Source organism: Schistocerca serialis, chromosome 3 (genome assembly GCF_023864345.2).
Source record: "Schistocerca serialis cubense isolate TAMUIC-IGC-003099 chromosome 3, iqSchSeri2.2, whole genome shotgun sequence".
Taxonomy (NCBI): domain Eukaryota; kingdom Metazoa; phylum Arthropoda; class Insecta; order Orthoptera; family Acrididae; genus Schistocerca; species Schistocerca serialis.
Window position 1 is genome coordinate 467,987,696 of NC_064640.1, and position 72,089 is coordinate 468,059,784.

Genomic DNA, 72,089 nt, shown 5'->3' on the forward strand with positions numbered 1-72,089 from the left:
GTTTTAAGTTGTGTTTACAAGCTGCACAGATTTCGAGAAGGTAGCTACCAGTATTGCTAACAATACATTCCGTACCAAATGAGCTCATTCAAGCAGTTATTTACTCTATACTTGAGTACATCATCGTGTATTCCGTTGTGGAAATGACATTGTTAAAATTATTTTGAGATGCATAACATATTTTGAGCTTCAGGCAAGAAATCATCTTCGTGATAATTAAGAGAAGTTGTACTTATCTGTCACTTTAAATAATTGACTATAAATCATTAAATAGTTATACGAACATGTGAAAATTAATTTATATGTTAAAGCTTACAATTTCATTTAATTTCGTCCTTCAACTATTCAGGTTGAGAGATCCTAATGAAAGAACATATATGCGTAATATCTTTTGGATAACTGATTTGTGCTGTCTCTGTGACTGTGCTTCATTGTAAAACAGGCTCCCATATTTGCAACATTTAATGTGTGCTGTAGGAAATTTACTTCATTTGCATCTCTAATGATTATTGAGAATTGTTTAATTTGTATTTATCATAGCGTTGAGACCATAGATTTGCAGCTGCTTTAACTAGCTATTTGTTGTTTTAATGTTATACAAGGCGCACGCTAACATTTCTGTGTTGAGTACTTGATTGTGGCAGCAGGTTCCGTATTCCACTACTGAACTCCAGTAAGTGAGTTCTTATACCGACAACGAGTACAACCATTTCAATATACTACTGATCTGACAGGACGACATTGGCCTCACTGGGATGCAGTTCCTTCTGCCGTGTTTCTGTGGCTGGTACAGTCAGTCTCCTGACCATCTAGGTGTCGTGTTGAGGCGGTGCAACTGTGTGTTACAAGCACTAGAAGGTCTTGTAGGAGATTTTTGGCTAGTCTGAGAAAAAGCTAATGACTTTGTTGCTGACTAGATGCCAGAATCAGTCGCCTGTAAATACGATGGCAACTCGTAACTGCAAAAACATCTCGACAACTGAGGCATGCATACTACTGCTGAGGTAATCTACCACGTTCTATTGGCATGCGCCATCATTAATGTCTCTATCGGTCTCCCTGCATTAGGTGTTTTATTTATTCAGTTTGTGTCCACAAATTACTTACATGTTTGATACTGTTTTATTGGCTGTTGTGTTGAGGTCCAGTTATAATTTTATAATATAGAGGCCTTTTTTCCACCAGTTACTATGCCTTCTTGCTCTACTAGATTTGTGAGTTTCTTATTTAAGTAGAGTAGTCCTATTCCCGTCCGTCCTTAATCCATCCGCTGAGATTGTGAAGACGAGGTTGAGTAACTCATGTGGTACGAGACGAAATCAATGCTTTAGTCACAGTCACGACAGGAAGAAGGCAAGTGGATACTCGATTCCAATCCACACACCAGGGAATGTGTTTACACCGTTTCACAAGATTAATTGAGAAATTAAGCGTATATCGTACAAAACATGTATGTAAAACAGAGACTTCCTAGATGTTTGTCTCACAAAATAAGATACCTTATTGAACGTTTCGTCCGCCCGTTACAAAGAAAGTGTACCGAATTATTCAGATGATGCAAAATCCAATCGCAGGTAGGACCTACATACAGGAGCGGAAATCACGATTCGAACGACCACAGTCATGAGCCTATTGCAAGTATCTGCAGTGAGTTGGAAAAACTTAATATGCAACTTCCATACATTTTATTTCTTGTTATTGTTCAAGAACCATGGACCTTGCCGTTGGTGGGGAGGCTTGCGTGCCTCAGCGATACAGATAACCGTACCGTAGGTGCAACCACAACGGAGGGGCATCTGTTGAGAGGCCAGACAAACGTGTGTTTCCTGAAGAGGAACAGCAGCCTTTTCAGTAGTTGCAGGGGCAAAAGTCTGGGTGATTGACTGATCTGGCCTTGTAACATAACCAAAACGGCCTTGCTGTGCTGATACTGCGAACGGCTGAAAGCAAGGGGAAACTACGACCGTAATTCTTCCTGAGGGCATGCAGCTTTACTGTATGGTTAAATGGTGATGGCGCCCTCTTTGGTAAAATATTCCGGAGGTAAAATAGTCCCCCATTCGGATCTCCGGGCGGGGACTACTCAAGAGGACGTCGTTATCAGGAGAAAGAAAACTGGCGTTCTACGGATCGGAGCGTGGAATGTCAGATCCCTGAATCGGGCATGTAGGTTTGAAAATTTAAAAAGGGAAATGGATAGGTTACAGTTAGATATAGTGGGAAATAGTGAAGTTCGGTGGCAGGAGGAACAAGACTTTTGGTCAGGCGAATACAGGGTTATAAATACAAAATCAAATAGGAGTAATGCAGGAGAAGGCTTAATAATGAATAAAAAAAATTGGAGTGCTGGTAAGCTACTACAAACAGCATAATGAACGCATTATTGTGGCCAAGATAGACACGAAGCCCACGCCTACCACAGTAGTACAAGTTTATATGCCAACTAGCTCTGCAGATGACGAAGAAATTGAAGAAATGTATGATGAAATAAAAGAAATTATTCAGATAGTGAAGGGAGACGTAAATTTAATAATCATGGGTGACTGGAATTCGGTAGTCGGAAAAAGGAGAGAAGGAAACGTAGTAGGTGAATATGGATTGGGGGGAAGAAATGAAAGAGGAAGCCGCCTGGTAGAGTTTTGCACAGAGCACAACTTAATCTTCGTTGAAGAATCATAAAAGAAGGTTGTATATATGGAAGAAGCCTAGAGATACTGACAGGTTTCAGATAGATTATATAATGGTAAGCCAGAGATTTAGGAACCAGATTTTAAACTGTAAGACATTTCCAGGGGCAGATGTGGACTCTGACAACAATCTACTGGTTATGAACTGTAGATTAAAACTGAAGAAACTGCAAAAAGGTGGGAATTTAAGAAGATGGGACCTGGATAAACTGAAACAACCAGAGGTTGTAAAGATTTTCAAGGAGAGCATAAAGGAACAATTGACAGGAATGGGGGAAAGAAGAAGGGATGAAGAAATGAAGGCAGCAGAGGATAAAGTAGCTAAAAAGACGAGGGCTGCTAGAAATCCTTGGGTACAGAAGAAATATTGAACTTAATTGATGAAAGGAGAAAATATAAAAATGCAGTAAATGAAGCAGGAAAAAAGGAATACAAACGTCTCAAAAATGAGATCGACAGGAAGTGCAAAATGGCTTAGCAGGATATGGCTAGAGGACAAATGTAAGAATTTAGAGGCTTGTCTCACCAGGGTAAGATAGATATTGTCTACATAAAAATTAGAGAGACCTTTGGAGAAAAGAGAACCATTTGTATGAATATCAAGAGCTCAGATGGAAACCCAGTTCTAAGCAAAGAAGGGAAAGCAGAAACGTGGAAGGAGTATATAGAGGGTCTATAGAAGGGCGATGTACTTGAGGACAATATTATGGAAATGGAAGGGGATGTAGATGAAGATGAAATGGGAGATATGACACTCCGTGAAGAGTTTGACAGAGCACTGAAAGACCTGAATCAAAACAAGGTCCCGGGAGTAGACAACATTCCATTAGAACTACTGACGGCTTTGGGAGAGCCAGTCCTGACAAAACTCTACCATCTGGTCAGCAAGATGTATGAGGCAGACGAAATACCCTGAGACTTCAAGAAGAATATAATAATTCCAATCCCAAAGAAAGCAGGTGTTGGCAGATGTGAAAAGTACCGAACTATCAGTTTAATAAGTCACGGCTGCAAAATACTAACGCGAATTCCTTACAGACGAACGGAAAAACTGGTAGAAGCCGACCTCGGGGAAGATCAGTTTGGATACCGTAGAAATACTGGAACACGTGAGACAATACTGACCCTACGAATTATCTTAGAAACTAGATTAAGGAAAGCCAAACCTACGTTTCTGGCATTTGTAGACTTAGAGAAAGCCTTTGACAAAGTTGACTGGAATACTCTCTTTCAAATTCTGAAGGTGGCAGGGGTAAAATACAGGAAACGAATGGCTATTTACAATTTGTACAGAAATCAGATGGCAGTTATAAGAGTCGAGGGAGACGAAACGGAAGCAGTGGTTGGGAAGGGACTGAGACAGGGTTGTAGCCTCTCCCCGATGTTATTCAATCTGTATACTGAGTAATCAGTGAAGGAAACAAAAGAAAAATTCGGAGTAGGTATTAAAATACATGGAGAAGAAATAAAAACTTTGAGGTTTGCCGATGACATTGTAATTGTGTCAGAGACAGCAAAGGACTTGGAAGAGCAGTTGAACGGAATGGATAGTGTCTTGAAAGGAGGATATAAGATGAATATCAACAAAATCAAAACGAGGATAATGGAATGTAGTCGAATTAAGTCGGGTGATGCTGAGGGAATTAGATTAGGAAATGAGATACTTAAAGTAGTAAAGGAGTTTTGCTATTTGGGGAGAAATATAACTGATGATGGTCGAAGTAGAGAGGATATAAAATGTAGACTGGCAATGGCAAGGAAAGCGTTTCTCAAGAAGAGAAATTTGTTAACATCGAGTATAGATTTAACTGTCAGGAAGTCGTTTCTGAAAGTATTTGTATGGAGTGTAGCCATGTACGGAAGTGAAATAAGGACGATAAATAGTTTGGACAAGAAGAGAATAGAAGCTTTTGAAATGTGGTGCTACAGAAGAATGCTGAAGATTAGATGGGTAGATCACATAACTAATGAGGAGGTATTGAATAGGATTGGGGAGAAGAGAAACTTGTGGCACAACTTGACTAGAAGAAGGGATCGGTTGGTAGGACATGTTCTGAGGCATCAAGGGATAACCAATTTAGTATTGGAGGGCAGCGTGGAGGGTAAAAATCGTAGAGGGAGACCAAGAGATGAATACACTAAGCAGTTTCAGAAGGATGTAGGTTGCAGTAGTTACTGGGAGACGAAGAAGCTTGCACAGGATAGAGTAGCATGGAGAGCTGCATCAAACCAGTCTCAGGACTGAAGACCACAACAACAACAACAATGGTTCAATACACGAAAATATTAATTGACTTCCTGTCTCTATGCTAGCTGTTTATGGCCATTCGCTGTCTCTTATTCTACAACATTTTCTGGTTGAGAAACCTGCTTTAGGTTTCGATTTCTGATGGAGCCACCGTGAAGGAATCATGATAATCTTTCAGGCAAGTTGCTAGTTTCTTCAATTTTATTTGTGTTTCAAGTTCAGTATATAAGAAATAATTGACTCTCTGCCTTTCTGTCAGTTATTTTCGGCCTTCCACTAGTCCGTTATTCCACAACATTTTCTGGCTGATAAACCTGTTGTGGGTTTCAATTTCCGATGCAGCAACCATCAAGATGAGAGGATGATATTTCAGGTAGGTTAATATTTCTGGGGAGATAGCGGGAAGAAGTTACAGTTGAGGCAGTAGGTCTAGTAGTCACCTTAAATAGTATTTCACCACTCCAATTCGTTATCTCTGTGCAATGATTCTCTGGAGACTAACTCACTTGCGCTTCATTAGCCGACAGCTACATGTTGAATAATTATATAAGGAAAACCTTTTGCAGGGTTCTTCTTTCGAATGTTTGTTATATTCTTCGAATTTGCTGGCTGTCTAGGGCGTCAATAAAATGTTCCCATTTTGCTCTCTGCTGACATGATCTCAGATTCCTGTGAACCATATGATTGTAATGTTGTCGTTGGAAAATGATTGAATATGAAGTTGAGAAGCCTCAATAGTGGGATAAAGATGTTTGTGGAGCACTTCTGATATCCAATTGATATCAAATTAACTACATAAATTAATTAAACTGATCAGTTAACTGCCCCCACCCCTGCTAACGTCATGAGCTTACCTCAGCCAGCAAGAGGGACTCTTCCATCTCCCCCTACACCGAAATGTCTCAGACGGGGTCCTATAACAATGCAGTTAGATTACCCACAAATTTCTAGCACTTCGATCGCAGTCTGGAATTCACAACTACGATTGGCCATTATTCCAGATGTGGATGGGAGTCACAGAGAAGTATCGCATTCATAGGATGAAGTTGGAGATTGAAAGACCTTCCTGTTTAACATTTAATGATGTCCGATCCAAATAAGGGTGTGACTTCTGCCGAGTATTAACTGAGTGAAAGCTGCTTCTTCTTAGGAATAAGCGAATACTGTTATCAAGAAATGACAGTAAGGAATATACACAAATCGAGAAAGTTTTGCTTCACCCCGGTTCCCAGAACTCCTGAAGACAGACTTCGACTGTGGATATTGTTTAACAGACACAGTTCCTTTGACTGTTCAGAGATGTCACTAAACCGGCCCAAAGCTGTAAACAACCATGCATGAGCAGCGCCTATTGGACCGAGGGGGTCCGACAGAGGGTCAGTTCCAGTCATTCCTCCAGGAAGCAGGTACACGCCTAGTGGTGTCTGTAGTTCAGCCATGTCTAGACGGTCAATACCGCATTGATTCCTTAAGCCAGGAAGGGCTCTCAGCAAGGAAACTGTCCAGGCGTCTCACAGTGAACCAAAGCGATGATACTCGACAGGGAGGAGATATAGAGAGACAGGAACTGTCGATGACATGCCTCGCTCAGGCCTCTCAAGTGCTACTACTGCAGTGGATGCCGCTACCTACGGATTATTGCTCGCAGGAGCCCTGACAGCAACACCAACATGTTGAATAATGCTTTTCGTGCAGCCACACTACCTCACTTTACGACTCAAACTGTGCGCAATGGGCTCCATGATGCGTAACTTCACGTCCGACGTCCAATGGCGAGGCCCATCTTTGCAACGACACCATGCAGCGTGGTACAGATGGACCCAACAACATGTCGAATGGACCGCTCAGGACTCTTAACCGATTAGTGTTGCATATGCCTTCAACCAGACAATCGTCGGAGACGTGTTTGGAGGCAAGCCGGTCAGGCTGAACGCCTTAGAGACACTGTCCAGCCTGCTGTCTGAGGCGTCTTGACACGGTTCGCGAGGCTCCCCCCCCCCCCCCCCCCCATTGGAGGTTAGAGTCGTCCCTCGGGCGTGGGTGTGTGTGTTGTCCTTAGCGTAAGATGGTTTAAGTTAGATTGAGTAGTGTGTGAGCCAAGGGACCTATGACCTCAGCAATTTGGTTCCATAGTCCTTACAAGAAATTTCCTATTTACACTGTCCAACGAGTGCAGCAAGGTGGAGGTTTCCTGCTGTTTTGGTGTGCCATTATGTGGGGCCAGCGTATGCCGCTGGTGGTCATAGAAGGCGCCGTAATGGCTGTACGATAAGTGAATGCGATCCTCCGACCGATAGTGCAAACATATCGGCAGAATATTGGCGAGGCATTCGTCTTCATGGACGACAATTCGCACCCCCATTGTGCACATTTTGTGAATGACTTCCTTCAGGATAACGACATCGCTCGACTAGTTTGATCAGCATGTTCTCCAGACATAAATCCTATCGACCATGCCTGGCATAGATTGAAAAGAGCGGTTTATGGACGACGTGACCCAACAGGCACTCTGCAGGTTCTACGCAGAATCGCCGTTGAGGAGTGGGACAATCTGGACCAACGGTACCTTGATGAACTTGTGGATAGTATGCCACAACGAATACAGGCATGCATCAAAGCAAGAGAACATGCTACTGGGTATTAGAAGTACCGGTGTGTACAGCAATCTGGACAACTATCTCTGACGGTCTCAATGTATGGTGGTACAAAACTCAATGTGTGGTTTTCATGAGCATAAGAAGGCGGAAAATTATGTTTATGTTGATATCTACTCCAATTTTCTGTATAGGTTCCGTAACTCTAGGAACAGGGGTGATACAAACCTTTTTTTTTATGTGAGTATATATTGAGAGGCCAAAGTCAAAATACCCAAACTCGTGAACAGGGTTCGACAAGAGGTTTGTGAACTTACACCCCTTATAGCCCAAACCACCCGTTTCTGAGGCCAAAATATCATTTTCAAATGAGAAGAGTTACCCCAAAACATAAGACCATACGACATAAGCGTGAAAATAATCAAAGTAGCCTAATTATCGTGTCGAACGATAAGTCACTTAAGATACCGTTCGAATAGTAAAAATGGAAGCATTCATTCGTTCAACAGGATCCTGAACCTGAGCTTTCCACGACAGTTTACTATCTATCTGAACACCTAGAAATTTAAACTGTTCAGTTTCACTAATCATATGCCCATTCCGTGAAATTGAAATATTTTGTTGAATTGCTTGTTAGAAACTGCAAAAACTGTGTCTTACTGTGCTTTAGCGTTAGTTTATTTTCTACAAGCCATGAACTTAAGTCATACACAGCCCGTTATGAAACCGAGCCAATGTTGCACACAACGTCCTTTACTAGCAAACTAGTAACACCAACACAAATACTTTAGGGTTACCCGTAATACTAGAGGGCATATCATTTACATAAACAAGGAACAGTAGTTTCCCCAACACTGATCCACGGGGCACCCTCCATTGAAAGGTGGCTATACTGAGTCACAGCGCCAGAAATTGCGCCAAAGAGTATTATTCAGCCGCCTCCACTGGCAGTGCTTGTTGAGATGTGGTAGTGGAGAGTTCTTGTCGAGGAGTCTTGGTGGAGAGTGCTTATTGAGAAGTGGGCAGTAGGAGTTCCGATGTAGCCGTGACTAGTTGTGAGCATGTTGTATGCAGTTGTTCTGATGGGCTAGACAGCCGATGCTGTTCGATTGCGGATGTTGTAATGATACGAGTGGATGTTTCGTCAATATATATTTTTCCCGAGGGCATGCAGCTTTACTGTATGATTACATGATGATGGCGTCCTCTTGGGTAAAATATTCCGGAGGTAAAATAGTCCCCCATTCGGATCTCCGGGCGGGGACTACTCAAGAGGATGTCGTTATCAGGAGAAAGAAAACTGGCGTTCTACGGATCGGAGCGTGGAATGTCAGATCCCTTAATCGGGCAGGTAGGTTAGAAAATTTAAAAAGGGAAATGGATAGGTTGAAGTTAGATATAGTGGGAATTAGTGAAGTTCGGTGGCAGGAGGAACAAGACTTCTGGTCAGGTGACTTCAGGGTTATAAACACAAAATCAAATAGGGGTAATGCAGGAGTAGGTTTAATAATGAATAGGAAAATAGGAATGCGGGTAAGCTACTACAAACAGCATAGTGAACGCATTATTGTGGCCAAGATAGATACGAAGCCCACACCTACTACAGTAGTTCAAGTTTATATGCCAACTAGCTCTGCAGATGACGAAGAAATTGAAGAAATGTATGATGAAATAAAAGAAATTATTCAGATTGTGAAGGGAGACGAAAATGTAATAGTCATGGGTGACTGGAATTCGAGTGTAGGAAAAGGGAGAGAAGGAAACATAGTAGGTGAATATGGATTGGGGGACAGAAATGAAAGAGGAAGCCGCCTGGTAGAATTTTGCACAGAGCACAACATAATCATAACTAACACTTGGTTTAAGAATCATGAAAGAAGATTGTATACATGGAAGAAGCCTGGAGATACTAAAAGGTATCAGATAGATTATATAATGGTAAGACAGAGATTTAGGAACCAGGTTTTAAATTGTAAGACATTTCCAGGGGCAGATGTGGACTCTGACCACAATCTATTGGTTATGACCTGTAGATTAAAACTGAAGAAACTGCAAAAAGGTGGAAATTTAAGGAGATGGGACCTGGATAAACTAAAAGAACCAGAGGTTGTACAGAGATTCAGGGAGAGCATAAGGGAGCAATTGACAGGAATGGGGGAAATAAATACAGTAGAAGAAGAATGGGTAGCTTTGAGGGATGAAGTAGTGAAGGCAGCAGAGGATCAAGTAGGTAAAAAGATGAGGGCTAGTAGAAATCCTTGGGTAACAGAAGAAATATTGAATTTAATTGATGAAAGGAGAAAATATAAAAATGCAGTAAGTGAAACAGGCAAAAAGGAATACAAACGTCTCAAAAATGAGATCGACAGGAAGTGCAAAATGGCTAAGCAGGGATGGCTAGAGGACAAATGTAAGGATGTAGAGGCCTATCTCACTAGGGGTAAGATAGATACCGCCTACAGGAAAATTAAAGAGACCTTTGGAGATAAGAGAACGACTTGTATGAATATTAAGAGCTCAGATGGAAACCCAGTTCTAAGCAAAGAAGGGAAAGCAGAAAGGTGGAAGGAGTATATAGAGGGTCTATACAAGGGCGATGTACTTGAGGACAATATTATGGAAATGGAAGAGGATGTAGATGAAGATGAAATGGGAGATACGATACTGCGTGAAGAGTTTGACAGAGCACTGAAAGACCTGAGTCGAAACAAGGCCCCCGGAGTAGACAATATTCCATTGGAACTACTGACGGCCTTGGGAGAGCCAGTCCTGACAAAACTCTACCATCTGGTGAGCAAGATGTACGAAACAGGCGAAATACCCTCAGACTTCAAGAAGAATATAATAATTCCAATCCCAAAGAAAGCAGGTGTTGACAGATGTGAAAATTACCGAACTATCAGCTTAATAAGTCACAGCTGCAAAATACTAACACGAATTCTTTACAGACGAATGGAAAAACTAGTAGAAGCCAACCTCGGGGAAGATCAGTTTGGATTCCGTAGAAACACTGGAACACGTGAGGCAATACTGACCTTACGACTTATCTTAGAAGAAAGATTAAGGAAAGGCAAACCTACGTTTCTAGCATTTGTAGACTTAGAGAAAGCTTTTGACAATGTTGACTGGAATACTCTCTTTCAAATTCTAAAGGTGGCAGGGGTAAAATACAGGGAGCGAAAGGCTATTTACAATTTGTACAGAAACCAGATGGCAGTTATAAGAGTCGAAGGACATGAAATGGAAGCAGTGGTTGGGAAGGGAGTAAGACAGGGTTGTAGCCTGTCCTCGATGTTGTTCAATCTGTATATTGAGCAAGCAGTAAAGGAAACAAAAGAAAAATTCGGAGTAGGTATTAAAATTCATGGAGAAGAAATAAAAACTTTGAGGTTTGCCGATGACATTGTAATTCTGTCAGAGACAGCAAAGGACTTGGAAGAGCAGTTGAATGGAATGGACAGTGTCTTCAAAGGAGGATATAAGATGAACATCAACAAAAGCAAAACAAGGATAATGGAATGTAGTCTAATTAAGTCGGGTGATGCTGAGGGAATTAGATTAGGAAATGAGGCACTTAAAGTAGTAAAGGAGTTTTGCTATTTGGGGAGCAAAATAACTGATGATGGTAGAAGTAGAGAGGATATAAAATGTAGGCTGGCAATGGCAAGGAAAGCGTTTCTGAAGAAGAGAAATTTGTTAACATCCAGTATTGATTTAAGTGTCAGGAAGTCATTTCTGAAAGTATTCGTATGGAGTGTAGCCATGTATGGAAGTGAAACATGGACGATAAATAGTTTGGACAAGAAGAGAATAGAAGCTTTCGAAATGTGGTGCTACAGAAGAATGCTGAAGATTAGATGGGTAGATCACATAACTAATGAGGAAGTATTGAATAGGATTGGGGAGAAGAGAAGTTTGTGGCACAACTTGACCAGAAGAAGGGATCGGTTGGTAGGACATGTTCTGAGGCATCAAGGGATCACCAATTTAGTATTGGAGGGCAGCGTGGAGGGTAAAAATCGTAGGGGGAGACCAAGAGATGAATACACTAAGCAGATTCAGAAGGATGTAGGTTGCAGTAGGTACTGGGAGATGAAAAAGCTTGCACAGGATAGAGTAGCATGGAGAGCTGCATCAAACCAGTCTCAGGACTGAAGACCACAACAACAACAACAATATGAAGGTAATAAATTTTTTTTATTTTTATTTCAAATGTCTTAAACAATAATGCCTCTTGGTCACAGATTCAGTCAACAAAGCATCTGGCTTGTGTTCATGAATTAGAGTGTAATTCTGGTTTCTATGTGCAAGTGTAGTATTTCAGTTTTATTTAATTAATTCAGTGTAAATGGTATTTAAAATATCTTGTCTTTTTGAGGAAGAACCGTTCCAGATGTGTACGTTGAATCACACTTCCACACACAGAACAGCTACACTTGTGCCTTGTTGTTTCGTAGCTTTTATAGTTGCTGGGGACTTAATTAATTAATTGTGTTAACGGAAGTCTTGTTTCTTTCTTTGTTGTTATACTATGCAGTCAGATTGCGGAGTAATACTAGTCAGGGCCAACCGGTTACGAGACTGCGTAACCGGACATACAGCGACTAAAATTAAAATTATTTGCATAATATTTAATTAAGCCCCCATGCACGTGGCGACCGCTGCTTCGGATCGTCCCTTGGAATTCTTTTGATAGTAAAAATAGCAGGCAGTAGTATTGTTGTAATAATTGGTAGTTTAGTAATTGTAGTCTATATTGCATGTGTAGATTTGGTAATGAACATTTGTAGCTTTCTTGTCTTTCTTCTAATGGTATTTTTGCAATTTAATTTTTGATGTCTTGTATACGGGTTTGACAATTTTGTGCAATTATGAAGATTTCAGTTGTTCGTTAATCGTGTTTGTCGGAAAGCATTTCGTGTGAATGGTATTGTTGGAGATAAAGTGTCATTGTGTGTAGTTTTCGTATAGTGACGAATTTTGTATGTTTTGTAAATGATTACGCGATCGATGAAAAAGGCAAAAATGATGGATAGTCAGAATGACGAAATTGTTGAGATGGCGAACTCGGAAACACAGGATAACAGTATGATGAATAATGAAGTTGAAAACAATTTAATAAGTCGGGAAAATAGTCCGGAACCATTTCAAAACTTTTCACAATCAAAAAATTTTCAGAATACGAGATTAACGACAGAAGATTCTGGAATTGTATCGAACACAGATAGCTTTACAGCTATGACGAAGGAAGCTGGTTTCGCGGGAAATGTTAGAGGCGAAAAGAATTTCGAACCAGTTAATATGGAACAGTTGATGGGTGCTATATTAAATTTGGGATCACGGATGGGAACAATGGAAACACGGTTAGACTCACTGGGATCACAGTTAGGATCTGAATTAAAAACAGTGGCAACACGGCTAGAAACTGATATGGGAACAATGGAAACACGGTTAGGATCTGATTTAAAAACAGTGGCAACACGGTTAGAAACTGATATGGGAACAATGGAAACACGGTTAGACTCACGAATAGGGACATGTTTCAAAAACATGAAAAATGAATTAAAGAAAGAAATCAGAGAAGAAGTACAACCAATTTTGAATGCTCACAATAACAGATTAATTGCAATAGAAATTAGACAAAAGGAACAGGATAGAGAACAGGAAGAAAGAGATCGTTTGATAGTACAAAATTTTTCAGAGTTAAATTTACAACGTGCACACGATAAGGAAGAAATATTTGAGAGAATCGAGGAATCCGTACCAAATGACAGAATCAATAACCTAACACTACAATATGAACAGTTTACTACTAAATGTGTCAATACTGAAATCCGAGTCGCGACACTTACGGAAGACGTAAATAAACAGAAAGAACAAATAGGTGACTTATCGGAAAGAGTTAAGGAGATTGCAGATAAATTGACAAGTCTTAGTTTAAATGGGGACAGAGATTCAGATGATACAGCTCCATTGCCATTTGCAGAAACCGAAGAGTACCAGAACATAAATAAACATGTTGAAAATCAGGGAAAATTTAATGAACGCGTTAAAAGGGAATTTGAGGCATTACGAAAGCAAGTCAAACAAATTGAAGGCGAAATCGTAGGAAAAGACAGCAGAAGAAATTTAGACTCACGGATAGCAGAGGGGTTTGAAGAAAATAATTTGTTTCATTTACGAGATGCAACAAGAGAGCGCCAGGCGCGAACTTGACAATAATCGACATTGGGACTGGGACAGACGCGGTAGGTCTTTGTCGCCACGAGGCGAAAACTTTGATTATAAACACTTTTTAACTGTTCGGAAATTTAAGATCTTTCGCAATTCTAAGAACGACATACATCCATGTTCATGGTTAGATCAATTTATGTACACACTTCCACCAAATTGGCCACTGAGTCACAAACTGGAATTTATGTGTGGATATTTAGAAAACGAATCGGCGACGCGGATGCGCGCACTTATTAGAGATTGTAATAATATAAATGGTTTTTATCATGCATTTCTATCGGCATATTGGTCCGAAAACACGCAAGACAGTCAAACATAGTCTTATTATGCAGCGTAATTTTAAACAGTCTGAGTTCCGCACGCCAGCAGAATACTTTGAAGACATGATTCGAAAGAATCAGTTCCTTTCCAGCCCTTATAGCCCGAATGAATTAATTCGCATTTGTTTAACTAAGCTGCCACAATCCATAAGACAAATTGCTTTAGCCGCAAGATGTAAAGACGATATTGAGACTTTTAAGACATTGCTACAAGAACTTGAGTATGACAACGACGACGGGACTTCTTGTAATTTTTTTAGTAACAGTAATTGCAATAGATTTTCAGAGAAAAGGGATAATGATCGGAACGGACGTTATATGGGTAATTTTGAGAATGACAGACGAAACAGACAGGACAATAGATACCAGCCTTATGACAATAACAGACGGTCTAACAGGAATTACACAGACAATTATAATAACGGAAATTCCTACCGGAATGATCAATCATACGGAAACAGTAATCGGTACCATAGAGACAGAAATTATTCATACAATAATAGGAATTCTTACTACAGAAATAACCAGGGTAGTAGATATATCAATAATTTCAGAAGTGACAGTCGAAATTACACAAGAAGTACTCGTGCAGATAGCCAGGAAAACAGAAATTTTAATAACAGACACAACCAAGAATTTACATGTAACAGACAGGAGGGACCTAATTGGCATCCTTCGCGTGACAGAAATTCAGAGAGACAAGTGCAAATAGTAGAAATTGATCCGCGAAATGACGCGAATAATCAAAGACGTGACGCAAAACAATCGACAATGACTTGTAGCTTCGGCTTCTGACAGCAATATAGACGGTTCAGAAAGTGATGACACTACGACATTACACTACGTACGCCTGGAAGACATGAGAGACATTTTGCTAGACGAAAAGGAAAATAATGTAGACGCATTTTTACATCCTGTTATTGAAGTATGTGTGGGTAAGAATAAGTTCACTGCAGTTTTAGATTCTGGGAGCCCATTGAATGTCATTAGTGAATCAGTTTTTCGTATATGTGGAAGAACTATTGCTTGGCCTGTGTTACCTGTTTCTAAAACTACAATTCGAGGCGCTATTTCTGGAAAAAGTGTGGAAGTCAAACAACAGACCAACTTATTGTTCCATTACTCAGTACACAAATTATATTAGGTATGGAGTTTCTTAACGCACATAGGGCAATTTTAAACTTTAAAGAAGGAAGTGTGAATTTGACTGTTGCCGGAATGCCGAGAAGTTTGAAATTTTTCGAGTGTTTAACAAAATCTGAATCAGACACAAAATGTTTAAGGTTTCTTACTTCTGATGTTTTCGCTGAGTATTATGACGACAATGTGTTCATTCATGACAATGACAATAGATACAGAGACGGGATGGATGATATAATTAATAGCGAAGAATTAATTAATGAAAAGGTTAAGAAAGCTGAAGTGCCAGATGACGTTGCAAGAGAAGAGCTGCACCAAATTTTGACTTCACATGCTACAGTATTTAGTCATCACACAGGAACTATACAAGGCTTACAATATTTATTTCAAATAAAAGAACACACACCATTTCGGGGGAAAACGTACGCTATTCCTTTGCCTTACAGAGACAAGGTTAAGAGTGAACTTCAATACATGTTAGATCAAGGCATTATTGAGCCAGCAGTCAGTCCTTATACCAGCCCATTGCACGTCGTTCTTAAAAAGGATGGGTCAATTCGTTTAGTTCTGGATTCCAGGCAGATAAATAATATCATCATTCCTGAAACTGACCGTCCACAAAATTTAGATGAACTTCTTCAACATTTCCATGGAATTAAAGTTTTATCCACGATTGATATGCACGCAAGTTTTTGGCAAATAGAACTCCACCCTGATTGTAGAAAATACACTGCCTTTTTAGCCTTTGGTAACTGTTACCAATTTCGGAAATTACCGTTTGGACTTAATGTATCTTCTGCAGAATTCATTCGTAGTTTAAACGAAATTTTACCTTTTTATCTTCGTGACAAAATTACTTCATATGTTGACGATATTCTTACTGCTAAACGTTCTTGGAGTGAGCATAACAAAATTTTGGATTCATTATTACGTATTTTTGCAAGAGTTGGCATTACAGTGAACTTGGAAAAATCTGAATTAGGTCGTTCTCAGGTGAAATTTCTTGGTCATATTATTTCTACAGAAGGTATTCTTCCTGATCCAGAGAAACTAGATGCTATTCGTAATTATGCTGTTCCTACTACAAAACGTGATGTTCGTAGTTTCCTTGGTGTCTGTAATTTTCTTAAACGCTTTGTTAGATAGGACAATTTGGCCACATCTCGTGTATGTGAACTATCTGGAAAGAATTCTAATTGGTGTTGGGATGAGGAGGCTCAATCAGAATTTGAACGACTTCGTGATGCTTTAGTTGCTGCTCCACTTCTGTCACATCCGTATTAATCTAAAGATTTTTGTTTGGCGACGGACTCATCATACAAAGGCCTAGGTGCACATTTATTTCAAGAGATAGAAGAAGACGGCGTTGTAGTACAGAAAACTATTGCATTTGGAAGTCGTGTTCTCTCTAAATCAGAAAAGAATTATTCGATTACGGAACTTGAGGCTTTGGCTGTTGTATGGGCTTTCACAAAATTTCGCATATTTTTGTATGGCAGGCATACTAAGGTTTACACCGATCATCGAGCTCTGGAATTTCTTATGTCAGCAAAATTAACACATGGAAGATTGTCACGATGGGCGCTATATCTACAGGAATTTGATTTTAGTATTGTTTACATACAGGGTTCTTCAAATATTATTGCTGATGCTTTATCACGTGCACCTATAGGTTTGAAACAAAGTGCTGAGGAGGACTGCAAAGAAAACAATTATTGTTTGACGTATATTCAAGGTGTTGCGTTTGAGAATTTTATTTCGTCTTCGCTCCAGGACATCGCTAAGTAGCAAAATAAGGATCCAGTCTGGAAGGACATTAAGGAGAAGTGGAGGAGAAAGGAAAGCGTAGCGATTAGACAGTATTATTTAGTTCGAAATGATATTCTTTTTAAACGAAAATCGGTCGACAACTCTTTTTGGTTAGTTTGCATTCCTGATGAGTGGGTTAATAAATTGATTTGGTACACACATTTTTGTTATGCACACTTTGGTCCCAGAAAATGCTTTTATAAATTACAAGAAAATTGCTACTTCAGTAATATGGAAAAACGTATTCGATCTGTTCTTGCCAAATGCAAATTATGTCAAAAGGCTAAGCCGCCAACTATTTCTCACAGAGCACCGTTGTTTCCTATCATTCCAGCGAAATTAAAGGACATGGCTGCAGTCGATATGTTCGGTCCAGTGGTTCGTTCTACTAATGGTTTTGAGTACATTTTGGTAGCAGTGGAATTGACATCAAAATATATGTGTTTTACACCTTTACGCAAAGCAACAGCTCGTTCAGTATCTAATGCTTTCATCAAACATTTTCTTAAAGAAGTGGGTCATGTTGATAAAGTTATATCAGATAATGGATCACAGTTTCGCTCTAAAATTTGGCTTCGTACTCTACGGCGTCGTAAGATTAAACCAACTTTCATTTCACTTTTTCACCCTCAATCTAACGCTTCAGAGAGATGGATGAAGGAAATCAATAAATTGTGTCGACTTTATTGTCATCAGAATCACAGAACGTGGGATCAGTATCTTCATATTTTTCAAAACATTCTGAATGAACTCCCTAATGATTCAACTTCTTTACCGCCTACATTGATATTGAAAAATAAGGCACCGACAAATCGCATTTCTGAAATCGTTCCTTTTCCGCCTTCACGGAAACTGCGGCATTCTGAAGTTGTGAATCTGGCTCTACAAAATATTGCATCTGCGGCTGCTAGAAGAGAGAAATCAGCTAAACGTCCTGGTCGTTTAAAAACCTTATCAGTTGGTCAAAAGGTGTTAATTAAGTCTCACCGTTTGTCTCACAAAGGAAAAGGCTTGTGTCGCAAATTTTTTCTGCTTTATAACGGTCCATATAGAGTTCGCAAAATTATTCATGATAACACTGTCGAAGTAGAAACTCTTAAATCTCGGCGCTCCAAGGGAATACATCATATATCGAACGTAAAATTTTTTGTGGAATGACATACTTTTGAGACATCAAAAGTTATACGTAAACACCTAGAGAATACAAGGATACCGCGCCGTGTTCCGGCGGCGGCACATACTCAAAGCAACAGTCAAGTCTGCGGGCCGCACAAGGCAGTCGTTGACCGTAAACAATTACATGCTACGTCACGCGTACCTACAGCTGATCGAGCGCTCAGTGCGAATGCACTGACAGCCGTAAACAAATACACAATGTAATTCCTCCGCAAAAATTCAGTATAAAGCTATAGTGACTTGATAAATTATGTTATTAACGTTCAGTATTTTTCAGGATACGGTTGTATAAAATATTTAAGAAGTTCAGGTAAATTCTGTTTGTGTCCAACGTTAAGAGGACTTGCTATCGAGAAATTTTCAGGAAGAATGTAATTTCGAAGAAGAAACTAATAAACTAAAAAGGTAACTATTAATTGAGTTTGTTTTTCAGATAACATATTTCCACTTAGGTACGTACTTTAGACGTAATTTGCTGCTCGCGATTACGTGATTTATACTTTGTTTTTACTGATTTTGACAAATATTGATTAATGAACAGGATTGTTACTTATGTATATTATGCATCTCTTGGCTGCTATGCTTTTTCACTGATGTCACATTTCTTTTTACTATGTGCCTGCTGTGCTTATTTATTTAAATTATAATTGTCACCTGATTAGTTGTGCTGATATGGTTATGTATGTAAGTTATACTTTGTGATTTATCTGCTTGCGCCTTCATGTTTACTTATTAAGATTACATATGAACATTTATTTGCTTATGCTGATATGATGCTAATGACCTGTTTATTATGTAAGACACATATTTGCTGCTTTGCGTATGGATTGCATATTTATACATTTCTGTTTGTTGTCATAACTACTGTTTAATTTGGTATATAGAAATGCTGATATGCGGTGTACGAAGATGGAGTTTAGGTCACTCTATGGTATTAATTATAGATAGTTCACTTGGCAGAGCCTCGTTGTAGGAATTGTGCTGCATCCACTTGTTGACATTCTGTTCCCCACTGGTATATTTACTCGCTGTTGCATGTTTTGCTTACGCTTAGTGCCTTATATTTTAAGATAAGAAAATGAACTGCCATGAGCTGGAGGTTTTATAGAAGCTGTATAAATTAATGCTAATAGGAAGGAAGCTAACGACATGACATACCAACACTAGCTTTAGAGCATTGACAGTTATTACACTGCATTCTTCGTGAGCAATTGAAATACTAAGTGACACTTGACACAAGAAATACTCCACATGTTTGCTTCTGTTTTGCCATGATTCTTGATGTGGTGTACACATTGTGAAATATTACTATCATTCACACTCCGAACTCGTACTTATTTACTGAAAGTTATTCAAATTGAAGGCTGTTAGAGGTCATGTATGCATTTCTTTTATTTTATGAAGGACAAGGTAGCCAAAATGTATTTTATAATTCATATTGAGTAGAAGATTTGGCTCAGGTGGACTACACAGAAGTTTTCTGTGGACATTGTGTCTTCGGATTGTATGGGATGATGAATTGAAGTTTGCACTAGGATTTTATCTGTACTTGTTCGAGGAGACTAACTAGAGGAAAGAGTTGTTATGGAAGTGAAATGATATTGGCGATAAGGTTTATATGTATCGACGTATTGAAGAGGTATTATTGAGGTATTGAGATTGTGTGAAGTTGATGATTATTGGAGTTTTGGTGGACAAGAGGTAAGGTAAATGATATTGATGATAAGGTTTATATGTATCGACGTAAGAGGTATTATTGAAGTATTAAGATTATGTGATGATAATGATTATTGGAGTTTTGGTGGATAAGAGGTAAAGTAAGTGAGGAGCATATTTTTTTGTTGGTTTATATGGAACAAGGATGATGAAGTTGGCAGACTAGAACACTCAAGTAGAAGGAAGATAGTCTACACACACACTTCGTTAAATCACTAAGCAGTATATCCTTTTTTTTTTTTTTTTTTTCTTTTTTTTTTGGAGAGAGGAAGCATTTGCGTATCTTGGCACACTGACAGTTGTTCAGCAACCATACATTTTGATTTGGCTTGGCAAACATTGGTCTTGACATGATGACTATGACGTTGACTAACTATTATTGACTGTTATACACTGCTGCCACTACTACTTGATACACATGTCCAACATCAAATCTTTGACAGAATTGCATTTACACAGTTAACACTACTCAATTACACAATAGTACTTAATGTGGATGAAAGATGAGTGAGTGTATTTTGTGTGTTTCCCCTTCCTAATCCCAAATAATTGGTACCGACCTATCTCTAAAATATTATTTTACTTACTTATTGTGGCCTGCACTGACACCCATAAATATTATAGGTTTACTGATATTTCTGTGTTTGTAACATTTAATATGATAATTATCTGATATCATTTGTGTGTTTATTATAATTTGTATGTTTAGTGTAAGAGCATTGAAAATAATTTTGTAAAAGTAATTGTGTGTGCCTTCAAACTGTTGTTCGTGCTTGCACCTATTCAACATTGCTGGGTGCCACTTGGAAATGTTTAATTTCTGCGGATGAACTCTGATGAACTGTCTAATTAGTGATTGTGAATATTATGGACTGTTACCTGCCCTTGTTCAACGTGATGGGTGGCACTAGGAGATGTTTAATTTCTGCTGATGAACTCAGATGAACTGTCTGATTAGTGATAGTGAATATTATGGACTGTTACGTGCACTTGTTCAACATTACTGGGTGCCACTAATGGAACTGCTTCTACTGAAATGATGTCACTTGTTGGTGTCTGCATCTGTTCAACATTGCTGGGTGCCACTGATGGAATTGCTTCTACTGAAATAATGTGACTTGTTGGTGTCTGCACCTGCTCAACATTACTGGGTGCCACTGATGGACTGCTCCTACTGAAATGATGTCACTTGTTGGTGTCTGCAACTGCTCAACATTACTGGGTGCCACTAATAGACTGCTTCTACTGAGATAATGTCACTTGATGGTGTCTGCGCCGGCTCGCCATTTTTGGGTGCCACTGTTGAAGCTGTTTAAATACTGCTGATGAAATGTTATGAGACTGCTATCTGCACCTGTTGATCATTGCTGGGTGCTACTGTGCTGGGTGGAACTGTCAACTACTCTGAGAAGTTGTACTTGTTTATTGAACTATTGAAAGGATTTTATGTGAATATTTGTATAACCTGATTTTTTGAGTGGTTACTGTTTATGAGATGTTATGAGACTCTTACCTGCACCTATTCGTCATTGCTGACGCTATTGATTGAATTGTTTAACCACATAATACTTGTGTAACTATTATGTAAAATCATATGTATGCAAGCATTTGTATTCCTTACTGTATTTTATATATTAGGTTATTGAAGGGTCAGTGCAAAGCCAAAATTTATTTAGTTATGTGACATTAACTCATTAATATTACTTTTTAGTTTTTGTCTGTATTTTTTGGACGTATTTGGTGGTATTTTCACCACCAATGCTGGCAAAAATACCACCAAATTCTAGCCCGTGGAGGAGTGGCATATGAGAGGTGGCTACACTGAGTCACAGCGCCAGAGATTGCGCCAAATAGTATTATTCAGCCGCCTCCACTGGCAGTGCTTGCTGCGATGTGGTAGTCGACAGTTCTTGTCGAGAAGTCATGGTGGAGAGTGCTTGTTGAGAAGTGGGCATTAGGAGTTCCGATGTAGCCGTGACTAGTTCTGAGCACGTTGTATGCAGTTGTTCTGATGGGCTAGACAGCCGATGCTGTTCGATTGCAGATGTTGTAATGATACGAGTGGATGTTTCGTCAATATATATGAAGGTAATAAATTTTTTTTATTTTTATTTCAAATGTCTTAAACAATAATGCCTCTTGGTCACAGGTTCAGTCAACAAAGCATCTGGCTTGTGTTCATGTATTAGAGTGTAATTCTGGTTTCTATGTGCAAGTATAGTATTTCAGTTTTATTTAATTAATTTAGTGTAAATGGTATTTAAAATATCTTGTCTTTTTGAGGAAGAACCGTGCCAGATGTGTACGTTGAATCACACTTACACACACAGAACAGCTACACTTGTGCCTTGTTGTTTCGTAGCTTTTATAGTTGCTGGGGACTTAATTAATTAATTGTGTTAACGGAAGTTTTGTTTCATTCTTTGTTGTTATTCTATGCAGTCAGATTGCGGAGTAATACTAGTCAGGGCCAACCGGTTACGAGACTGCGTAACCGGACATACAGCGACCAAAATTAAAATTATTTGCCTAATATTTAATTAAGCCCCCATGCACCATTTGATCGTACACACTCAGACCACACATCACAGGCATTCTTAACACTGTGAATAATTACCTTTTGTTGCCAGTTGCTAAAGTAAGAGGTGAACCAATTGTGAGCTACTCCCCATATTCCGTAATGGTCCTACTTCTGGAGCAGTATTCGTAATCAACACATTCAAACGCCTTAGTTAAATCAAAAAATATGCCTAGCGTTCGAAACCTTTTATTTAACCCATCCAGTACCTCATAGGAAAAAGAGAATATAACGTTTTCAGTTGTTAAACGACTTCTAAAGCCGAACTGTACATTCGATAGCAAATTGTGTGATATAAAACAATCAATTGTCCTTACATACGCAGTCTTTTCAATAACTTCAGCAAACGCTGTCATAGAAATAGGTCAAAAAGTGTCTCCATTGACCCTTTCTCCCTTTTTGTGAAGCGGTTTTACTACTGAGTGCTTTAATCGTTCAGGTAACACCATTCCTACAGGAAAAATTGCAAATACGGCTAAATATAGGGGTAACATGTGCAACACAGTGTTTTAATATTCTTCTAGGCACTTCATCATATGCATGAGAGTCCTTACTATTTAGTGATTTAATTATTGGATAAATCTCCCCCTTTTCTGTACCATGGAGAAGTAATTCAGACATCAGTCTCGGAAATGCATTTCCCAAGAGATGATTCCCTGTAGAAAATAAATTTTTATTTAATTCACCAGAAATGTCCAAAAATGATAGTTAAATACTTAACATATATCTGTTTTATCAGCAACAGAAATATTTTTACTGCGAACTGAATTTATACCGTCGACATTGTGCTGCTGACCAGTCACTTCCTTCACAACTGACCATATGGTTTTAATTTTATCCTGTGAATTAGCTATTCTATTTGCGTGCCACATACTCTTTGCAACATTGTAGTCGATTTAATTTGCAACTGACCTGAAGGAGGAGGGTACTGTACCCACTGCATAAAGGAACAGAGCGAGCTGAGTCCGTAACAGCTGTTCAGTGAAGACTGTTCCACACCAGTCTTGCAGCATGTATTCTTGTACACAACATGGCTACAGATGCGTGCATATCAAGGAGGTTAGCAGCCCTTATTAGTGTATAATAGATAGGTGGTGTTGTGGTGAAATAACAGGCGGTTAAGGAGTAACATGTCGTTTATCCTCACGGAGATCCAGATTGTAATACGTCCGACCACAGTCACTTTCGCCAACTCGTCGTGAGCGACCGAGGAGGAGGAGTGAAACAGACACCCTGGGTTGACTCCCCAAGGAGAGGACACTGCAGTCATTCAGGAAGCCACAGTGAGAAAGCGAGTGGACGCTGGACGCCCTCACCTTGCTCAAGATGGAACGCGATACGGAGGGCCTGTCTGACAATGAGAATGGGCGCTCTTCCACCCATCGCCAACATGCGCCTTCCGACACCGTGATATCACAGCTTTGGCCACGCGGCAGACAAGGGGCAGACAAAACGAAGATCGTAGCTGGGCCCCGCCACAAAGCCGCGATAGCTGATGAGGGCAGCTGACTCGCTCTGCACAGCTCCGAGGCGACGCACCGTACCGACGCAGCGCTTGCCGCCGAAAGCAGTACACGACGAAAGATAACGAATAATGGTAAGGTGATTCGTTCCCTCATCTTTCCCCTTAATAAATGAGTCGTGTCCACGACCGGTCAAATCTGTCCTCAGATATATAATTTTCTTTTGGTTTGTGTAAGCAGCACAAAAATAAATACTTTTATTTCATGTTTTGGTAACATAAGCAATCTTTTTACTCGTGTATTCATACATGAACCCCTGAATTATGAACCATTTATGTTTTGATTTAAGCTCGCATGAGGCCTATAAAATGATAACAAGCAACGGAAAATGCATTTATGAGCAAAGAGACAAATGCAAAGCAGCTATGTTTGACGTGTGAAAATTCAAATCATGCTGCACTAACTCTGTAAGGAGAACAACTGTCAAGCAAATGTACACACACAGGGTTAGTAGTCCCTCACAGTCCTCTTAGAAAAGGAGTCTGAAACGTTTTACACACATCACTGTTCAGGTGCTTTGTGTCTATACCAAGAAGATAACAGAAACAGAGAAATAGTCATGGAACATAAACATATTCCAAGGGCTACACAGTTGTACCCTTCAACATACTGTAATGAGCCTGCCGGAGTGGCCGTGCGGTTCTAGGCGCTACAGTCTGGAGCCGAGCGACCGCTCCGGTCGCATGTTCGAATCCTGCCTCGGGCATGGATGTGTCCTTAGGTTAGTTAGGTGTAATTACTTCTAAGTTCTAGGCGACTGATGACCTCAGAAGTTAAGTCCCATAGTGCTCAGAGCCATTTGAACAATTTGAACTATACTATAATGCTAGAGCTGTGCAGTTCTTGACCTAGTACTCAAGTGGAATGCAACGCTGTTAATATTCCAATGTAAGAAATATATTCCCAGCATATGACATACATTACCCTAGAAAGTTTCTATCTAATGAGCTATGGCGACAAACAGTAAAGTGATAAAACAACAGCCTTGCACAACAAAGAAAAAATTGTTTCTTTGCAACACAAGCACAACATAGGATTCTGGAGGTGTATGATGCCTGCTGTTAACGAAGTTCAACCCTATTACAGTTTGTAAATTGTGATATGTTCACAATAGTCCTATAAAATGATCGTTGGAAGCCGGAAACGCATATGAAGAGGAAGTTACATCTTTCGAGGAAGTAAACACTGCCATTAGTACCTAGAGGAGAGATGTAACAGTCGCATTAGAGTATACGACCACCCCTGATAACCTCCCTCTTGCACACAGATGTTGTCCGATGCTAGGTTGTATTACTCATGTGCAGCATAATAATGCCATTTTGTCATGACACTATGTCTCTAGAATGCCTTCTCTTTCCACTCTTAAGATATATGTATGTAGCATCAGTCCACTCTCCTCCAGAACAAGCAGTTTTATTTATTTTGCTCAGTACTCAGTCCCCCAGCAGGCGGATCCACCTTTGGACATAGAATACATCTCATAGACCACCTTTGAACCCTATCCCATATGTAATGCATTGTGGAGCCATTTATAGACATCGTTCCAGATATAAGACATTGTGAATCCATCTTCGAACCCAATGATAGATGTAGAATACTGTTGGTCTGCGTCCGAACATTGCTCTGGATATAGTACATGGTGGATCCACCTTCAAACACTATCCTGGACGTAAAATATTGTGGATCCATCTTCGAACATCCCTCTGGATATAATGTGTGGCCGATCCACCCTCAAACACTATCTTGAATCTGCTCTGGGTCACGGGAACCATCGGCAACACAAACATACAGGAAATAGAGGAAATGCAATGTACCTATAGAATATGTGGTTGGAAGGGACTGGATGCAGTCGAGTACAGTGGTATAATATACTGTCTGAGTAATGTGCTGTTCTATCATGTATGTAAGAGTGATATTCAAGAAGGACTGTCTCCCTCCATCCAGTGGACATCTAAAACACAAGGTAGTGTAATTGGGGTGATCATGTGTTGTCATCATGGATCTTTTGAGTATAAAAGGATAAATTGAATGGTTGTTATTATTGGGTAATCCAGACAATCTTGTTAAAAGCATTGGTAACATAAATTATATATAAGATGTTATACTCTTTAGCAGGATTAATTTAAATGTGCTTACGCCCAAAGCAGAACTGTTTTGGGAAGAGTATTTCGCTATTCAAAGAGCTATAGCACTGTCTAAAATACCGTACAAGTGGTTGAAATTGAGACATTGTGACAGGTAATATGCATGCAGAGTCTATATGTGTATGTGTGTAGAGCTGTCTGTAGAGGATGGTTCAAATGGCTCTGAGCCCTATGGGACTCAACATCTGAGGTCATCAGCCCCCTAGAACTTAAAACTACTTAAACCTAACTAACCTATGGACAATACACACATCCATGCCCGAGGCAGGATTCGAACCTGCGACCGTAGCGGTCGCGCGGTCTGTGGGGGATGGTTGTGGTTCAGATGTATAACTTGTTATCTGGTCGTCTAGAAATGACAGTGCTGGGGAGATGCACTCTGTAGGTAGAGAATGGCTCTTATGGCCCAAGACGTGACCTGCAGTCGACACACGGTCAACTGACGAATAACATATTACTGGGTTGATAAATATAAATACCTAAAAGCGGTAGTCTGTTGATGGCCTGATTGGGTTATGGGTACACATCAGAGATGGAAAGTGTAAACAGAAATAACGAAGCACATCAGGTAAACAATAAGAGCATATACTAATGGGAAAAAAAATTCTGAGCAACAACAGAAATAAACTCTGTACACATGACAAATCCCTGTTGCAGATCCCTACACGATCGCTTGGAGGTCAAATGAACATGTAGAACTGTTTCCAGACCTTAAGTTTCCACCAAGTGCAGCACTAAATGAGCCTGCAGACAGGCTGTCTGTAGGGTCAGTGCGGTACATGGAACTGTTTCCAGACATCAGGTTTGCAATCCATCCATCAGCAGCAGCTCTCGCTGAGTCTCAGACAGGTATGAAGCGACTGTTACTGTAGTTTTCATGGTCGTCCTATCCAGAATGCAAGCATGTTGTTCATCAGGAAGACAGACTGTCTTAGGATTTTTTAGCAGTTCGGTGTATAAGACGCCTAAATATTCTCATAGAAAATCAAATAACACATGACTATGTCAGCAATATGAGCTTATACATATAGAAAACTGTTGAAGAAACACGAAAATTACATAAAACCAATAAAATTCGAGGAAAATCTGGTATAATCAAGAACAAATTATGTCAAATACGTAAAAATTGACGGAAATACGATAAAATATAAAAAAATGGGAAAACCTAGTTTAGTTACGAAAAATGACTGAGAATACGTAAAATTAGACAAAAGTACCATGAAATGAGTCCTGGGAGAAATCAATTAAAGTGCGTGTTCTGGAGGAGGAGAGTGGACTGATGCTACATACACACATCTTAATAGAGGGAAGAGAGGGCATTCTAGAGACATAGTGTCATGGCGAAATGGCAATATTATCCTGCGCGCAAGTTACACCCATGCACGAGCCTATTTACAGTGAGTTACGCTCACCAGCAGTTGCGAAGTAAAATAGAGGCCACAGGGGTGTAGAACCGCCAGAAAAAGTACAGGCAGCAGTTTGCATGGTGCACGTCACAGGCAGAAGGGGCCCACTGGCCAACCCAGGTGTTATGAGTAGGTGACGAGGAGCGGCTCGTTTAGCAAAAAAAGAGGTGCACAGCTGCATATAAACAAGTGCCTGTTCACTAACAAAGAATTAAAGTGTGGCAGCTGTCCTGGATGGCGGGGTGTGTCACATCACCAGCTACACACAGCAGCAGATGGAGCGCCAGCGTTCCAAACCACAGCGCTGCAAATGGTGTTGCTGATACATTCGGCGTCAGAAGTTGCCACTACAACACCTTCATTGTGGAATTATGAGGCATTATAGACATATGGTGTCAAGGCGAAATCTGAATACTATCCCACACATGATCAGTACAATCTAACATCGATCTTTTACTTCTGTGTGCAGGTGGGATCTTACTGCAATAAGACTCTAACATCTCCTCTGGTTGCTGATCGTGGTGTTTATTTCCTTGTAAGACGTCACTGTTTCTTAATATGCATTTCCGGCTGTGGACAATCATTTTATAGGACTGTTGGGAACATATTATTATTTCTGAACCGTAATCAGACGTGAACTCTGTAAACAGCAGGCTTCATACACATTTGGAAATTTGTATAGTATATGTGTTACAAAGAATCGATGTTTTCTTTGTTGTTCAAAATGGTTCAAATGGCTCTTAGTACTGTGGGACTTAGTCCCCTATAACTTAGAAGTACTTAAACCTAACTAACCTAAGGACATCACTCACATCCATGCCCGAGGTAGGATTCGAACTTGCGACCGTAGCGGTCGCGCAGTTCCAGACTGAAGTGGCTAGAATCGCTCGGCCACAACGGCCGGGTTTGTTCGTTGTGCTAAGGAGTTGTTTTATCATCTTACTGTTTGTCGCCATAGTTAATCAGAGCGAAACTTTCATAAAGAATGCACGTCACGCAATGGAAATGTATTTTCTACATTGGAATATTAACAGCATTGCTTTACACATGACTCATAGGTCAGAAGGGGCACGGCTGTTGCATTATAGTGTGTTTAAGTGCAGAACTGTTTAGTCTTGGTATTGTGTGTGTTTATGTTCTACTACCTGGACATGCACACATCTGGAGTGATCTTGTGCACTTGGATGGGTGCCATGAGTAAGATTTTTTTGAACAGTCTTTCTTAAACAGTAGTTATGGTCTCAGCTCACTCTGTACCTTCATGAGACGTGGAATGTAGTGGGTATAGTATCCTCCTACTTCTGGTCAGTTGCAAATTAAATCGACGGCAGTGTTGCAGGGAGTGTTAGTCAAAGACAGTGTAGGGAGGTCTCTCAGTCTTCACTCCAATAATGCGACAACAGTCTGTGACTCCCATTCACAAAGGGAATTACTTCCTATCATAATCGTAAAATCTGCACTGTGATCTAAGTGCTAGAAATATGTAGATAACCTAACTGTATCGGTATAGGACACTGTCTGGTAAATTCTTTTGGATATTTCCGAGAATTAACCGTGAATGGAAGTACTGCACAGTCAGCTATCTAGTATGTGGAACTCACAAAGTAGTGGAGGGGTAGTTTAGTGATGATATAGAAATTGGGAATCATGCAACTGTGTCATCAGTTGGCACTGAAATAGCAGAATAACTGGTAAAATAGCTAAAATTGATCACACTATCAGCTGTGGTTCTTATTAGAGTGTGTTGCCCATATCGAAAGTGCTTTTTCCACCCCATCCATCCACTGATACACTGATTATGACCACATAATGAAGACTGGCACAACTTGTTTGAGATGTTGAGAGTGTTGGTGGGAGCAACACCATCTAGGGATGGCCAGCACCTTAACAGTCATTACGTACATTACTGCAATACGGGGAATCAATGTTCTCCGTCCTTTCAGAACAGAACACTGAGACATCTGCTGCCCCATCACTGGGGAAGATAAGATTAAAGGGAGAGACCATTACCTTTGGAAAGAAGTTTGGAGACGCTTCATACTGTCGCAGACTCTTCCTGGTTTCATATGTTGCGATGTCTTTCACATATTTGTCAGTAAGAAACATCGCCTCTGTCTTTCATTTCAACCATTTTATGTGTTGTGAGAGGAGCGTGGTTTAAGTCTTGTGGTGTTCTGCTTTATATGAGAGCCAAATGGAGCAAAACATTTTAACTTCAGTTCAGCACCTGACACAGACCTCCAAGCCACGGTAGAAAAACAAAATGCCCTGCTGTGTACACAGTTGTACTCATACACTGCTTCGATGTGTTACAGCAGAAAACAACGTATGAAACAACAACACATGAACCCTCTCTTTGTGATTGACTGTCAATATTTTCTTCCTCCAGTACAGGCAACAAATTTTAAAACAGATCCATGGAAGCAAATTCGATCATTGGTCGCACAACTACACAAGAACCCTCTCCTTGTGATTGTTAGTCGATACGTTCTTCCTTCAATACAGACACAAGTCCATGGAAGCAACTTCAATCATTGGTCGCCTGATCCCGTGGACCAATACATGTATCTTTAATGGGATCACCACATATGGTAGATGTCAACATGCAGACCGTATTTGTTTCCCAATATATCAGAAGAGAGAAACGCATTAAATTGTTATTAAGTTCTCTATCAGGTGACATTATCGAGTTTTTTCTAGTTTGAAGTTTTATTCAGTTGTATGTTATAAAAATAATGAGGAGAAAGTGAGAGAGAGGGAGAGAGAGGGCGGGGAGAGGAACACTGTGCTGTCAACGGTGACCGAAACACTGTTACACTGTCGCATTTCTAGTGTGGTAATCATAGGAGCTTAGGTCATGTACACAGTGACATTTGTAGACCATCATTCGATATTGAAGCAAGGTAGGTGTCGCGCTTCTGAATTTCTTTGTGCAGTCGATGTATACTCTGCATGCTTATGAATGACCTCCTGTATGCTAGTGTGCTATTTTTCTCATTGTGACAGCTCTCTACCTAGTCAGTAAAAGATGTAGGACTAGACAGTCTTGTAACTAATGGAACAGAGCTGTTGGAGTGTGATAGGATTTCGAGAGTATTAGAAAAGGTGTATAACTTGGTGTGAGAATCTCTTACTCGTCGAAATCAGGTGTATTCAAATGCTATTTATCGAAGACCGGAGTATTCGTGAGAATATGACAGGTAAGCGATACTGTGACGAAACGAGAGTTAAGATGTGAGCTCTACACCGTTTCTTCTAAGTATTATGGGCAAACATATCACAGGCTCTCACATACATCTTGCGAAGTGACTGCAATGAGAAAATTAGGGGCTTATACAGCGGTTTCTACAGAGAAACCATCAGCAGCAGAAATTATTGTGTCTTCTCGATAAATAAGAGACAATATTCTTCCACGAGTTTTGTGTGCCTATAAATGGATGGCCAGACACCTTAATAGGTAGACTCAAATTACATCTGTATGCTTACTTCACACGCCGTTATATGGTATATGGCGGAGGGTGTCCTGTACCACTACTGTCATTCCCATTCCTATTCCACTTGCAAATAGAGAGAGCAGAAAAGACTACCTGCATGTACCCCTATGAGCGCTAATTTCTCGAAACTTATCTTCATGGTTCTTATGCAAAAAGTACGCTGGCGGCAGTAGAATCCTTATGAGGTCAGCTTCAAATGCCAGTTGTCGATACTCTTCCTCGATAAGAACATCGGTTTCCCTCCAGGGATTCCCATTTGAGTTCTCGATGCATAGAGCTGTATTCTGAGCGAAACCTAAGATTGCACACTCGAACATGTTTGTGAATTGGCGGTTAGTTGACAGGTAATTTGTTATTGCTCACTGTGTCAGGGTACTTCCAAAACACATCTCAGGACTTTCGATTTGCAGATGGCATGAGGGGAAACATATTATTCATCATCTTTGTATGTAACCCAGTGACATTTAAGCATGCAGTCCTTCCGAGAAGGACAGGACAACTTTTGACAGTCTGGAATCATTGACAGCTGCCTCGCATGGAAAGTGGTGGGTTGTCAGCTGGAAAGGGACTCACATGCTCTCTGGGTAAAATGTATAAAGTGCAATTAATTTATCAATTTAATTAATTTACTTAATTTCCATAATTAATTGATATCGATTTGATATCAAACGTGCGCCAGAAGCGTTGTCATCCCATTACTCACCTCACCTGATTCATAGTAGGGTGCTGTAATGCACAAGTGTAGTTCTTTATGATTGACACGCAGATATTTGTAAATCTTACTGTCATAAGACAAAGGATAAACAACACTATCAGAATTTTTAATTTTCATATGTTTCATGAGCTAATGAAGAATAGTTCCTTGTCATGGCTATAGATGCATTCGCAAACATTAGAAACGGCGAAGAAATATTTACGTTTCTTACCTGAAACTGAAACATGTAATTTCTTTAACACAGCTGTGAAAGACTTCAGATTCCTGCATCCTAAAGCGAATTCCGTAAGGGATTTAAGTTCCTTCAAGTAAAACTTTTGAAGGATATGCTGTTACGTGGCAACTAGGAAAATGTTAAGAAGATACTTTCCTTTGACTTTTAGTAACTGAAGTAGATATGGCAGACTATAGAAAACCTAAAGACATGCGTACAGCTGATTTAAATTTGCGCCACAAGTTAGGTAAATTTCTAAATTACGTCAATGTTGTTAACATCAGGTGTGACCGAGACTTTTCGGAATCTAAACAGCGAAATCATATCGTCAGTTAAACGTGCTAATAGGTTGTAGCTTTCGTTCACAGTATTTTCGTTTCTGCTGAACAGTCAACTTCACAGCTTATAAGACATGAACCTCCATAGGTGACACGTCAGGAGGCTAGGAAGTTGCATACATACGTTTCTGCCCGTGGTTTTGTAGTCAAACATGGGATGGGTAGGATGTATTCACGCTGTGTCTGGGCTCACGAGCAGCTGGCCACAGTGTGCGAATAGCTTAATACGGTTTTGGCTACGGTTAGTCGTCTTCAGGCCTCTGTCTGAGAGTTTAGCGGTGGCGGAGAATCTGACACATTGTATGAGCCACCTCACGTGCCGCTTGCTTCACTCACGGGGTCTAGTGTCGACGCAACTCCTAATGTACTCGATGCAACGGATCCACAGCATCATGAAGGTGGGTGGCGGGTGATTATGCGATCGCATCGCTCAAGGTGAAAGCCAATGCTTAAGCTGACCATCTGGACTCACCCATTCACAGGGTGAGTGGACAGGTGGCTGCCCGTTGATATCAAACGTGCGCCAGAAGCGATGTTATCCAATTACTCACCTCACCTGATTCATAGTAGGGTGCTGTAATGCGCAAGTGTAGTTCTTTATGATTGACACGCAGATATTTGTAAAACTTACTGTCATAAAACAAAGGATAAACAACACTATCAGAATTTTTAATTTTCATATGTTTCATGAGCTAATGAAAAATAGTTCATTGCGGGTTTTTTAGGCTAGGCTGAAGGTTGAGGTTCTCTGTTGAACACTTGGCAGACTACTCGCAGGTAGCGAAATCAGACAGCGTTCGAAGTAAAGGCACTTCGATTGTCAAAATTTTATCCGCGAAATGTCGAAGTATTTATAACAAAGTTCTCGAAATTACTGCCCCATAGGATACTTCTCACACTCAGATTATTCTACAGGGGCCGAGCAGGCACATCATTAGGATCATTATGGAACCCCTTCGGCAGATGGCATTCTGGGCCGAAAAGAAATCCATTGTGCATTCCGTATGCGAGCACTGGGGGTCACACCCGTGTTTTGGAGGAGACCGCTTCTGTGGCTAACGAGCGATCAGGCTGCAGTGATCTGCAAATTGCGGCGCACATTGGCACCAGCGATGCCTGTTGCTGAGGGCATCTCATTTCATACAGGCAGCTGGTGGAGACGGTGACGGTTGCCATTCCCAAGGAGTGCAAGTGGAGCTCGCAATCTGCAGTATTGTTCCCAGAGTCGATCGGGTCCTTTGGTGTGGAGCTGTGTGGGGAGTGTCAGCCATGAGATTCGTTGTCTCTGCGACGGTCTTGGCTACAGATTTCTGAACCTGCGTTATTGGGTGGGGAACTGTAAGGCTCCCCTTCGTAGGCCAGGGGTGCACTACACAATGAAAGTGTTTACTGAGGTAACAGAGTACTTGTGGCGGGCACACGGGTTTTTTAGGCTAGGCTGAAGGTTGAGGTTCTCTGTTGAACACATGGCAGACTACTCGCAGGTAGCGAAATCAGACAGCGTTCGAAGTAAAGGCATTTCGACTGTCAAAATTTTATCAGCGAAATGTCGAAGTATTTATAACAAAGTTCTCGAAATTACTGCCCCACAGGCTACTTCTCACACTCAGATTATTATGTGGACAGAGAATTGGCTGAAACCCGAAGTAATAAATGGTTCAAATGGTTCTAAGCACTCTGGGGCTCATCTTCTTAGGTCATCAGTCTCCTAGAACTCAGGACTACTTAACCTAAGTAACCTAAGGACAACACACACATCTATGCCTGAGGCAGGATTCGAACCTGCGATCGTGGCGGGTGCGCGGTTCCAGACTGTACTGGCCTAGAACCGCTCAGCCACGCCGGCCGGCCCGAAGTAATAAGCTGTGAAATATTTAGCTATTCATGGAGTGTATATCGAAAACACAGCTTAGACGCCATAAGACGCATGTGTTCATTGCAGTTGACAAAAATATTGTCTCTGCTGAGGTCGGATTGTAGTAAGAGACTGAAGTTCTAACAACAATATTCGAAAAGTTTTGAGGATGCAAAGACTATTACACATTCGGTTCAAAAGAGAACACGTAGATGACAACAGGCACACATTAATAGAAATTCTTTTGTCTAAGAAGTTCGATGCCTGAATCTTACAAAAACTACCTTCGTCATACCTTGGCAATACATTTGGCCTAGGACCCTAGAAAATTCTGGTACTAAATCGGTAAATGGATCTAAGGTTTCTATCGGATCGCTCGTTGACTAGTCTGGAACAGCAGTAGCAGATAGCGAAAGTAAAGCCGAAGTTTTAAATTTCGCACTTAAAAAATCGTTCACACTAGTGAATCGCATGAACATACTGTCGTCAGCCCATTGCAAAGACACCCGTAGAAGGCCATCGTATTAACCATCGCTGGGGTAGAGAAACAACTGAAACAGTTGAAAGCAAATAAGGCGCCAGGTCCTGATTGGATCCGAGCTCTGTTTTACAAAGATTTCTCTACAGCTTTGGCCCTTAACTTAGCTTGCATTTGTCACGAATCTCTCACCTAGTGCAAAGTCCCTAGCAACTGGAGAAACAGCAGGGGACTCCGGCTTATACGAAGCGAGAAAGAACAGACCAGCAGAATTACATACCAGTACCATTAACATCGGTTTGCAGCATAGTCCAGGACATATTCTGAGTTCGAAAAACATAAATTTCCTCAAGAGAAATAAGCATCTGTCCACAGGTCAGCAGGGTTGTAGAAAGTATCGCTTGTGCGAAAATCAGCTTGCTCATTTCTCATATGATATTCTTCGAACCATGGATGAATGGCGATAGGCGGATTTCGTAGTCGTAGATTTCCGTAACGCATTTGATACGGTGTCACACTGCCGACTGTTAACAGAGGTGCAAGCATACAGAATATGTTCACGTTTATCTAAGCCGCTCGAAGACTTCTTACCTAACAGATCCAGTACATTGTTCTCGACGTAAAGTGTTCTACAGAGACAAGCGTATCGTCTGGAGTGCCCCAGGGAAGTGTAACAGGACCGATGTTATTTTCTTTAAACATAATTGTTCTGGGTGAGAGAGTGAGCAGCAATCTGCAGCTGTATACTGATGATGCTGTGCTATTTGGGAAGGTGAGATTGAAGGACTGTAGGATGGATACAAGACGTCTTTGATTGGAGGACTGTAGGAAGATACAAGGCGACTTGGACAAAATTTCTAGTTGGTGTGATGAATGGCAGCTAGCTCTAAATGCATAAAATTGTAAGGCAATCAGGAAGAGTTGGAAAAACAAACCTATAATTTTAGAATACAGTATTAGTAGCGTGCTGCTTGACACAGTCACGACGATTAAATATCTGGACGTAATGTTGCAAAGCAATATGAAATGGAATGAGCATCTGAGTACTGTAGTATGGAAGGCGAATGGTCCACTACGATTAAGTGTGGGAATTTTAGGATAGTGTGGTCATCTATAAAGGAGACTACATACAGGACCCTATTGCGACTCATTGTTTAATACTGTCCGAGTGTCTGGGATCCGCACCACGTCAGATTAAAGGAAGAAAACGAAGCAATTGGGAGGCGGGCTGCTAGATTTGTTACACGTAGGTTCGAATACTACGCAACTGTCACAGAGATGCTTCGGGAACTAAAAACGGAAATTACTGGAGGGATGGTGACGTTCTTTTCGAGGAAAGCTATTGAGAAAGTTTAGAGAACCAACATTTTAGGCAGACTGCAGAACGGTTCTCCCGACGCCAATATACGTTTCGCGTAAGCTCCAAGAAGATAAGATTATAAAAATGTAGAGTTGGCATAATATGCCATTAGCAGCTATGGGGTTGGATGGTTTTACAAATACTGTCAAATGTAAACGAAATTGAGAACAAACTATACGAGTATTACGGTCGAACACATAATTGTCGGTGTTTCTAGGCTGATCATTCAGGCTCACAGTGACATTTAACTCCAGAAAGTGGTATGTGCAGAAGGTGAAGTAGAATGGCATGTACATAAATTAATTTGTTTTTACACTAAAGAAAAAAATTCCATTATTCCCCCCCCCCCCAAAAAAAAAGAAAACGTAGCATGAAAGGGATATAAATAACGTCTTTTAAAGTGTAAGGTCGATTTATTTTTAGTTTCCAATAATTATGCCAGTATATCTGGTATTTAATTGCATATTTCCCGTGATTTTAGTGCATAGATACAATGGCATTTTAGAAATTTTTTGTGCATGCGAGTTCGCGTTCTAGCTATCAGACAGACAAACATTAAATCCTAAGTTCGTATAGATAATGAAACTAATCAACATGATACCAAAAATCATATCGTTCTTTGGGAGATCATCATAAAGATACCATTGATGTTATTCGCAGTGGTGCAGGCAAAACACAAAGTGTTTAATGTATTCTACTGAGTCACGATAGAGACTCAGTAAATCCATTAGATAATTGTAATCAGCTTTTCGTTTCACCCTTTCAGAGAATATCAGTGTTTCCTGGAACGCAGACTAACTACACAGACAAAATAATTTACAACCGATAGCACTTGACACTCATAAGCACTGACGTCTCCATCAGCATCTTCTGGCAATTATGCAACTCGATTGACTCGTCGCACTGCCAAGCGCCCGGGATCCAGCTAGATATTAGGATATCATGAGATCTCAGAAGGTCTATAACTGTAAGCTCCGCCCAGACCACGCCCTGTCCCGCCCACCATAGTGGGGATTTGGTTGAGACCCTAGTCTCCGTCCGTCTACCGGGTCGGTGCCAGAGGAGCAGGAGGCCGTAGGAGGTAGATACTACCAGCGGCTGCCTTATGGGTGCTCTGTTAAGGCCCCGTAAACGTCCGAACATTTTGTCTAACTTCACTATGTTTTTCAAATATTTGACCATGTATATTGCTGCTAGAAGTATTTGCTAGGCATAGATCGTTATTTTACGCGGATAGTCACATACAAGCGGGAATGAAACGAAATAAAAGAAATCGAAGACCTTCGGTTCTTCTATGGACGATATGGGCTGTATTTGCCCACAATGTGGTATTTTATTTTACACCAATACTCACATACAAGTGGGAGTGGAACGAAATAAAAGAAATCGAAGACCTTCGGTTCTTCTATGGATGATATGGGCTGTATTTGCCCACAATGTAATATTTTATTTTATGCGGATAGTCACATACTAGCGGGAGTGGAACGAAATAAAAGAAATCGAAGACCTTCGGTCTTCTATGGCCGATATGGACTGTATTTGCCCACACTGTGATATTTTAATGAACTCTCATTTGAGGAGAAGGTGTAAATTTTCATGTAGTGGCGTCTTCCTTTTCAGTGTGAGGGCAAAGTGACGCTAAACAATTTACTAAACGTTTCACTCTCCATTTGCAGAAAGCTGATTTAATCATGAAATTCTGACTGTAACATTTCCATTAACAGGTTTTCTGTTGTATATTTCTCTCTCATACTAAACCATTCCCTAGACAAGCATCTTGATTACGTCTTCTTTAAACACAGTAGCAGAGTAAATGTTAGAAATGATTTCTCTGCATTGGAAGCCATTCCCATTAATTCCAAACTGCAGTGTACACAAAAGGCGTGTGCTTCAAGAGTAATGTTAAACTGATGAACTTTCTTGGTACGTGTAAGGGCTTGTTTGGCACATCCATGACTAAATAAGAACGAACGTGGGAGAGAAGTATGCTCTGTTAGAAGGGCCCTTACAGGTTTTAAAAAGTTTCTTTGTCCATTCGAAGAAAGCGGGTTTAATCAGCGGGTCCTGAGAGTAATATTTCCTTTAGTAGATTTTCGTGGGTAAATCTCTCATTGTAAGCCATCTCGTAGACCGGAGTCTTGTTTTCTTTCTCTTCTTTAAACACAGTCAATGCCAGGACTACTTTGTCTGCATTTGTGGCCGTTGTCACTACACGATACGGACAGCCTCTGCTTCAGAGTAAGGCAGAACTAACAAAAATTGTTTGAATGTGTACGTGCTTGCTTGGCAAATCTGCGGCTAGATAAGAGCGTGTCTGTCAAACTTGTTTGATCATTTACTGGGGCCTTTAATCGTACCCCACCTCTATTTTGTGATGCACAGTGACTGAGGTTATATTTTGGTACGTTTCTCCAGTCAGTCTTAAATATCTGCAGCGTGTGACTCACTGATTTTAAACAAGTTTTATCAAAATGGTTCAAATGGCTCTGAGCACTATGGGACTTAACATCTCAGGTCATCAATCCCCTAGAACTTAGAACTACTTAGACCTAACTAACCTAAGGACATCACACACATCGATGCCCGGGGCAGGATTCGAACCTGCGACCGTAGCGGTCGCGCAATTCAAGACTGAAGCGCCTAAAACCGCCCGGCCACCAGCGGCCGGCAAGTTTTATCAAACACCTCCGGCGATAATTGGCACTAGTATTCGATAAAATAAATAGCTTAAATTTATGCAACTCTTCTCAGCCAAGAGGAATGTTAATAATAAATTATTTTTCAGAGAAGCAAGGTATCCACAAAGAAATTTTAATATGTAAGATTAACAGTAATATAGAGTGTAATATGAGTGAGGCAACTACTACACGGGAGATCTGATGTGGCAACAAATGTACAAGTCTTTTCCATGTGTCTTCAATACGTTGAGAAAAAAGTTGAAACAATTAGCTCTACTCGGTATTGAAAACATATGTTACAGTAACGGCCACATTGCATTGCGATGTTAAGTTGCTTCATTTGCCTCTCATTACTCATGTAACAGAAAGGGGTGGAAGATCACGTCGTAAACTATAAAAAATTGGTTTTATTACTCATTATATTTAAACTGTCAACACAGTTCTGTATTTCGTTACATTTCTAGAATTCGAAGTGAAGCAGCTAGAGTTTGAATCAGACATAACTGCTGTGTTGTAGGTAAGACTGGTGTTAGGGTGCGGTTCAAATGGCTCTGAGCACTATGGGACTCAACTGCTGTGGTCATCAGTCCCCTAGAACTTAGAACTACTTAAACCTAACTAACCTAAGGACATCATATACACCCATGCCCGAGGCAGGATTCGAACCTTCGACCGTAGCAACAGCGCGGCTCCGGAGTGGAGCGCCTAGAACCGCACGGCCACAGCGGCCGGCTCCACACGGTTAATCTCAAACGGATTGTACCTACGCTCGGTCTTGTGTCAAAGGCAGCAAGCTTATTCGGAATACTACCAAAATGGGCAGTTATTACAGAGAATAGACTAATTCTTCGATGCCACTAAGTAATAGATCAAATTGCGGATTCACAGGGAAAGAATTAATGTATGGTACCTGAAACAGAAACAAAACAGGAGAAATAGGCAAATCTGCAGTTGTGCACTTAGATACGCTTTTTAACTCTAGATCAACCATAAAAAATGAGTAAGAACAAGCTTGTTAATTGTTTCAGTAATTTTTCCAGTCTGGTTTGTTACAGAGATGATTAGAAAAATTTGATTCGTATCACTGTCAAGTGCTTTCAATTTGTTCGGAGTCTTCATCTTCTTCTGCTGGTAACCTAAACTGGTATTCTCGAAGCTGTGGAATATTGCAGCTCCTCCGAAGTTTCCAGGAGATATATGACACGGAAAATTAAGAGTGCCTTTGACAGCATTTCTGTTTAAAGCCGGCCGGTGTGGCCAAGCGGTTAAAGGCGCTACAGTCTGGAACCGCGTGGCCGCTACGGTCGCAGGTTCGAATCCTGCCTTCGGCATGGATGTGTGTGATGTCCTTAGGTTAGTTAGGTGTAAGTAGTTTTAAGTTCTAGGGGACTAATGACCTTAGACGTTAAGACCCATAGTGCTCAGAGCCATTTGAACCATTTTTTTCTGTTAAAGTGGCAACGGAAGAAATTGATAGGATACAGCTTTTGAAGCAAAACTGGAACTTAGTTCGACTTTGACTAAGTGAGCTCTTCACAACAATGTCGTCAAGATATTGCTGCAGAAAACACTCACTCATTGCCAAAAATGCCTACAACGTTGTCAAGTATTCATTATGCTCATGTAAAGAAGAGTCTGAATTCATAGCTGGATTCCTGCGTGATTGTATCCGGAGTTTCGCAAGACACCGTTCTCTCCACACTACAGATCCGCGGTATGGCTACGTAGCTCAAAACAGTAGAAAACTTAATAAATGTCCCACAGAGTGTTACCTCATTTCTATGACTCGGATCATGGGTAAAGACTAGGTAGACCTAACGTTTATGTGTACTGGCCACAACTTACACCAACGGGAGGAAGTCCGACCAATACTTTCAGAAAAGACTTCGTCATACTGAAATTTATATTTGAAGTTATCATGTTCACCTTTTCCTGCACTGCTATTGTTCCTGTTGGCATTCTACATGTCACATACTTTTTAATTCTGTACTCGTCATTTGTTTTCCCGCTCATATAGCAAAACATGTCTACTACAATTAGCGTCTCATTTCCTTACCTAATTCCATCAGCATCGCCAGATGTAACTGACCTACAGTTTATTAGCCTTCTATTGCTATCCACACATCAACGGGACGAAGAAGAACAGTGCGCGGGGTTTCAGGGCGATTTGCCAATAAATCCACAGAGCGCCCGATCAACGATATTTTCAGTTTGCAGTACACTCCAGACTGAAGGAGACGTAATACTAAAAGCAGTAGGTTTACCGTCGTGAGCGTGTGCAGGGTTTGAAACAGTACCCTGAGGTTGGCCCAGTTTCCTCCGAATTAACTTCTGCATAGCCCAAAAGGAGCAGTTAGCACAAAAATATCAGCATAGTCATACGCCAATTACAATCGACATGTAATTATTAGAGTACATTACTACGATGGGTAGTGTATTCCATTTGTGGTCAACACTTTTTTTTTATTTTAGCAGGACTCCTGATGACGCTTGAAACGATTCCGAGCTTCTCTCACTGTCGCCTGCCTCGCTGATTTCATAAATACGTCGTCTGACAGCCAACAATTAATGCGGACATGCACAAAGTTCATAATTATTGTAGGGTATCGAGTCGGTTTAGCTGCTACTTGCTCCGTGCAGCGATTCGAAAATAAGAAGACCACTTCTGATGGGCGGCAGGTCCTAGAATAACACATTGGGCGCAGTAACTACGAATGCTTAGAAATAGACTATTTGGTGAAAGAATCCGTAACTCCCTGCCTGCGATAATGATTAAAATCTGTCATGGCATTGAGTTTCACACGATTCTGCAGAATCTTAAAAATGTGAATTTACTAGTTTCATTAGATAGATTAGATTAGATTGCATTAGTTTATCGTTCCCTAGATCCGTGCTGAGGAGATCCTCGTCAATGTGGAACATGTCAATTTTTTAAGCTGAAATAACAATACTAATAGTATGAGTATATACAATACATTATTTGTTTCTATTAAAAAACTCGTCAGTGGAGTAGAAGGAGTTGGCCACTAGTAACTCTTTCAGGCTCCTTTTAAAATGATCTTTATTTGTAACAAAATTTTTTATGTTTGCTGGCAAATTATTGAAGATTACTGTTCCTGAGTAGGACCCCTTTTTGAACTAAAGTAAGTGCTTTTAAGTCCTTGTGCAGACCATTTTTGTTCCTGGTATTGTATTTTTGAACTGAGCTGTTTGTTGGAAAAAGAGATATATTATTTAGGACAAATTGCATTTAGGAGTAAGTATACTGAAAGGCAGTAGTTAGTATACCTAGTTCTTTGAAGAGGTTTCTACAGGACGCCCGTGAATTTACTCCACAAATAATACGTAATACACGCTTTTGCACTCTGAAAACTTTTGTTTGACTTGAAGAGTTACCACAAAATATTATACCATATGACATTATTGAATGAAAGTAGGCAAAGTATGCAAGCTTTTTCATTTTTATGTCGCCAATGTCTGCTAATACTCGAATTGCAAATACAGATTTGTTAAGGCGTTTCTGCAGTTCCGTGGTGTGCTCCTCCCAACTGAATTTATTATCAAGTTGTAATCCCAGGAATTTAAGACTGTCAACCTCTGCTATCTGCTCATCTGTATACTTTATGCATATGCGTACGGTGAACGGGTGGAAACCTCTTACAGGTTCTAAATTGCATATAGTGAGTCTTTTCGAAGTTTAATATCAGTGAGTTGGCTTTAAACCATCTATTAATATCTACGAAAATATCATTAGCAGGTGGTCCCTGCGGAGGTTCGAATCCTCCCTCGGGCATGAGCGTATGTGTCTGTCCTTAGGATAATTTAGGTTATGTAGCGTGTAAGCTTAGGGACTGATGACCTTAGCAGTTAAGTCTCATAAGATTTCACACACATTTGAACATTTGAACACATCATTAGCAGGTCTTTCTAGAACTACACTCAACATACTATTAATTGCAATACTCATAGCAACATAAAACTCATTTCGGCCACTTATGTCATAAGACCCCTCATGAACCATGGACCTTGCCGTTGGCGGGGAGGCTTGCGTGCCTCAACGATACAGATAGCTGTACCATAGGTGCAACCAGAACGGAGGGGTATCTGTTGAGAGGCCAGAAAAACGTGTGGTACCTAAGGATGGGCAGCAGCCTTTTCAGTAGTTGCAGGGGCAACAGTCTGGATGATTGACTGATCTGGCCTTGTAACACTAACCAAAACGGCCTTGCTGTGCTGGTACTGCGAACGACTGAATGCAGGGGGAAACTACAGTCGTCATTTTTCCCGAGGGAATGCAGCTTTACTGTATGGTTAAATGATGATGGCGTCCTCCTGGATAAAATATTCCGGAGGTAAAATAGTCCCCCATTCGGATCTCCGGGCGGGGACTACTCAGGAGGACGTTGTTATCAGGAAAAAGAGAACTGGCGTTCTACGGGTCGGAGCGTGGAATGTCAGATCCCTTAATCGGGCATGTAGGTTAGAAAATTTTAAAAGGGAAATGGATAGGTTAAAGTTAGATATAGTGGGAGTTAGTGAAGTTCGGTGGCAGGAGGAACAAGACTTCTGGTCAGGTGAATACAGGGTTATAAATACAAAACCAAACAGGGGTAATGCAGGAGTAGACTTAATAATGAATAAACAAAATAGGAGTGCAGTTAGCTACTACAAACAGCATAGTGAACGCATTATTGTGGCCAAGATAGACACGAAGCCCATGCAGACCACAGTAGTACAAGTTTATATTCCGATTAGCTCCGCTGATGACGAAAAAATTGATGAAATGTATGATAAGATAAAAGAAATTATTCGGATAGAGAAGGGAGACGAAAATTTAATAATCATGGGTGACTGGAATTCGGTAGTAGGAAAAGGAAGAGAAGGAAACGTAGTAGGTGAATATGGAATGGGAGTAGGGAATGAAAGGGAAAGCCACCTAGTAGAATTTTGCACAGAGCATAACCTAATCATAGCTAACACTTGGTTCAAGAATCATAAAAGAAGTTTGTATACATGGAAGAAGCCTGGAGATACTGACAGGTATCAGATACATTATGTAATGGTAAGACAGAGATTTAGGAAACACGTTTTAAATTTTAAGACATTTCCAGGGGCAGATGTGGACTCCGACAACAGTCTCTTGGTTATGAACTGTAGATTAAAACTAAAGAAACTGCAAAAAGGTGGGAATTTAAGGAGATGGGACCTGGATAAACTAACAGAACCAGAGGTTGTAGAGAGTTTCAGGGAGAGCATTAGGGAACGATTGACAAGAATTGGGGAAAGAAATACAGTAAAAGAAGAATGGGTGGCTTTGAGAAATGAAATAGTGAAGGAAGCAGAGGATCAAGTAGGAAAAAAGACGAGAGATAATAGAAATCCTTGGGTAACAGAGGAGATACTGAATTTAATTGATGTAAGGAGAAAATACAAAAATGCAGTAAATGCAGCAGGCAAAAAGGAATACAAACACCTAAAAAAGAGATTGATAGGAAGTGCCAAATAGCTAAGCAGGGATGGCTAGAGGAGAAATGCAAGGATCTATCACTAGGGGTAAGATAGATACTGCCTACAGGAAAATTAAAGAGACCTTTGGAGAAAAGAGAACCACTTGTATGAATATCAAGAGCTCAAATAGAAACTCAGTTCTAAGCAAAGGAGGGAAAGCAGAAAGGTGGAAGGAGTATATAGAGGATCTATACAAGGGCGATGTACTTGAGGACATTATTATGGAAATGGAAGAGGATGTAGATGAAACTGGAGATACGGTACTGCTTCAAGAGTTTGACAGAGCACTGAAAGACCTGAGTCGAAACAAGGCCCCGGGAGTAGACAACATTCCACTGGAAGTACTGATAGCCTTGGGAGAGCCAGCCCTGACAAAACTCTACCATCTGGTGAGCAAGATGTATGAGACAGGCGAAATTCCCTCAGACCTCAAGAAGAATATAATAATTCCAATTCCAAAGAAAGCAGGTGTTGTCACATGTGAAAATTACCGAACTATCAGTTTAATAAGTCGCAACTGCAAAATACTAACACGAGTTCTTTACAGACAAATGGATGAACTGCTAGAAGTCTACCTTGGGGAAGATCAGTTTGGATTCCGTAGAAATGTTGGAACACGCGAGGCAATACTGACCCTACGTCTTATCTTAGAAAATAGATTAAGGAAAGGTAAACCTACGTTTCTACCATTTGTAGACTTAGAGAAAGGTTTTGACAATGTTGACTGGATTACACTCTTTCAAATTCTGAAGGTGGTAGACGTAAAATACAGGCAGCGAAAGGCCCTTTACAACTTGTACAGAAACCAGATGGCAGTTATAAGAGTCGAGGGGCATGAAAGGGAAGAAATGGTTGGGAAGGGAGTGAGACGGGTCTGTAGCCTATCCCCGATGTTATTCAATCTATATATTGAGCAAGCAGTAAAGGAAACAAAAGAAAAGATCGGAGTAGGAATTAAAACCCATGGAGAAGACACCAAAACTTAGAGGTTTGCCAAAGACATTGTAATTCTGTCAGAGACAGCAAAGGACCTGGTAGAGCAGCTGAACGGAATAGACCGTGTCTTGAAAGGAGGATATAAGACGAACATCAACAAAAGCAAGACGAGGGTAATGGTATGTAGTCGAATTAAATCGAGTGATGCTTAGGGTATTACATTAGGAAATGAGACGCTTAAAATAGTAACTGAGTTTTACTATTTGGGGAGCAAAATAACTGATGATGGTCGAAGTAGATAGTATATAAAATGTACACTGGCAATGGCAAGCAATGTGTTTCTGAAGAAGAGAAATTTGTTAACATCAAGTATAGATTTGTGTGTCAGGAAGTCGTTTCTGAAAGTATTTGTATGGAGTGTAACCATGTATGGAAGTGAAACGTGGACGATAAATACTTTAGACAAAAAGAGAATAGAAGCTTTCGAAATGTGGTGCTACAGGAGGATGCTGAAGATTAGATGGGTAGATCACATAGCTAATGAGGAAGTACTGAATAGAATTGGGGAGAGGAGAAATTTGTGGCACAACTTGACTAGAAGAAGTCATAGATTGGTAGGACGTATTCTGAGCATCAAGGAATCACCAATTTAGTATTGGAGGGCAGCGCGGAGGTTAAAATTCGTAGAGGGAGACCTAGAGATGAATACACTAAACAGATTCGGAAGGATGTAGGTTGCAGTAGGTACTGGGAGATGAAGAATCTTGCACAAGATAGAGTAGCATGGAGAGCTGCATCAAATCAGTCTCTGGACTGAAGAGCACAACAACAACATGTCGTAAGACGCAGAAATGATTTATACGGTTTCCAAAACAACTCATTTAGTGATGAAGAGTTTCGAGACTGATGGCATCGGGGAAGATTTCGTTTTTCTGTACATATAAATTGGAGTAAGGCAGATTTAAGTTATTCGGCTGGCTTTGTGGTTTGGGAGTCAGTTTTTGTACAGTCGAATGATGTTGTCAGACCTAAGAAGCGTCTGCTGTTATTTACATCACAATGGCTGCCCCAGCATTCCTTTTTCCACCATCGTATGCACACCACGTATGGGAGTCTACCAGTGTTGCAACAGGCGCTTCCTACTCCCTATTTGTTAGTTTCTTGTTAGTGTATTGTCCATTGGTCTTTCACAGAAAAATTCAATAAAGTCACGCTGTATACCCTTTCTTGAAAGGTTATGTTTCACTCCAACTCAGACAAATGACATAGCATAAAATATACCTGCTCAGACTAGGTATCGGAGAGCGGACAGAATGGCTATGTAGTTTGAGGTGTCAGCTAAGTCACTCTAAAGCCTCTCTCTCTGGTGGTTCTTCGATTGGAAATATAATCCTCGGAAAGTAGACAAGATGACTTTATCATCCATTAGGACACCTAGATAATCGTGTCTGTAGGGTCCCAGGATAGTAGACTTTGTCGATTGGGGTCATATCCAAGATTTGTTTCACGTTCATCTCTTTCTTTGTCCTCCCTCTATTTCACTGTTGCTAAGAAGTGCCTTCATTACATTGATTACAAAATAGATGACAAACACATAAAGTATAGTTGACTTGATATTTACTATGCAGTTGATGCGTGTAAATATATTCATTATGATACATTTGGACGTATTGTAGTGTTAGTCGTCATAGCAACATTGGAAACATAAATTGTACCTGCATCATGAGCATTTCATGAAAGATACCTCCTCACAGTCTCGTGTAGCTGTCACTAAATTGAAAGCGAAACGAATTTCATTAAAATTCTGTTATCAGTTATGTATCTCATTGTTGGCATTTTCCCCAAGGCGCTGGACCACGACTAACTCTATTGACGGGAGACGTAAAGAGACAACGGCTGCGGCCACCTTCGCCTTCGGTAAACGCAGGATACTAGTGTGCATGAAGACCGCAGAAAATATCTGGCCACAAAAATATGTCTGTATCTTTCTACTATCTTCGTGAGAAGAATGAGAGGAATAAAAATGGCTCAAATAGGTCTGAGCACTATGGGACTTAACATCTTAGGTCATCGGTCCCCTGGAACTTAGAACTACTTAAACCTAACTAACCTAAGGACATCACACACATCCGTGCCCGAGGCAGGACTCGAACCTGCGATCGTGGCAGTCACGCGGTTCCGGACTGAAGCGCCTGCAACCGCTCGGCCATCGCGGCCGGCTGAGAGGAATAAGAATAGTAAAGGCGAAGTGTCGTTTTGTATAGGCGTAGCAGATTAGCATTTACAGCCATAAAACAGAGACTGACAGAAAGTCTGCACACTTTTCGACTATATTCAGAAACTTATATTAAAGCATTTCGACGCTAGTAAAAATAAAAATTAAATTAACGTTACGCTACTTATTCGGTCATAAGACCCGAAAGAGGTCAGCCTAACAAGAGACATACTCGGATATCTCATCAGTACGACATCTGATGAGTGGAAACATTATGACCACCTGCTTAATAGGTTGTTAGTCCACCTTTGGAAAGCAACACAGCAGTTATTCTGCATGGTATGGATTAGAGAAATCCTTGGTAGGTTTCTGAAGGTACTATATGCGGCGTGAGAAGTCAACGCACAGTTCACGAATCTACTGTAAATTACGGTCAGGTGGCTCCTGGGCGCGGAGATGGCTCCCGCTTGCATGACGTATGTGCTCTGTTCCATGTCATGCGACTTTGATGGCCAAGACATAAACGTGACTTCACTATCACGCACCTCAGATCACTGTAACACGATTTGGGCCTTGTGACACGAATGGTTGTCCCGCTAGAGGATGCTATCACTTTTGGAGAACACATCGAGCATGAAAGAATGCTGGTGGCCCGCAGTAATATTCAAGTCATCTGTAGCTGTAATGGTGCCTTAGATTACTAACAGAGGTGCCATGGAATCCCAGGTTAATGTCCACCATGATATAACATCATCCCCACCAGCCTAAGCTCGTGGCGAAGTGCATGTTTTGAGCAGCTGTTTGACATTGTGATGGCGTAGCTGGAAATCACCATCGACCTGGTGTAACAAGAAACGTTAGTCATCTCACCACGTGACAGGTTTCCATTGACCCACGGGTCCAGTCTCGATGATCGATTGCCCGTTGCAATGGTAACTGACAACATCAAATGGTTGAAATGGCTCTGAGCACTAAGGGACTCAACTGCTGAGGTCATTAGGCCCCTAGAACTTAGAACTAGTTAAACCTAACTAACCTAAGGACACCACACACATCCATGCCCGAGGCAGGATTCGAACCTGCGACCGTAGCGGTCTTGCGGTTCCAGACTGCAGCGCCTTTAACCGCACGGCCACTTCGGCCGGCAATTGACAACATCGTTTGGTCAACATCCGAGTATGTAGGGGTCGTCTGCTGAGTACCAACAATGTGTGCTGAATAATGTATTCGTTAATACTTGTGCCTACATTAGCCTTGCACTCTGACGTCAGATCTGTCGCAGATCGCTGCCTATCCTGCTTTACAGAGCAGGCAGACCTCAGACCGGCGCCCTCACTAGTAAGTATTGGACATCCAACACGTCCACGTCACCTACTCGTGGTTCCATTTCCTTCAGGCACTGTCCATACATGGACATGAGTTTTAGCAGGTAAACAGCTTACCAGATTTCCCGTTTGCAAATCGCTCGTTCCCAAGTGCTGAGCCATTACAGTCTACTCTTTATCGAAGTCGTTTATGTCAGTGGATTTCCCCATTCGGTGTCCGTATCGTCGCCAGAATGATTCTCCATACGTTTCTGCTTCGAATATATACACGTCAGGTGCCCGTAATGCCACCAGGTGGTATTCTGTCTCACGGTGTACAGTGCTCAAAATGTTTTGGCTCTTCCGTGTATCTCCTGAGCGAAGGTCAACTGGCGTTGAGGTACCTGACACATTACACTACATCACCATACATTTTTACTCTGATCCCCATCTCAGAGACCTCCCTTGTGAATGAAGCTTTTTGTCCAGTGCACTATCCGAAGTTTCATAGACTCAGAAACCACTACTCATAACATGACTTTTAAACATGGGCCAGCCACTGCAGGGTTCGAATTCGTTCACAGTGTGGAAAATGAAGTTTCATACTATTAATCAAAGATACATAATTTGCAACGCAATTCATGACATTTCCTTTACCGGACCACAGCCTCATTCATGACAGCACAGTCCTTCGGAACTAGTTCCAACGGCAGCAAAGAACTGAACTTCTTCCTTTAGAGCCGAGGTCACCAGACTGCAAGTCGATAAAAAATGTGTGGACGGAGGTTATGAGGTCGCTACTTCCTGGAGCAAGGAATTCCGACACGCTGTGGTCAAAGATAGATAATACATGATGGGAGATAAATGGCCAGGAAAATCTCTCTAGGTGGTGGTGGTGGTTAGTGTTTAACGTCCCGCCGACAACGAGGTCATTAGAGACGAAGCGCAAGCTCGGGTTAGGGAAGGATTGGGAAGGAAATCGGCCGTGCCCTTTCAAAGGAACCATCCCGGCATTTGCCTGAAACGAGTTAGGAAAATCACGGAAAACCTAAATCAGGATGGCTGGAGACGGGATTGAACCGTCGTCCTCCCGAATGCGAGTCCAGTGTGCTAACCACTGCGCCACCTCGCTCGCTCTCTCTAGGCATTTAGCTTTGTTAGTGCCCCAACACCTTCGAGTAGTCATAGGAAACGAGGCAGGAGTGCGTAAAGCGCTAGATTTAAAATAAGGGCTACACCAGTCAAAGTCAGTATAGGTCTAATCTGCCGTGGGAGCCATGCCGTGGAGCTGCTAGCCAGTCAAAGGTTGGCTTAAGCAGCTCTCAGAATATGAAGTCTGACGTCCTTCAGTCTCCTTGCAACGATTTTAACATTTTCAGGATACCGATAAAACTCTCTCATTGTACGGCAGCTGATGATTGCATTGACGCATGTACTGTCCAGGAACCGTAGATCATCTATCTCACTTGTAATACAGGGATGACCACTTTAGCCTAACCGAGTGATATAGCTTTTTCCTGATATTCGTTCCAATATCCTCTAATTAGGCATTCGATATTCCGCATGTTTCTCCGGTTTCTGATGAAAATTCGTTTCCTTATGCCATTATTTTGGTTTATCAAAGAAAGAGCGGAACCCTCTGCAAAGTTTGCTGTTAATGAATAAAAAATTCAAACAAAACGTTGTATCTGTTTTCATTTCAGTATGCTTTGTGTCCCATTTATTACTTTAGTAAAATGTTTTACTTTTTGTCAGTTAGACCGTCAGGGAAAGGGCACCTTTTGTTACTGCTGCAGATAAGGTGATTACATCATTTGTTTGCCAATTATGTTCACAAGCTGCAAAAAGGAGAGACTTATTTTCAGTTAAATGTGTTGATATTAGTTTACTTTCTTAATTTATTGCTTACTATGCACAGGATTTTGTTTTAGTAGTAGTGTAGTGTAAAGTGCGAACGACCTTGCCGCAGTGGTAACGCCGGTGCCCGTCAGATCACGAAGTTAAGAACCGTCGGGCTTGGCTAAAACTTGTGTTGGTCACCGTCCGTGTATGCCTGGTGCTGTTGGCAAGCAGGGTGCAGTCACCCCTTCTAAGGCCAACTGAGGTGCTACTCGATTGAGAAGTAGCGGCACCGGCCACGGAAACTGAAAACGGCCGGGAGATCGGTGTGCACACCACATGCCCCTCCGTATCCACATCCGGTGGCATGAAGGTCCGATGTTGACACGGCGGCAAGTTGGTACCGTTGGACCTCCAAGGCCTGTTCGGACGGGGTTTGTTTGTTTTTAGTATAAGGTATTGAAAGGTGGCTACATTGAGCCACAGCGCCAGAGATTGCGCCAAAGAGTTTTATTCCGCCGCCTCCACTGGCAGTGCTTGTCGAGATGTGGCAGTAGGCAGTGCTTGTCGAGATGTGGCAGTAGTGAGTCGGTGTTGAGATGTTGTAGTAGGGAGTGCTCGTTCCATGTTTTATGCAGTTGTTTGATGGGCTAGACAGCAGACGTTGTTCGAATGGAGATATTGTAATGATCAGAGTGCTTTTCGTCAATATATATGAAAGTAAAAAAATTCCCTTTTCTTTTTATTATTTCAATGTCTTAAATAATGCGTCATTACAGGTTCAGTCAACAAAGCATCTGGCTTGTGTTCTTGTATTAGAGTGTAATTCTGGTTTTCTTGCGCAATTATAGTATTTCTGTTTTTTTTAATTACTTCAGTATAAATGGTATTTAAAATTTCTTGTCTTATTGAAGAAGAACCGTGCCAGATGTATACGTTGAATCACACTTCCACACACAGACCAGTTACACTTGTGCTTTGGTTTCGTACGTTTTATAGTTGCTGGGGACTTAATTAATTAATTGTGTTAACGGAAATTTTCTTTCATTCTTTGTTGTTATTCTATGCAGTCAGATTGCGTACTTAAGCTAGTCAGGGCCAACCGTTTACGAGACATCGTAATCGGATAGACAGCGACTAAATATTAAAAGTATTAGCATTTCATATCCATACAATTAAGCCCCCATGCAGTATCCAGGACTGCTTCGGAGCGGCGCTTGTATCAACCCCCATATCATACTGGGTTTTGTCCGTTGGTTTTGCTTGGTTCCTTTCACCGGTCACGCATCTCAGAGATACAATTGCTTAACAGTTCAAAGAAAACTTAAGTCTCATTTGAGATAGATACGCCGTCAGGGGTGGCCATGCGGTTCTAGGCGCTACAGTCTGGAACCGCGTGACCGTTACGGTCGCAGGTTCGAATCCTGCATCGTGTATGGATGTGTGTGACGTCCTTAGGTTAGTTAGGTTTGAGTAGTTCTACGTTCTAGGGGACTGATTGTCCCAGAAGTTAAGTCCCATAGTACTCAGAGCCATTTGAACCTCTATTTTTTTTCTTTTTTTTTTTTTAAGATAGGTACCTGACTCAGAGTGTTATACTTGCTGGTGACTTCAAGCTACACAAGATATGTTGACGAAAATACATGTTTAAAGTCGGAGACGGGCTTAGCACGTCATCCGAAATCAATCTTGGTTTAAACAGTTCGTGCAGGAGCCAGCTATATGTGTCAACGGTTGCGTAAACATACTCGACCTCTCAGCAAAACATAACCCTGACCAAATAAGGGAGCATCATGACAGATACAAGTGTTAGTGACCACAAGGTTCTTACAGCGAGACTAAATACCGTAACATCCAAACCTACAAAAAATGAAAGCAAATACAGCTATTTGTGTTTGTTTTGAGTACAGTCAGAGAGAGTTACTTTAGTCAGCTGTATTACCAGTACTGCCAGTGTCGTCGTAACTGCCGTGTGCTTCACATCTCCTGTGCAGCAAGTATTAACTGTGTGTTTTTGCTTTTAGAAAGCCTCAATTTTCGAGTACTAGTAATAGTGTTCCACAGATTTCGTATTTGTATTGAATACAGTCCAGAGACAGTTAATGCTTATTTTCATCGTTTCCAACAAGAACTGTCTAGTAACCACAGTTTAGACAGCTATGAGCCGCACTTTAGTGAATTAGCAGTCTAGTTAAAAGTTGATTACTTAACTCTCTATAGTAAATTGTTGATTTCTTAGGATGGACAGGATGTGTGACTGCTGTGTACGGACACAGCAGGAGCTGGCCACTGTTCGCGAACAGCTGAACGTGCTGATGGCCACGGTCAGCCGTCTTCAGGCTGCTGCCTCGGAGTGTAGCGGCAGTGGGGAGTCTGGTACGTCGCATTTTACACCCCAGGTGTTACATGCTTCGCCCACGGTTCCTGTTGTCGAGACATCTTCGCGGCTACCGGGCGTGGTTGGGCCATCATATCTTCAAGGGATGTGGCGGGTTCAACGGCGTTCGCATTGCACGCGGCGGGGGGTCAATGTGGAGGCTGGCCGTGTGGCATCGCCCGCTCGGCCTGTGAGTGGACATGTGGCCGCTCCTTCAGCAAGGTCCGAGCGGGACACGAGGGGAGGGGTTTATTAGTTATTGGGAGCTCCAACGTTAGGTGGGTGATCGAGCCCCTTAGGGAAATAGCGGAAAGGTCGAGGAAGAAGGCCAGTGTTCACTCTGTCTGCTTGTCGGGGGCCTCATCCGAGATGTGGAGGAGGCCCTGCCGGCGGCGATAGAGAGCACTGAGTGCAAGCGACTGCAAATTGTTGCTCATGTCGGCACCAATGACTCCTGCCGTCTGGGTTCAGAGGACATCCTTAGTTCATACAGGCGATTGGCGGAGTTGGTGAAGGCGGAAAGCCTCGCTCGCAGGGTGGGGTCTGCGCTAAATATTTGTAGTGTCGTTCCCAGAACCGATCACGGTCCTCTGGTTTGGAGCCGAGTGGACGGCTCAAACCAGAGGCTCAGACGATTCTGCGGTGATCTGGGGTGCAAATTTCCCGACATCCACTATCGGGTGGAGAAATGTAGGGTCCCCCTGAATAGGTGAGGAGTGCAATACACGAAAGAAGCGGCTACAAGGGTAGCGGAGTACGTGTGGAGTGCACATGTGGGTTTAGTAGGTTAGAGAATTCCCTCCCTAGGCCCGACAAGACGCCTCCTGAGACGCGACAAGGTAGCAGTAGGCAAAACGTAACAGGGAATGACAATATTAATGTGAAAATAGTAAACTGCAGGAGCGTCTATAGAAAGGTCTCAGAACTGCTCTCATTAATAAACGGCTGAAACCAGAGGTAAAAAGGAATGAAATTCTAAACTCAGACTGGAATGTATACCGCAGAGACGGGCTGGCCAGTGAAGAAGGAGGCATGTTTATAGCGATAAAAAGTGCAATAGTATAGAAGTAAATTGACGGAGATCCGAAATGTGAAATAATTTGGGTGAAGGTCACTGTTAAAGCAGGCTCAAACATGGTAACTGGATGTCTCTATAGGCCCCCTGGCTCAGACGCTGTTTTGGCAGCACACCTGAAGGAAAATTTAGAAAATATTTCTAGTAGATTTCCCGACCATGTTATAGATCTGGGTGAAGATTTTAATTTCCCAGATATAGACTGGGAGACTCAAACGTTTATAACGAGTGGCAGGGACAAAGAATCCAGTGAAATTTTTTAAGTGCATTATCTGAAAACTACCTTGAGCAGTTAAACAGAGAACCGACTAGTGGCGATAACACATTAGACCTTCCGGTGACAAACAGACTCGAACTATTTGAAACAGTTTACGCAGAACAGGGAATCAGCAATCACAAAGCGGTTGCAGCATCGGTGAATTCAGCCGTAAAAAGAAATATTCAAAATGGTAGGAAAATATTTCTGTTTAGCAAAAGTAACAAAACTCAGATTTCAGAGGACTTGACGGCACAATACAAAAGTTTTACCCCAAGTACAGATAGTGTTGTGGATCAGTGGAAAAAGTTCAAAACCATCGTACAATATACGTTAGATGAGCGTGTTTCAAGCAAGATCGTAAGAAATGGAAAAGAGCCACCGTGGTACAACAACCGGGTTAGAAAACTTCTACGGATGCAAAGGGAGCTTCACAGCAATCATAAACATGGCCAAAGCCTTGCAGACAAACAAAAATTACACGAAACGAAATGTAGTGTGATGAGAGCCATGCGAGAGGCGTTCAACGAATTCGAAACTGAAGTTCTGTGTACATACTTGACACAAAATCCTAAGAAATTTTGGTCTCATATGAAAGCGGTGGGTGGATCAAAACAATATGTCCAGACACTCTGTGACCAAAATGGTACTGAAATAGAGGATGACGGACTAAAGGCCGAAATACTAAATGTCTTTTTCCAAAGCTGTTTCACGGAGGAAGACTGTACTGTAGTTCCTTCTCTAGATTGTCGCACAGATGACAAAATGGTAGTTATCGAAATCGATGACAGATGGATAGAATAACAATGAAAATCGCTCAAAAATGGCATGGCAGATGGACCTGATGGGATACCAGATCGATTTTTACACAGAGTACGCGAAGGAACTTGCCCCCCCCCCTTCTTGCAGCGGTGTTTCGTAGGTCTCTAGAAGAGCGTATCGTTCCAAATGATTGGAAAAGGGCACAGGTCATCCCCGTTTTCAAGAAGGGACATCGAACACATGTGCAGAACTACAGACCTATATCTATAACGACAATCAGTTGTAGAATTTTGGAACACGTATTATGTTCGAGTATAATGATTTTTCTGGAGACTAGAAATCTACTCTGTAGGAATCAGCATGGGTTTGGAAAAAGACGATCGTGTGAAACCCAGCTCACGCTAATCGTCCACGAGACTCAGAGGGCCATAGGCACGCGTTCCCAGCTAGATACCGTGTTTCTTGACATCCGCAAGGCGTTTGATACAGTTGCCCACAGTCTTTTAATGAACAAAGTAAGAGCATATGGACTATCAGACCAATTTGGTGACTGGATTGGAGAGTTCCTAGATAACAGAACGCAAAATGTCATTCTCAATGGAGAGAAGTGTTCCGAAGTAAGAGTGATTTCAAGTGTGCCGCAGGGGAGTGTCGTAGGACCTTTGCTATTCACAGTATATATAAATGAACTTGTGGATAACATCGGAAGATCTCTAAGGCTATTTGCAGATGATGCTGTAGTATATCGAGAGATTGTAACAATGGCAAATTGTACTGAAATGCAGGAGGATCTGCAACGAATTGACGCATGGTGCAGGGAATGGCATTTGACTCTCAATGTAGACAAATGTAATGTGCTGCAAATACATAGGAGAAAATATCCTTACCATTTAGCTACAATATAGAAGGTCAGCAACTGGGAGCAATTAATTCGACAAGTTATCTGGGAGTAGGCATTAGGAGTGATTTAAAATGGAATGACCATATAAAATTAATTGTCGGTAAAGAAGATGCTACACTGAGAGTTGTTGGAAGAATCCTAAGGAAATGCAGTCCGAAACCAAAGGAAGTAGGTTACAGTACACTTGTTCGCCCACTGCTTGAATACTGCTCGCCGGGGTGGAATCCGTACCAGAGAGGGTTGATAGAAGAGATAGAGAAGATCCAACGGACAGCACCGTGCTTCGTAACAGGATCACATAGTAATCGCGAAAGCGTTACGGAGATGATCGATAAACGGCAGTGGAACGATCTGCAAGAGAGACGCTCAGTAGCTCGGTACGGGCTTTTGTTGAAGTTTCTAGAGCATACCTTCACCGAGGAGTCAAGCAGTACATTGCTCCATCCTACGTATATCTCGCGACGAGACCATGAGGATAAAATCAGAGAGATTAGAGCCCACACAGAGGCGTACCGACAATCTTTCTTTCCACGAACAATACGAGACTGGAATAGAAGGCAGAACCGATAGAGGTACTCATGGTACCCCCCCCCCCCCCCACACACACACACCGTCAGGTGGATTGCGGAATATGGATGTAGATGTAGATATTTAAACAAGTAGATAAAAATTCGCTTTAAGCCTTTCTGAGCGACAGTCTCTACTCCCTCCAGTTTGAATGTGTAAGCGTAGACCAGATGTATTTAAATTCACAGAAATAGTATCGACGACTATTGAGAGACATATACTGAATGAACTAATAAGAGAGTGTACTGATCCCCTATAGTACAGGAAACAGATCAGAACAATGGTGCAGGAACAACGAAAAAAGCATGAAATATTTAAAACAACGAAAAACCCTCAAGACTGACTATGTTTAACAGAAGATCGAAATGTAACACGGACTTCAATGCGAGATGCTTTTAATACTTTCCACATCAAAACTCTGTCTCGAAATCTGGCAGAAAATCCAAAGAGATTCTGGTCGTATATAAAGTACACAAGCGGAAAGAGACAATCAATAGCTTTACTGTGCGATAATAATGATGATGCTATTGGTCACAGTGCCACTAAAGCAGAGTTACTAAATACTGATTTCCGAAATCCCTTCTCCAACGAAGACGAAGTAAATATTCCAAATTCGAACCAAGAACAACTGCCAACACGAGTAACTTAGACGTAAATATCCTCGGTGTATCAAAGCAGCTAAAAACACTTCATAAATGCTAGTTCTTCGGTCCTGATTGTATACTAGTCAGATTCCTCGCAGAGTATGCCGATATAATAGCACCATGTTTTGCAATCACATACAAACGAGCGCCCGTTGAAAGATTCACACCCAAAGACAGCCAAGTTGCACAAGTCTCACCAATACCTAAGAAAGGACATAGGAGTAATCTGCTGAATTATAGACACATTTAACCGACGCCTGTTTGCAGTAGATGTACTGTTTTCGAATATTAAGATCTATCTCGAAGAAAACGATTTATTGACAAACAGCCAACACGGATTCAAAAAATATCTGTCTTGTGAAAGAAAACTAGCTCGTTAGTCTCACGAAATAATGAGTGCTATTGACATGAGGTGTCAAATTGATTCCATGTTTTTAGATTTCCAGAAGACTTTTGACACAGTACCTCACAAGCGACATCCCATCAGCTTGCCTATGTACTATCGCCTAAGCTGTGCTACTCGATTTGCAATTTCCTAACAGAAAGGTGACATTTCGTAGTAACCGACGGAAATTTATCGAGTAAAACTGTTGTAATATGTGGCATTTACCAAGGAAGAGCTATAGGCCCTCTGCAGTTCATGATGTACATAAACGATTTAGGAAACAATCTGAGTAGCACTCTTAGATTTTTTGCATTTTTATCGTCTTTTGAAGTTATCAGAAGGCTAAAACCAAATGAAAACGATTTAGATAAGATATCTGTATGGTGCGAAAAGTGGCCATTGGCTCTAAATAATGAAAATTGTGTTGTGATCCAGATGAGTACCAGAAGGCACGCGCTAAATGTCGGTTACATGACCAATGACAGAAATCTAAGGGTTGTAAATTCACCTAAATATTTAGTGATTACAATTACGAAGAATTTAAGCTGGTAAGATTTGGTGTGTGTATAGGAAACCAAAGAATACTATTTATTGGCAGAACGCTGCGAAAATTGAACATGTTCACTAAAGAAAGAAACTGCCTACACTAGTCTAGCACATCATCTTCGAGAGTGTCTGCATCAGAGAGGACCGACGGAGGCCATAGTAAAAGTTCAAAGAAGGGTATCTCATTTTGTACTATCGCGAAACAGAGAAGAGAGCGCGAAAGATATGATGTAAGAATTGGGGTGACAATCGTTAAAACAAAGACGTTTTTTGTTGCGGCAGGATCTTCTCGAGACATTTCAGTCAACAACTTTCTCCTCAAAGTGAAATAATATTTTGTTAGCGCCCACCTACAAAGGAAGGAACGATCATCAAATAAAATGAGAGAAATCAGAGCTCGCATAGAAATATTTAAGTGTGCCATTTTCTTGCGACCTTTTCGAGAGTGGATGAATTTGCTTAAAGTGGTTCGATGAACCATCTGCCAGACACTTGATTGTGAATTGCAGAGTAATTATGTAGATGTAGATGTGGATAGAGGTTTATTGGATAATATGTGGAAAACAGACAGCACACTACCCAGAATGACGCTCTCAAAATGTGACGGAGGCGAGTAGCGTGCAAAACCACCTGGTTTGCTAAACTTGACGGAAACAGGAATGCTGGGACAGCCACCGTGATGAGAAAAAAAGCAGTCACTTCTTGCCTCTGATACCATCATTCGACTGCACAAAAATTGACTCCCGGTTCACAAACCCAGTGAACTAACTGAAATTTATGTACTAGAATCTATATACACAGAAAAAGGAAACTTTTCGAGACGCCATCGGACTCGAAATTTCTCATAGTAAATGGCTTTCTCGAAAACCATGCCAATAAATTCTGCCTCTTATGACAAAAAAGATGTGTTGCTATGAAGTGAATAAACACACAGTTTTAGGATTCTGCAGCATGCCAGGACACGTTCTAAAAGTTAACACAGGTTGGTAATTATGTATGCTTACACCAAATAGTTTATTTCTATATATTCGTAGTTACTATGCCCAGTGTTTTATTCCAGGACTTGCTGCTATCGGACTCTCCATCAGAAGAGGTCCTCTTTTATTTTCTAATCGCCTTAGGGAGCAACTAGTGCCAAAATCTGTTCGACGCTCTTCAACAATGAAGAGCTATGTGCAGCACTTCATTAAGTTATGACAATCAGACGACGTATATATGAAATTAGCGTGGTGGTCAGCAGTGAGAGAGGCTCGAAATCCATACTGTGCATTATCAGAAGTCAGGATGAAATTAAAGACATCGTTGGCCACATATGGAACGCTACCTAACGTAGCAACGTACTCTAACAGTTACATGAAGATAGTAATTTGCCTATGAATATGTTGTTATTTTTGTACTAACTGCTCCTCTTCGGCTATGAGGTAGTTAATTCGGAAGAAACTGGACGAAGCTCAGGGCTCTAAGTCACAACCTGCACATACTCAAGATGGTGACTCAACTGCTTTTAGTATTATGTTTCAAAAATGGTATGAAATGGCTAGAAGCACTATGGGACTTAACATCTGAATTCATCAGTCTCCTAGACTTAGAACTACTTAAACCTAACTAACATAACGGCATCACATACATCCATGCCCGAGGCAGGATTCGAACCTGGGACCGTAGCGGTCTCACGGTTCCAGACTGCAGCGCCTAGAACCCCACGGCCACTCCGGTCGGTCTGGCCAATCCAATTTGACTCACAAGCACGACTGTACACGCTGTAATTGTCAAACGTCAAATGGCCGACTCATCATGAATGAGTTTACCCTTGTGACACACGATATGTCCGAGATGATTTGCAATTTGGAAGCTACCACATGCCCTTATTCCACCAAAAGTTATAGACCACAAGTCTCACCCAATAGGGAAAGACCTGAAGCTCTCCTCCATGGGAGAGCCTCGTTACGGATCCCGAGATAGCAAAAATGAAACCACCCACACATTGCACAAACCAATCAAACTATCCTCTACTCAATGAAAATAACCTCTTGACTGTTCTGTTGGCGTGACAGCCAATCCAGACGCAACATCGGGATTTCCAAACCGGGGGACAAGCCTTTACTTTGTATATTGTGAGAGGACCCAAAGCTCTCTTGCCCGAAAAAAGGAGATTTTAGACTGGGGAGGCGTCATTCTGAACGTAACCATTTACAGAGAGATCTAATCTTCCTGAGCTGACCATTTCCAACTTCTGTAAGAAGGCTGATAAGCTTCCCAAACATTTGTGCCAATGATGTATATATGTATTTTCATACATAAATTATGGAGTGCAGCAATCCGTCACCCTTTTTTTTTGTAGGTTTTATTTGGCAAATCCAGATTTCGGCTAGCGCCTAGCCATTATGAATGCACTATTTTCCAGTCTCGATACATGTCATTTGCCTGTTGTTACCTAATGGAAGGTAATATGAGATGCATTTTTGCCACTCACTAAGAGAACCTGGTGTCTTCAAGGTGCGTGTTGAGTTACTGTCTTGCCCCCGCTAAACACTTGCGCCAGCCGCTCTGTCTGTATTGTCTTAGCTTCTAACACGATAATGCACGAAGTTTTATGATCTTCACACAGTTTTCACTAAGACTTATTTTACAGCAGTCTCTCTTAAATGACTTCTTATACCCACTTTCCGCCAACTGGCGATATTCACAAGATTCTGCCATCTGGCCGAAGTAAAATGATTTGCGAACCGGTGGCCTCCTGTCCGAAGCTAAATGGAAGGCAGAGAGTGCTACGGCCAGAAGTGTCTCTGCAGGTACGGTCCACTGAAAGCGCTCCCCAATTCACTCATGTAGCCTGATGGCTGCACTCATAATTAATGGCCACCACTCCCTCTCCCTGCACTCCATCGCCTCCACTATAGCCTCTTGGGTACAAGTTCTCTACAGGCTATACATGTAGTTGCTTCTGCCTACAATTTCGTCATGTAAAAAAATTAATAAACCACGCATACCAGTTGTACTACTGGGGAACACAGAGGTCATGACCAAAAATATCAATATTGATGTGTTGTTAAAGTGAGAGAGTGGCGTGCCACCACTCAGACATAGATAGTTTCAATAATTGTAACAGCAGTATGTTGGTTTAAAGTTATATAAGGCATACACTCACTTGTGTAGCATTTCTGTGTCGAGTACATAAGTGTGGTAGGCAGAAGTGAACAATCAACTGACGAACATCATTCCGTCAGCTCTTATATTGGCAACAATTATAAAACTTAAATACTGTATACATCTTTGCAGGAAGACCTTGCATCACTGGAACTTTATTTCTTTGGCCATCAAGACATGGTTCCACGGCTAGTGCAGTCAGTCTCCAGACCACATGGCCCTACTGTTTAAGTATCATCTTGAGACTATGCAACTATGTGCTACAAGGACCAGAAGGTCATATATTCGATTTCTGGTTAGTCAGAGCAAAATCAAGTGCGTTCACAACCCAACAACTGACTCCTCTATGACACTGCTGAGATAATCTACTACGTTCTATTGCCATGCATGTTCTTTAATATCTCTTTCCGTGTATTTCTTCACTTTGTGTCCACTAATTACTTACATGTGTGATGTTGTTTGATTGACGGTTGTGAAGCGGTCCAGTAACAATTTTATTTTAGTCAGACACTTTGAGACCTATCTTTATGCCTTTTTGATCATATTCGGTTTGTGAGCTCCTTTTCTAGAATATTCGTGGCCCTTTATGTAAATACACATATATAATCGAATATTGCGACGACTGTTATTTAAGCTCTCCTTGATCTATCTATTGTGATTGTGAAAATTGTAATTCATGGAATAGGAGACGAAATCTAATTTTTTAGGCACAGTCGTGGTAGGAAGTAGACAAGTTGGTGCTGGTTTCCAATCCACACAGCTGGGAACGTGGTTTCACCTTTTCAAAGGATTAATTTAGAAAGAAGCACAAATAGTACAAAATATGCTTGTCAACCTGACTCTTTTTCTAGGTACTTCTCAGATACGAGGAGATGCCTTACTGAACGTTTCGTCCAGCCCTAACAAAGAAAGAGTACCGAATTATTCAGCTGACGAAAAATCCAGTCACTGGTAGGGCCTACGTACTGAACAGGGGAAATTACATATCGAGTGACCAAAATCACGATTCTATGCATGCGTAATGGATTGGGAAACATAATATGCAAACTTCTTTCCATTTTATTTGTGTTTATGGTTCAGTATACAAGAAATTTACTTGACTTTCTCTCTGTCTCTGTTAGTTTTTTGTGGCCTTTCCCCTGTCTCTCATTCTGCTACATTTTGTTGGTGGAAATTCTGCTGTAGGTTTCGATCTCCGGTGCAGCCACTGTCAAGGTGACAGAATGTTCATTCAGGAAAGTTGCTGGAGAGAGTGGAAAGAAGTTACAGTGAGGAAAGTAGGCCTGAGAGTCACCTTCAGTGTATTCAACCACTTCTTCTTGTTGCCTATTTGACGTTGTCTCATTAATAGAGTTAGGCTTCCTGACGTTCCTTATACGCTTCGAATTTTCTGGCCATATAGAGCATTTGTAATAGCAATGATGATGCTCCCATTTTACTTTCCGCTGATATGATCACAGATTCCTGTGAAACAAATGATTGTAAAGTGGTCATTGAAAAATGATCGCAAATGAAGCTGGGACGCCTCACCTAATTCGTAGCAGAGTGCTGCACTGCACACCTGTAATTCCTTATAATTCTTATTCAAATATCAGTAAAATTAACTGTCATGAAAGAAAGCGTAAACGACGCAGCGGAAATTTTAATTTTAAGGAGTTTTATTATCTAGTGAAAATAGATCCTTGTCACGGCCACATATTCAGCCGCAAACACGAGGAAAGCAGAAGAAAAGATTGCGTTTCCTACCTTTAATTGAAAGAGGCAATTAGGTGGCAACTTGGAAAATAATACGAAGATAGTTCCCTTTTTGTATGTTGAATAACTGAAGCTGCCATGGCAGACCGTGCAAACCTACAGTCACGCAAATAGTTGGTTTTTGAATTTACGAAGTATGTTGTGGGGAAACTTAAACCGCAACTAAGGAAAATTTCTATATAAATTATGTTAAGATTGTTAACGTCAGGAGTGACGAAGACTTATGAGAATCTAACGAGCGAATTCATATGACCATTAACCCGTGCTAATACTTACTATATTTAGTCTACATTGAAGCAGCTAATAAAGTGTCGATATCCACAATTATAACATTATATCTGTGTGTAATCCATTATAGTTCTGGGGCATTTGGAGCACTTACAGAAAACCTGGTACCGATATGTCTTGGTACCAGGAGACAACGGTGAAGTGATGGCAGGCAGTCTGTAGAGTAGTTTTCATTTCTGCTGAATTCGCAGCTCATAAGGCGTCAGACTCCATTGGTGACACGCCAGGAGGTTACCAAATTGCATGCCTAAGTTTCTGTCTATGCTTCTATAGTGAAGTCTTAGGTTAGTAATAGTGGGATGGCTAGGACGTGTGCATGGTGTATGCTGTTGCAGGAGGAGCTGACCGCACTTCACGAACAGCTGAATGAGGTATTGGCTAGGTCAATCGCCTTCAGGCTGCTGCCTCAGGGTGTAGTGGTGGTGGCGGAGAAACTGCCGCATTGCATGAAACACCTCAATTATCGCTTGCTTTCACCCACGATCGCTGCCTAATTACCTCCGGGTTTACACGAGGCGATGGATCCGCCTTCGCAGGAGGATGAATGGCGGGAGATAATGCGTACACGTTGCTCAAGGTGGAGGGCCAATGTGAAAGCTCGCCGTCTGGCCACTCTCATTCACCCTGCGATTGGACAGGTGGCTGCTCCTGCAGCAAGGTACGAGCAGGCATCCTGGGGGAGAGGTTTACCAGTTATCTCCAACGTTAGGCGCGTTATGAAACCCCTCAGTCAGATATCGTTCAGTGCCAGACAGAAAGTCAATGTTCACTCTCTATGTCGGGCGGGGGGTCCTCATTAGTGATGTGTAGGAGGCCTTGTCTGCTGCTATCGAGCGTGCAGGGTGCTGTCATCTGGAAGCTGTGGCCTGCGTCGGCACCAACGACGCCTGTCGCTTGGATTCTGAGCCGATTCTCAGTTCATACATATGGCTGGAGGAGGGGGTAAAAGATGTTGGTCTCACGTTTGGGGTGCAACTGCAGCTCACAATTTGCAGCATTGTTCCCAGAGTCGATAGGGGTTCTTTGGTTTGGAGTCCTGTGGAACATGTCAACCTAGGGCTTTGTGACCACGCGACGGTTTAGGCTGCAAATATCTGGACCTTCCTTACGGGTTGGGAAATTTTAGGACTCCCCTTCATAGGTCACGCATGCACTACACAAAGGAAGCAGCTATTCGGGTAGCAGAATACTTGTGGAGAGAACATGGAGATTTCTTAGGCTACGTGGAAGGTTGAGGTTCTCTGATCAACATTTGCCAGACGACTCGCAGAGTGCGAAAGCAGACCGCGTTGAGAAAAAGGACAGTTCAACAGTGAAAATTTTATCAGTAAATGGTCGAACTATTTGTAAAAAAGTTCTCGAATTTACCGCCCAACAGGAAACTTCTCACACTAAAATTATTCTCCGCACAGAGAGATGGCTGAATCTTAAAGCATAAAGCTCTGAGATATTTAAAAATTCATGGAATGTAATTGAGAAATCGTATTATACTCCACAGGAAGGGGCGTGTTCATTGCGGTTGACAAAAATGTTGTCTGTACTGAGTTCGAATATGAGTGTGACAGGGAACGTGAAATCAAGTTAATTGATGATGTTATTACCGTCCACCTGATTCCGCTGTGATGGTTTTCGAGTCATTGACAGAAAGTCTATGGTCAGTAGTACGGAAATACCCGGGTCATATAACATTAATTGGAGGCTTCTTGAACCTACAGAGTATAGACTTGCGTCTATGCATTCATGGATTCATTGTGGGGGGTACAGACAGTCTTCCAAATTTCTTTTGAAATTGAAGCTTTTTCCGAAAGTTGTCTCGACAGTTAGTTTTTCAGCCCATATGAAATGGAAATATTCTGGACCCCGTAGTTACAAACAGGCCCGACGTAATCGACGGCGTCACTATAGACACATGGACCAGTGACCAACACGCAATCACTGCGACTTTGGTTACTAAAGTTAGTAAATTAATCGCGAAGCCTCGGAGCAAAGAGTAGATACACAGTTGTTTGCATCCCACACATCATTTAGTTCCAGTACGATGGACGTAGAATAATTATGGGGAAAGCCTAAATGGATTGTAAATCATACTCTGGACAAGTATGTAGCGAGTAAGTGGATTTTCCAATATGTTTAAAAACACATTCAGATTTATGAGTCCCTGCACCCCTTTACTAAGTAAAATTTGATTAGCAGGAAGACTCGTCTCCATCACTAGTTTGGATGAGTAGGTGTGAGCATTCAATGAGGTCTAGAGAGCACTGAATGAGGAGCAACAGGCAAAAGACCCACTGTGATGTAGAATGAAATTCTAAACATGTCAGGAAACAAAGGCTGTTGCACTCTCTGTTCAAACGATAACCCACAAACCATGAAAGACAAAAAAGAATAGAAATTTTTGTTTCTGTAGAAATCTCCTTGCACGAAGCTTGCAACAACTACCATCGTCATACATTAGCGATAGGTCATTCCGAGATAACGAGAAAATTCTGGCCCTACGCAAACTCTCGCTGTGGGTCTAAGGTATCTATCCAATAACGTGTTGACCAGTCTGGAGTGGCAGTAGAAGACAGCAAAAGTAAAGCAGAAATTCTCAGTTTCGATTTTAAGAAACAGTTCAAGCAGGAGAATCTTACATACACACAGGCCCCCGTATGGAGGAAATAGTAATAAGTATCGCTGGTGTAGGGAAAGCGTTGAAAGCAAATAAGTCGACATGTCCGGAAGAAATCCCAATTCTACCTTTCAAAGGGTACTCTACAGCATTGGCCCCTTACTTAGTTTGCATTTACCATGAACCTCTCGAGTTGCCACAAACGAACCTTGAATCAGGAGCAACAGGCGAATTCCATATTCTTAGACTTCCGAAAAACATTTGACGCGATGCCACACTGCCGACTGCTTACAAAGGTACAAGCATACGGAACAGATTCCAGTGTATGTGAGTGGCTCGAGGACTTCGTAAGTACCAGAAAGCAGTATGTTGTACTCCATGGCGAGTCTTCATCAGAGACAAGGGTATCGTCAGGCGTGCCCCAGGAAAGTGTAGTACCGGTTTTCGGCACGATTGTGTTCTGGCCGTGAGTGCTAAGGTCGATATTGGCCTCGCCAGAGATACTGGGGCGGCGAGTTGGCGCCGAGAGCCCTCTGGCGACGAGGAGAGGAGGTTTGGAGCGTGCGGAGCGAGGAGGACAGAACGGCAGAGCGTTGGGGTCCGGATGGTCCGAATTGTGAATTAATAATTTTGGCACTCTGTCGAAATTAACTGGCGGTGAAACCGAGACGATGTCGTTTGTGGATGTGTTGACATGGTAATATACAAGACAGCGTGGGCCCATCCTGAACACGCTGTGCAGTAGCATATTCACCCGCAATAAGAACGTCATGGTATTGAGGAACAAAGCAGTGGAATACAGTACATGTATTAACCTTCAGTGACGTCTGCGGTGTTAGTTTACTTAAATATGTGGAGATTGAGCAGTAGCTGCCACTTTTGAACGAAATTTACGATTGTGTAAAAATGTGTCCAATGCCGGATGGGCGTTGTCATAAAGTAATTACATTTCTTATTTGTGAATGAAATCAGCATGCAGTTTCACTCTTTGAGAACATTTCCAAGAACGTTAAATAACTATCAACACAATATAATTCACAGCTGAAATGAAGTAACACTCACAAATACTGACGTCTCTAGAGGCATCTCCTGGCGGATATGCAACTCGCGTGACACGTCGCTCCTCAAGTGCCCTGTACTATGCTGGGTGTTAGGAGAACAAGTCATGTCATAAGGTCTACAGCTGTAAGCTCCGCCCAGAACGCGCCACTGGATGCAGTGGGGAATAAGGACGTTCCATTGGTTGAGACACTCGTCTCTGTCCGACCGCCCGGTTGGTGTCACAATAAAAGGGGGTCGTGGGAGGTACGTAATTCCTGCGGCTGCCTTATCGGCACTCTGCTACACTGACTTCTCCTCTACATTGTGTTTGCAGCGACTGAGCTTGTCAGTTTAAAGCACATTTCTCCAATCAGTCTTATGTATCTGCAATGTGTCACTGATTGATTTTAAACAATGTTTATCAAACTCATACAGACCTAACAGCAACCAGTATTGGATAAAATAAATAGTTCAAACTTTGACAACTCTCTTCAGTTCCTGCAAGTGAAGATTTAATAATGAATTTTTACTAATTTACTAGTTTTTCAGAAAAGTAATACATCCACAAGAAAAGTTTAATATGTAATATTAACAACAATATACAGTCTGAAACGAGTGAGGCAATTACTATACGGGAGATCTCATGTGCCAACGCATGTAAAAGCTTTTTCTGTATGTCTTCAAAATATGAGAGAAAAGTTGAAACCTTTAGCTCTGCTCGATATGAAAACTTAAGTTACAGTAATGCCTATATTGTATTGTGATGCTGAGTTATTTCACTTGTCTCTCACTGTTCATGTCACTGGCATGGCTGGAAGGTCACGTCTTACACTACAAATGACTGATTTTGTTACTCATTGTACGTAAACTGAAAGCGCAGTTCGGAATTTCTTCATGGTCCTAGGATTCGAAATATAAAAACGTCAAAATCAAAAAAGCGGATAAAAATTCACATGACACCTTCCTGAGAGACTTTATCCGCTCGTTTCAAGTTAACAGTGGTAGTGTACACTAGATGTGGCCTGAATTCAAGGAAATAGTATCGACCGAAAATGAGTGATTTATACGAAATAAATTAACAAACAAGACAGCAGATCCCCCATGGTACATAAAACAGGTCAGACCACTATTGACCACTATTGTAGAAACAACGAAAAATTATGTCACATTCAAAAGAAGGCAACATCCCCAAGATTGACGATCTTTTACAGAAGCTCGAAATGTAGCGCGGTCTTCAATGAGTGATGCTTATAGCAGATTCCACATCGAAAATATGTCTCGAAAATAGCAGGAAAATCCTAAGAGACTCTGGTCATTTTTAAAGTCTGTTAGCAGCAAGACACAATCAATGCCTCCTCTGCGCGATAGCAGTGGAAATACCATCGATTATTGTGCTGCGAAAGCAGAGTTACTAAACACATCCTTCCGAAATTCATTCACCAAAGAACACTAAGTAGTTATCCCAGAATTCGAATGAAAAACCGCTGCCAACATGAGTAACTTAGAAGTAGATGTCCTCGGAGTAGCAAAGCAACTTAAACCATTTAATAAAAGCAAGTCTTCCGGTCCGGACTGTATACGAGTTAGGTTCCTTTCAGAGTATGCTGATGCAATAGTTCCATATTTAACAATCGCATACAACAGTTCGCTCGATGAAAGATTCGTTCCTTCTCTGCCTCGCGATGACTGGGTGTTGTGTGATGTCCTTAGGTTAGTTAGGTTTAAGTAGTTCTAAGTTCTAGGGGACTGATGACCATAGATGTTAAGTCCCATAGTGCTCAGAGCCATTTGAACCAAAGATTCGTTCCCAAGGATTGGAATGTTGCATAGGTTGTAAGATTACCAGCTACATCTTAATTAACAATAGACCGATAATGTTATATACGTGAAAGGATACTTATTTTACCTTGATCATGCGTAATGGAAAAGCATCGGCCTGTTTTTGTTTCTCTAAAGATTTCTACTGAAGGGAAGCAGTAGCAGAATAAACGGGAATCGAACCAAGGTTCTATTTGTACTAAAGCAAACTGAAATTACGCAAATGAAAACGGTCGCCAGCCTGATTAGGCAAAGCTGTACCAAGTACTAGCACGGTTCATAAAGAAAGTTGAGTATTGTGATCGACCTTACTTGATACTGAACTTACGTTTTGCAAATAATATACCAAACAGTAGCAAAATTTATCGAGTAATGTACCAGTGATTTGACATAAACTACACAGGAGGAATGTTAATGGATATATTCAACAACTGGTTCTCAGTCACACTTACTATCTGCACGTTACACTAGGAAGCTAATGATCATTATAGGCAAATGATTGCCAATGGTGGAGAGTCACTAACTTGGACAAGGGTGTTCTTTTGTCAGTTTCATTACTGGAAACTACCATCACTGAAATAGTTTTCGTGTAATTGTATCTTTTGTACTGATTATTATTGTTATTGGTATTCTCAACTAGGAATCCCCTCCTTTTATTATTTAGTTCCGAAGGGACATGTGACATGTGAATCTGTTTTTTTTTTTTTTTTTGTATTAGTTGTAGCTGTTTCTTTACTATAGTACGCACAACTAAGAAAATTCAGAGTTTTACTTCTTGACCACTGTTATTGTAGTGTGAAATTTGAGTCTGTCTCAACTGTTAGCATGAAGACCCCGAAACTAGTTTATCAGTAGAGGAGGTTTCTAAGCTGAACGTCTTAGTCGCCACAGAATAGTACTGTTACCTATAAAACACATGATATTAACGCTGTTATTCCTAAACCTCCACAGTAAGTAAATCTTACGCTATTCCTTCAGTTCTACTAGCCAGTACCCATCATCTTGTACTTTCCTTACGTAGATTCTGCCTTTCAACCAGTGTCACAGGGAAAAATATAAAAGCGTTACTTCCGGGAATCTTAGTGGCAGAACCAGTGATTATTGGATTTAGATGCCGTGTCACCAGACAGCTACATTGTGCAGGGGCCCAGTCATTCTCGACGAACGTACCCATCTTAGTATCCAAAGGAACGTCTTCTAACAATACTGGAAGCTCGGCTTCTATAAAGCCTAGATAATGGGGCCCTGTAAGACATCGTAAGCTTAAGCACAACTCCACAAGTAGAGCTTCAAAATGATAATGACAACCGATAAATAAACGCATTGAAACTGGTACCACGACACGGCAAATGAAAACTTATCCCTGTAATCAATAACACTGGACACAGGTTTTACTGAATATTTAATTCGAATCAATCTATACTAACACTTCCTAAAATATTTAATATTCCTTTAGAAACTGTCTGTATATTCTGCAAGTCACTGTATAGTGAATGGCGGAGGGTACATCATACCAACTTTACTGATTTTCTGTCCTATATCACTCGGTTTTGAATGAGACAAAAGTCTGCCTGTTAGGCTTATGTTCCTGTGCTCTCAATAATATCTCATGCCTTACCATGAGATTTTCAATGGTGGCAGCAAAACAGTCACACAGTCGGTTTCCAATACATGTCCTGTATATTTACACAAAACGGTTTCACGAGAATTAGGCCGACTTTCTTCTTAAGATCTATATTTACATTCCCCGAGCATTTCTGTTACACGTGCTATGTCAACCTTCTGTGAACCTAGTAGCGCGTCTGTCATTGAACGTATATATTGAACGTGTACAGAGAAGGGCAGCACGAATGTTCAATGGTTTGTTTCATACGTAGGATAATCTCACAGAGACGTTGATGAAATTGAACTGGCAGACTCCTCAAGACAGACGTAAACTCTCACGAGAAAGGTCACTTACAAAGTTTCGAGAACCGGCTTTAAATAATGATTCTAGGAGTATGCTACAGTCCCCTATGTATCGCTCGCAAAGGGATCGTGAAGACAGGATTGCATTAATTACAGCACACACGGAGACATTTTAACTATCGCTCTTCCCATGTCCCACTCATGAATAGAACGGGAAAACACTCTAAATACCAGTACTGTGGGACGTACCCTCTACCATGAACTTCGCAGCGGTTTGTGGGGTACTGATGTAGTAGTAGATGTAGAATCGTTCGATGTCTGTTTAAATGTCTACTCAGGGCACTGGAACAATCTATATTATAAGGGGCAGTCAAGTGAAAACTAGACAGATGGCAAAAAGTAAGCACACTGTTTAGGGTTTCAGAAGTAATCATTACAACTGTTAACCCATGTATCCCACTGTGAAACAATATGGTCGATGCCTTCATGGAAAAATGTTTCTCGTTGCCTACAGAGTGGCCCATAAGGAATCACTTCATTTTCGATTTGAAAGTGGGTGGATAACTGCTAAGATTTTTCAATTATTGTAGTAGCTTACTGAAAATGGATGCAGCAGTATACTGCTCACTTTTCTGCACAAGAGTTAAGAAAGTGCGATCCAAATGCAGACTAGATTTCTGCCGAATATCAACTGTGTGAAAGTTGCTAATTCTTGGGAAAAAGCTGATATTGTTAACAGGAAACGACACTAAAGAATATATATATTGAGAGGCCAATATCAAAATACCCAGGCTAGTGAACAAGGGTCTATAAGGGGATTGCGAACTTACACCACTTATTGCCCGAACCGCCCATTCCTGAGCCAAAAATATCCTTTTAGAATGGGAAGAGTTACCGCAAAATATAGTAACATACGACATAAGCGAATGAAAATAAGCAAAGTAGACTAATTTTCGTGTCCAACGATCACTTACTTCAGACACCGTTCGAGTAGTAAGAATGGCAGCATTAAGTCTTTGAACAAGATCCTGAACGTGGGCTTTCCACGACAGTTTACTACCTATCTCGACACCTATAAATTTGAAATGGTCAGTTTGACTAATCATAAGCCCATTCTTTTTGCAGAATTCCATTAATACTGAAATCGCCTGGGGAGAGATAGGGACTCTGTGGAGAATGTGTAATTGCACCCTAGTGAAACGTCTTCTGTGTAGTCGAAACAACATACACGCCAGCTCCGGGAAAGTCATGATGACCTTTTTCTTTGACTGCACGAAACCACAGCTCATTGACATTCTGAAACAGGGCGCCACAATTAAGGGACAGCAGCATGTGGCCACTTTGCAAAAAGTGAAGATTGACATCAAGTTCAACTTCACCGGGCACCATCATTTTGTCGCTGGATAGTGAGCGCCCAAATCCTATCAAGGATTCTTAGACTACGCTGTATAAATATCAGTGGGAACCCCTTACACATCGTCCATACTGTCCCGACCACT